A 72,089-nucleotide genomic window follows, 5' to 3' on the forward strand; every position below is an offset into this window, starting at 1 on the left:
TACTATATACTGTATATCTGTTATATATACTGTATATCTCTGTTAGTATATACTGTATATCTCTGTTACTATATACTGTATATCTCTGTTATATATACTGTATATCTCTGTTATATATACTGTATATCTCTGTTATATATACTGTATATCTCTGTTACTATATACTGTATATCTCTGTTAGTATATACTGTATATCTGTTATATATACTGCATATCTCTGTTACTATATACTGTATATCTGTTATATATACTGTATATCTCTATTAGTATATACTGTATATCTCTGTTAGTATATACTGTATATCTCTGTTACTATATACTGTATATCTCTGTTACTATATACTGTATATCTGTTATATATACTGTATATCTCTGTTAGTATATACTGTATATCTCCGTTACTATATACTGTATATCTCTGTTATATATACTGTATATCTCTGTTACTATATACTGTATATCTCTGTTAGTATATACTGTATATCTCTATTACTATATACTGTATATCTCTGTTACTATATACTGTATATCTCTGTTAGTATATACTGTATATCTCTGTTATATATACTGTACATCTCTGTTAGTATATACTGTATATCTCTGTTAGTATATACTGTATATCTCTGTTACTATATACTGTATATCTCTGTTAGTATATACTGTATATCTCTGTTACTATATACTGTATATCTCTGTTACTATATACTGTATATCTCTGTTAGTATATACTGTATATCTCTGTTAGTATATACTGTATATCTCTGTTACTATATACTGTATATCTCTGTTAGTATATACTGTATATCTCTGTTATATATACTGTATATCTCTGTTACTATATACTATATATCTCTGTTAATATATACTGTATATCTCTGTTACTATATACTGTATATCTCTGTTACTATATACTGTATATCTCTGTTAGTATATACTGTATATCTCTGTTACTATATACTGTATATCTCTGTTACTACATACTGTATATCTCTGTTACTATATACTGTATATCTCTGTTATATTTTTTACATTTTAGTCATTTAGCAGATGCTCTTATCCAGAGCGACTTACAGTTAGTGAGTGCATACATATATATATGTCAAAAAAATTATACTGGCCCAAGTGGGAAACAAACCCACAACCCTGGCGTTGCAAACGCCATGCTCTACCAACTGAACTACACGGGACTATACTGTATATCCCTGTTACTATATACTATATAATGCATTTTTCTGTTAGTATATACTGTATATCTCTGTTAGTATATACTGTATATCTCTGTTACTATATACTGTATATCTCTGTTAGTATATACTGTATATCTCTGTTATTTATATATATATATATATATATATATATATATATATACTGTATATCTGTTATTTATACTGTATATCTCTGTTATTATATACTGTATATCTCTGTTACTATATACTGTATATCTCTGTTAGTATATACTGTATATCTCTGTTATTTATATATATATATATATATATATATACTGTATATATATATATATACTGCATATCTGTTATATATACTGTATATCTCTGTTATTATATACTGTATATCTCTGTTATTTATATATATATATATATATATATATATATATATACTGTATATCTGTTAGTATATACTGTATATCGCTGTTAGTATATACTGTATATCTCCGTTATATATACTGTATATCTCTGTTACTATATACTGTATATCTCTGTTAGTATATACCGTATATCACTGTTAATATATACTGTATATCTCTGTTAGTATATACTGTATATCTCTGTTACTATATACTGTATATCTCTGTTACTATATACTGTATATCTCTGTTATATATACTGTATATCTCTGTTACTATATACTGTATATCTCTGTTACTATATACTGTATATCTCTGTTATATATACTGTATATCTCTGTTACTATATACTGTATATCTCTGTTACTATATACTGTATATCTCTGTTATATATACTGTATATCTCTGTTACTATATACTGTATATCTCTGTTATATATACTGTATATCTCTGTTACTATATACTGTATATCTCTGTTACTATATACTGTATATCTCTGTTATATATACTGTATATCTTTGTTATGTAAACTGTACATCTCTGCTGTATATAGTACCAGTCAAAAGTTTGGACACACCTACTCATTCCAGGATTTTTCTTTATTTTTGCTATTTTCTACATTGTAGAATAATAGTGAAGACGTCAAAACTATGAAATAACACATAAGGAATCATGAAATAACCAAAAATATATTTTATATTTGAGATTCTTCAAAGTAGCCACCCTTTGCTTTGATGACAGCTTTGCACACTCTTGGCATTCTCTCAACCAGCTTCATGAGGTAGTCACATGGAATGCATTTCAATTAACAGGTGTGCCTTGTTAAAAGTTCATTTGTGGAATTTCTTTCCATCTTAATGTGTTTGAGCCAATCAGTTGTATTGTGACAAGGTAGGGGTGGTATACAGAAGATAGCCCTATTTGGTAAAAGACCAAGTCCATATTGTGGCAAGAACAGCTCAAATAAGCAAAGAGAAACGACAGTCCATCGTTACTTTAAGACATGAAGGTCAGTCAAGTGCAGTCGCAAAACCCATCAAGCGCTATGATGAAACTGGCTCTCATGAGGACAGCCACAGGAAAGGAAGACCCAGAGTTATCTCTGCTGCAGAGTATAAGATCATTAGAGTTACTAGCTTCAGAAATTGCAGCCCAAATAAATGCTTCACAGAGTTCAAGTAACAGACACATCTCAACATCAACTGTTCAGAGGAGACTGCGTGAATCAGGCCTTCATGGTCAAATTGCTGCAAAGAAACCACTACTAAAGGACACCAATAATAAGAAGAGACTTGCTTGGAGGAGGAGGTGTGATGGTGTGGGGGTGCTTTGCTGGTGACACTGTCTGTGATTTATGAGCAATGGACATTACACTGGTGGAAATCTGTCCTTTGGTCTGATGAGTCCAAATTTGATATTTTTGGTTCCAACCGCCATATCTTTGTGAGACGCAGAGTAGGTGAACGGATGATCTCTGCATGTATGGTTCCCACCATGAAGCATGGAGGAGGAGGTGTGAGGGTGTGGGTGTGCTTAGCTGGAGACACTGTCAGTGATTTATTTAGAATTCAAGGCACACTTAACCAGCATGGCTACCACAGCATTCTGCAGCGGTACGCCATCCCATCTGGTTTGCGCTTAGTGGGACTATCATTTGTTTTTCAACAGGACAATGACCCAACACACCTCCAGGCTGTGTAAGGGCTATTTGACCAAGAAGGAGAGTGATGGAGTGCTGCATCAGATGACCTGGCCTCCACAATCCCCCGACCTCAACCCAATTGAGATGGTTGGGATGATTTGACCGCAGAGTGAAGGAAAAGCAGCCAACAAGTGTTCAGCATATGTGGGAACTCCTTCAAGACTGTTGGAAAAGCATTCCAGGTGAAGCTGGTTGAGAGAATGCCAAGAGTGTGCAAAGCTGTCATCAAGGCAAAGGGTGGCTACTTTGAAGAATCTAAAATATATTTTGATTTGTTTAACACTTTTATGGTTACTACATGATTCCATATGTGTTATTTCATAGTTTTGATGTCTTCACTATTATTCTACAATGTAGAATATAGTAAAAATAAAGAAAAACCCTTGAATGAGAAGGTGTGTCCAAACGTTGGACTGGTGCTGTATACCTCTGTTAGTTACTCTACTGACACCAATGTGTTCTGACACCCTCACTCCAATAACCTTCCTCTGTCTTTACAAAAACATCTACATTCCCTTTTACACATCTTTGTGTCTGAAACCTTTCTGTTTCTCTTAATTTTGTTCCTTGGTAATAATACAATAGTTGTTTGCGTTCGACTCAACAAGTGAGCTCGATCTCAACCAGTGAGAGTAAGCAGGTCTGTTCCATTACGCAACAACAACATGGGGATGTAAGATTCATTTATGTCTGAGCCAGGCAGAAACAGGCCATATGACTGTCTATCCACTTCCTGGTTCAACTGTCCACTTCCTGGTTCACCCTTGTCATAATCTATAATCTCCTCCTCTGGCAACATGAGGACACACAGCGAGCTCCAAAAGTATTGGGACAGTGACATTTTTTTTTGGGGGGGGGGGGTCTGTACTCCAGCACTTTGGATTTTAAATTATACAATCACTATGAGGTTAAAGTGCAATGTTTCTAAACACTTTTACATTAATGTGGATGCTACCATGATTACGGATAACCCTGAATAAATCATGAATAATGATGACTAAGAAAGTTACAGAGGCATAACTATCATACCCCCAACAATGCTAACCTCCCTTGTTATTGTAATAGTGAGAGGTTAGCATGTCTTGGGGGTATGATATAAAATGCTAACCTCCCCTGTTATTGTAATAGTGAGAGGTTAACATGTCTTGGGGGTATGATATAAAATGCTAACCTCCCTTGTTATTGTAATAGTGAGAGGTTAGCATGTCTTGGGGGTATGATATAGAATGCTAACCTCCCCTGTTATTGTAATAGTGAGAGGTTAACATGTCTTGGGGGTATGATATAAAATGCTAACCTCCCTTGTTATTGTAATAGTGAGAGGTTAGCATGTCTTGGGGGTATGATATAAAATGCTAACCTCCCTTGTTATTGTAATAGTGAGAGGTTAGCATGTCTTGGGGGTATGATATAAAATGCTAACCTCCCTTGTTATTGTAATAGTGAGAGGTTAGCATGTCTTGGGGGTATGATATAAAATGCTAACCTCCCTTGTTATTGTAATAGTGAGAGGTTAGCATGTCTTGGGGGTATGATATAAAATGCTAACCTCCCTTGTTATTGTAATAGTGAGAGGTTAGCATGTCTTGGGGGTATGATATAAAATGCTAACCTCCCTTGTTATTGTAATAGTGAGAGGTTAGCATGTCTTGGGGGTATGATATAAAATGCTAACCTCCCTTGTTATTGTAATAGTGAGAGGTTAGCATGTCTTGGGGGTATGATATAAAATGCTAACCTCCCTTGTTATTGTAATAGTGAGAGGTTAGCATGTCTTGGGGGTATGATATAAAATGCTAACCTCCCTTGTTATTGTAATGGTGAGAGGTTAGCATGTCTTGGGGGTATGATATAAAATGCTAACCTCCCTTGTTATTGTAATGGTGAGAGGTTAGCATGTCTTGGGGGTATGATATAAAATTCTAACCTGTATCTCCCGAGTGGCGCAGTGGTCTAAGGCTCTGCATCGCAGTGCTAGCTGTGCCACTAGAGATCCTGGTTCGAATCCAGGCTCTGTCGTAGCCGGCCGCGACCGGGAGACCCATGGGGCGGCGCACAATTGGCCCAGGATAAGGGAGGGAATGGCCGGCAGGGATGTAGCTCAGTTGGTAGAGCATGGTGTTTGCAACGCCAGGGTTGTGGGTTTGATTCCCACGGGGGGCCTGTATGTAAAAAAAATAATGTATGAACTCACTAACTGTAAGTTGCTCTGGATAAGAGTGTCTGCTTAATGTAAATGTCCTCCCTTGTTATTGTGAGAGGTTAGCATGTCTTGGGGGTATGATATAAAATGCTAACCTCCCTTGTTATGATATTGCTAACCTCCCTGGGCGTATGATATTTGTGTATCTGTAACTTTTTCACTCATTATTCATGATTCATTCAGGATTATCCGTAACCATGGTAGCATCCACATTAATGTAGAAGTGTTTAGAAACATATTCTATTCTTATTTACAATAAAAGTGACTCCAAAATGATACAAATGCATTTCTATTGGGCATCAAAATAACCTGAAACACAACCAAAACAAACAGCAAATGCATCCAACACGTTTGTAGAGTCACAAGCTTGATGTAATCATTGCGTGCTAAATGTTTGACTACTTTAATACACATAAGGGACTTTGTCCCAATACTTTTGGTCCCTCTAAAATGGGGGGACTATGTACAAAAAGTGCTGTAATTTCTAAATGGTTCACCCGATATGGAGGAGAAAACCCTCCAATTAAAGCTGACAGTCTGCACATTAACCTCACAGTCATTGTATCCTTTTAAACCTGCCGGAGTGCAGAGCCAAAACAAAACAAAAAAATTTGTCACTGTCCCAATACTGTTGTAGCTCAATGTATCATGAGGTCACACGTACATGAGCCCACAAAGACTATAGACGATCTATCTAAGAGACCGTCACTTTCCTTCTTCTCATGTCAATTACCAACCTCTGTACTGTCCATGAGTCACTGAATATATTTATAACTATCAAACGTTGTACTGTCCATAGGTCACTGAATATCTTCATAACTATCAACCTCTGTACTGTCCATAGGTCACCGAATATATTTATAACTATCAACCTTAACCTGAGTCAGTATCTTCCTCTTCCTCTTCAGTGAGTTAGTATCTTCCTCTTCCTCTTCAGTGAGTTAGTATCTTCCTCTTCAGTGAGTTAGTATCTTCCTCTTCAGTGAGTTAGTATCTTCCTCTTCAGTGAGTTAGTATCTTCCTCTTCCTCTTCAGTGAGTTAGTATCTTCCTCTTCAGTGAGTTAGTATCTTCCTCTTCAGTGAGTTAGTATCTTCCTCTTCCTCTTCAGTGAGTTAGTATCTTCCTCTTCCTCTTCAGTGAGTTAGTATCTTCCTCTTCCTCTTCAGTGAGTTAGTATCTTCCTCTTCCTCTTCAGTGAGTTAGTATCTTCCTCTTCCTCTTCAGTGAGTTAGTATCTTCCTCTTCCTCTTCAGTGAGTTAGTATCTTCCTCTTCCTCTTCAGTGAGTTAGTATCTTCCTATTCCTCTTCAGTGAGTTAGTATCTTCCTCTTCCTCGCTACCTGAATGTGAATCTGTGAGGGAACCGGAGGCGGAAGTAACACAGCCTGAGCAAGTACCGCCTCCTCCTCCTGCTTCTCCCAGAGCGCTGGCGGCCATATTGGATGACCTGGGCGTGGCCCCTCTTAAACCTGTAGTTGTCCTGGTCTGATGACCTCAGTCTGACGAGCGGTGTCCCCTGGTGTCTGGGAGGGTTGTTGCGTCTCCTGACACTCACACCACCGTGCTGATGCGGTTGATAGGCTTGGACTTGGAGCTGCCGGTGCTCCCCGTGCCCGTGCTGCTGGCGCTGCCCCCGCCAGACCCCTGGAGCTGGGGCGGCTGGCCGGGCTGCTGCTGGAGGGGGTGGGTGTAGGGGGAGAGAGGGGGGGGTAAAGGGGAGTGCAGAGGGGGAGGGGGTATGGAGGAGAGCGGGAGGTACTGGGTGTGGCTGTGGGCGGCGGCCTGCGGGATGTGACGGGCGGTAGGGGTCTGTGGGGGCGGGGTGCCAAAGATAAAGTGAGTCTGGTGCTGAGGGTGCTGGGCGGTAAGAGGGCTGGGGGACAGGCCGGGGTGGGGGCTGTGGTTGTGGGAATGAGCGGTAAGATGAGGGACGTGGGTGTGGGCGTGAGGGTGGGGCTGCGAGCGCGAGAGAGTAAGAGGGAGCTTGGCGCCTCCTCCTCCTCCTCCTCCTCCTCCTCCCCGACCGTGTGTGTGGTAGAGGGCTGGGGGCACCGGGGAGAGAGGGGAATGTGGAGAAAGGGGCGGAGCGGGGCATCCTACCCCCATAGAACCCCCCATGATGGTATAGCGCCCCCCCTGACCCTGTACACCATGCGGCTGCAGCTGGGCCAGCAGAGGCTCGGAGAGCTGCTGGAGCTGGGGGTGGGAGGGAACGGGACCGGGGCCCGGCCGCTTGGGGTCCCCCACCATGGGGCCCCTGTGGATGGTATGAGGCCCAGGGGCCCCCTGGGCGGTGGAGGAGGGCTGGCTGGGAGCGGGCCCTGTCTGGGCGTGGTAGTGGTGGTGGTGGTGGTAGGGTGGAGGAGGCTGCTGCCCCGCGATACTGTTGTGGCAGTACTGGGCGTGCAGGGCCTGGATCTTGGAGGGCCCTCCTGGGTCGGAGTGGCTGAGGGCGGAGGGGGAGTGTGGGGGCGGGCCGCCAGTGGTGGGCGGGGGGACAGGTGCAGGGTAGTGTGGCAGCCCAGGTGGGAGGAGAGGGGTGAGAGGACCAGGGGGCTTGGTGCTGGAGCGCTTGCTCCCGAACAGGGAACCCAGGAAGGATCCTCCACTGCCCCCTCCCCCTCCAGACCCGCTCCCCTGGGATCCAGTCCCCCTTCGGTCTCCACTGCTGGGACCCAGTGCCGTCGTCCCAGTAGCGGTGTGGTGATTTAGCCCCGGCCCACCCCCCACCCCCGTCCCGGGGCTCAGGATGGGGTGATGAGGCCGGTAGTAGCCGGGTGGCATTATACCTTCAGCCATGTGGGGGCGCTGGTGAGGCCGGGGACTGCTAATGATGGAGCCCTGGCGAGAGAGGGATAGGAGGAGAGTGTAGAGAGATGAGGAGAGAAAGAGAGGAGGGGGAGAGAGAGAGAGAGAGAGAGAGGAGAGGAGGGAGAGAGGAAACAGAGGAGATGAGGGAGAGAGGAGAGAGAGGAGACCGAGGGGAGGAGGGACAGAGGAGCGAGAGGGGAGGTGGGAGAGAGGAGAGAGAAGAAACAGAGGGGAGGAGGGAGATATGGGAGAGGTCGAGAGGAGAGAGAGCAGACAGAGGGGAGGAGGGAGAGAGGATAGGAGGGAGAGAGAGGAGAGGAGGGAGAGAAGAGAGAGGAGAGAGAGAAGAGAGAGGAGAGGAGGGAGAGAGGAGGGGAGGGGAGAGAGAGGAAACAGAGGGGAGGAAGGAGAGAGAGGAGAGCGAGGAGGAGGGAGAGAGGAGAGAGAGGAGAGGAGAGAGAGGCAACAGAGCGGAGGAGGGAGAGAGGAGATGAGTGAGAGAGGAGAGAGAAGAGAGGGGGTAGTGAGAGAGAGGAAACAGAGGGGAGGAGGGAGAGAGGAGAGAGGAAACAGAGGGGAAGAGGGAGAGAAGAGAGAGGAGACAGAGGAGTCAGAGGAGAGGAGGGAGAGAGGAGAGAGAGGAGACAGAGGGGAGGAGAGAGAGAGGAGAGAGAGGAGACAGAGGGGAGAAGGGAGAGAGGGGAAAGGAGGTAGAGAGGAGAGAGAGGAGACAGAGGGGAGGAGGGAGAGAAGAGAGAGAGGAGTCAGATGGGAGGAGGGAGAGAGGAGAGAGGGAAGAAGGGGGAGAGAGGAGAGAGAGGAGAGGAGGGAGAAGACAGAGAGAGGAGAGAGAGGAGGTTAGAGAGGAGACAGAGGGGAGGAGGGAGAGAAGAGAGAGAGGAGTCAGATGGGAGGAGGGAGAGAGGAGAGAGGGAAGAAGGGGGAGAGAGGAGAGAGAGGAGGTTAGAGAGAAGAGAGAGGAGAGGAGGGAGAAGGGGGAGAGAGGAGAGGAGGGAGCGAGGCAATAAATAAGGGAGAGGAATGGAGTTAGAGAGAGTGGAGAGAGAGGAGAGGGAGGAGAGAGGAGAGAGAGGGGAGGAGGGAGAGAGGAGAGGCAGGAGAGAGAGAGGAGAGGAGGGAGAGGAGAGAGAGGAGAGGGAGGAGAGAGGAGAGGAGAGGAGAGGAGAGGAGAGAGAGGAGAGGAGAGAGAGCAGACAGAGGTGAGGAGGGAGAGAGGAGATGAGGAGAGAGAGGAGAAGGGGGAGAGAGAGGAGAGAGGGTAGAGAGAGAGGAGACGTGTGGGGGAGAGGAGAGAGAGGAAACAGAGTGGAGGAGTGAGAGAGGAGAGACAGGAAACAGAGAGGAGAGAGGAGAGGAGGCAGAGCAGAGTAAGGAGGGTTAGGAAAGAGGGGATTAGTGTCAGTAAAGTGCTGTTTTTATTGCATCATTATGTGGACAGAACACAGGCACCTGTGGACACTGACCACAGCTGTTAAATAACACAATCCTATCAGCAACTGGTGAGGCAAACACATGCATGTAAGGCCATTTCAATCCACAACGATATCAACCAGTAGTTAATAGTACCATGCAGGGTATTGTGTACATCCAGAAGCATCATGCCATATTGCAGTGGTTGTTTGATTGGGGAGGACATGCCAGGAGACGTTAGCTTAGGGAGGAGAGCAGCACACATTTACTTCCAGAGTACTGTCCAGAGAGCCAACACTGTCCCCCACCCCCTCCCCCCTCTATACCAGACATCCAGACTTACTTCCAGAGTACTGTCCAGGGAGCCAGCACTGTTCCGGCGGCCCCGCTTTCCTGCACCCAGCAAGGAATAAGAAAAGTCATATTTTGTGGTATCATGTTGACGGCATTGTTGTTGCTGTGTCAGTAAACACAGAGATGAGATTCTAATGTGGATTATTTCTCTCTCAACTACAGTTCTCCTGTTGGACAGACAGCAGGTGGATACAGAGCATCATAAAATCTATCATAAAATAAAGTCATAAAATCTGATTTTAAACCTTAACCCTAACCATAACTACACTGCTAACCCTAATGCCTACCCTTGAATTGATTTTTGTTTGAATTAATTTTTACAATATAGTCAGTCTGTCGGTCTGTACAATAGTCAGAAATAGATTACACGAAGATAAGCCTACTTTTGCATGTTTCATTGATATCCAGAAAGCTTTTGATTTAAAAAAAAAGAAGGGATCTTTTAGCCTATAGTTTGTTAAAGACGGGTTGATGGGACATTTAATCACGCAATCCAGTCTCTATACAAAGTTCCAACTCTCTGTGTGTTAATGAATATCGTACAGATTTGTTTCCCACACCCTCGGGTGTAGTGGTCCTCTGTAGCTCAATTTGTAGAGCATGGCGCTTGTAACGCCAGGGTAGTGGGTTCGATCCCCAGGACCACCCATACGTAAAAATGTATGCACACATGACTGTAAGTCGCTTTGGATAAAAGCGTCTGCTAAATGGCATATTATTATATTATTATATTATTAAAACAAGGAGTCGCCTTTTATCACCGACTTTGTTTTCTATGTTTAGAAATTATTTGGCAAAAATAAATAAACAGTTAAATATTGGAGTAAGATTTGATGATGAAACGCTAAGTATCCTTTTATATGCCGATGATATTATTTCGATGGCAGAAGCTGAACAAGACCTGCAGAACACGTTTTTATGTGTAAAAGACGGAGACTCATGATCAATCAGACAAAAACACAGATAATGCACTTTAGAAAACCAGGTACTAAGAGAATAGTTCTTCCGTTTTGGTGAAGACATTCTGGAGAGAAATATTTGGGTATTTTTACTGATGAACACGTGACCTTTCTATACGGAACATCTTCCCGACTCAGCAAGTAACGCTCTTAGGGGGAGTTATAGGAAAAACTAAAACCCTCAAAATATATTGGATATGCTACGTATTCCAAACTGTATCAGACACGCGTGTGTCCTGTTCTGGACTATTCTGCAGGACTGTGGGGTGCTAAGAGGTCTCCGAAAAACGAACACGTCCATAACAGTACGTTACTTTTTAGGCGTCCAGAAGTTTGCACCTATCTTTGCAATAACTGGGGACACGGGCTGGGAACCCTGTGAGGTGAGATGGAAGGTGTGTATGGTGAAAACTTTGGAATAGACTGTTGGATATGCCAACTGCCAGAATAGACTGTTGGATATGCCAACTGCCAGAATAGACTGTTGGATATGCCAACTGCCAGAATAGACTGTTGGATATGCCAACTGCCAGAATAGACTGTTGGATATGCCAACTGCCAGAATAGACTGTTGGATATGCCAACTGCCAGAATAGACTGTTGGATATGCCAACTGCCAGAATAGACTGTTGGATATGCCAACTGCCAGAATAGACTGTTGGATATGCCAACAGCCAGAATAGACTGTTGGATATGCCAACTGCCAGAATAGACTGTTGGATAGGCCAACTGCCAGAATAGACTGTTGGATATGCCAACTGCCAGAATAGACTGTTGGATATGCCAACTGCCAGAATAGACTGTTGGATAGGCCAACTGCCAGAATAGACTGTTGGATATGCCAACTGCCAGAATAGACTGTTGGATATGCCAACTGCCAGAATAGACTGTTGGATATGCCAACTGCCAGAATAGCCAGTAAAGTTTTTCAATGGGATCTATCCATAGGGGGAGACTGGGCAACTGAAATGTCTGACCTTTTCCAACAGTCTGACTGTGAACATCTGTATGACAACCAAATTAAGGGAGACAAAGATATTATTAAAAAACAACTGATGATGCAATATGAAAAAAAATGGGTGGAGGAGATTAATCATTAACCCAAATTAAGAACCTTTTTGTTTGATTAAGGGTGAATTGGTGTGTGAGAGATATATAATGTTTAACCTACCTAAAAGCAAGAGATGGCTATGGTATGATCAGGGACATTGTCTCTGTGTATTGAAACAGGTCGGTATTGTGGTGAAACGGAAGAGGAAAGACTATGTAACTATCGTGACCTGGAAGAAATAGAGAATGAAACTCATTCTATCCTCTACTGCCCTTTCTACCACGATATACGCTTGGTCTGATTCCAGACAGCCCACCAGATATACCCTGGCATTATGTAGCTGAGGAGACAGACCACCAGATATACCCTGGCATTATGTAGCTGAGGAGACAGACCACAAGATATACCCTGGCATTATGTGGCTGAGGAGACAGACCACCAGATATACCCTGGCATTATGTGGCTGAGGAGACAGACCACCAGATATACCCTGGCATTATGTGGCTGAGGAAACAGACCACCAGATATACCCTGGCATTATGTAGCTGAGGAGACAGACCACCAGATATACCCTGGCATTATGTGGCTGAGGAGACAGACCACCAGATATACCCTAGCATTATGTGGCTGAGGAGACAGACCACCAGATATACCCTGGCATTATGTGGCTGAGGACACAGACCACCAGATATACCCTGGCATTATGTGGCTGAGGAGACAGACCACCAGATATACCCTGGCATTATGTAGCTGAGGAGACAGACCACCAGATATACCCTGGCATTATGTAGCTGAGGAGACAGACCACCAGATATACCCTGGCATTATGTGGCTGAGGAGACAGACCACCAGATATACCCTGGCATTATGTGGCTGAGGAGACAGACCACCAGATATACCCTGGCATTATGTGGCTGAGGAGACAGACCACCAGATATACCCTGGCATTATGTGGCTGAGGAGACAGACCACCAGATATACCCTGGCATTATGTGGCTGAGGAGACAGACCACCAGATATACCGCGGCATTATGTGGCTGAGGAGACAGACCACCAGATATACCCTGGCATTATGTGGCTGAGGAGACAGACCACCAGATATACCCTGGCATTATGTAGCTGAGGAGACAGACCACCAGATATACCCTGGTATTATGTGGCTGAGGAGACAGACCACCAGATATACCCTGGCATTATGTAGCTGAGGAGACAGACCACCAGATATACCCTGGCATTATGTAGCTGAGGAGACAGACCACCAGATATACCCTGGCATTATGTAGCTGAGGAGACAGACCACCAGATATACAGTGCCTAGCAAAAGTATTAATCCCCCTTGGCATTTTTCCTATTTTGTTGCATTATAACCTGTAATTTAAATTGATTTTCATTTGGATTTCATGTAATGGACATACACAAAATAGTCCAAATTGGTGAAGTGAAATTAAAAAAATAACTTGTTTCAGAAAATGCAAAAAAATAAATAATGGAAATGTGGAGCGTGCATATGCTATGAAGCCCCTAAATAATATCTGGTGCAACCAGTTACCTTCAGAAGTCACATCATTAGTTAAATAAAGTCCACCTGTGTGCAATCTAAGTTTCACATGATCTCAGTATATATACACCTGTTCTGAAAGGCCCCAGAGTCTGCAACACCACTAAGCAAGGGGCACCACCAAGCAAGCTGCACCATGAAGACCAAGGAGCTCTCCAAACAGGTCAGGGACAACGTTGTGGAGAAGTACAGATCAGGGTTGGGTTATAAAAAAAAATCTGAAACTTTGAACATCCCACGGTGCACCATTAAATCCATTATTAAAAAATGGAAAGAATATGGCACCACAACAAACCTGCTAAGAGAGGGCCGCCCACCAAAACTCACGGACCAGGCAAGAAGGACATTAATCAGAGAGGCAACAAAGAGACCAAAGATAACCATGAAGGAGCTGCAAAGCTCCACAGCAGAGATTGGAGTATCTGTCCATAGGACCACTTTAAGCCGTACACTCCACAGAGCTGGGCTTTATGGAAGAGTGGCCAGAAAAAAGCCATTGCTTAAAGAAAAAAATAAGAAAAAACTTTTGGTGTTCGCCAAAAGGCATGTGGGAGACCCCCCAAACATATGGAAGAAGGTACTCTGGTCAGATGAGACTAAAATTGAGCTTTTTGGCCATCAAGCAAAACGCTATGTCTGGCGCAAACCCAACACCTCTCATCACCCCGAGAACACCATCCCCAGCATGTTGGTGGCAGCATCATGCTGTGGGGATGTTTTTCATCGGCAGGGACTGGTCAGAATTGAAGGAATGATGGATGGCGCTAAATACAGGGAAATTCTTGAGGGAAACCTGTTTCAGACTTCCAGAGATTTGAGACTGGGATGCAGGTTCACCTTCCAGCAGGACAATGACCCTAAGCATACTGCTGAAGCAACACTCGATTGGTTTAAGGGGAAACATTTAAATGTCTTGGAATCAAAGCCCAGACCTCAATCCAATTGAGAATCTGTGGTATGACTTAAAGATTGCTGTACACCAGCGGAACCCATCCAACTGGAAGGAGCTGGAGCAGTTTTGCCTTGAAGAATGGGAAGAAAATCCCAGTGGCTACATGTGCCAAGCTTATAGAGACATGTATGTGTGTGTGTATGTGTATGTGTGTGTGTGTGTGTGTGTGTGTGTGTGTGTGTGTGTGTGTGTGTGTGTGTGTGTGTGTGTGTGTGTGTGTGTGTGTGTGTGTGTGTGTGTGTGTGTGTGTGTGTGTGTGTGTGTGTGTGTGTGTGTATGTATGTATATTTTTTACTACTCTAGGAATTAATATATATTATATTATATAAAATTAATTATTGTTTGGATAACCTTATTTACTATTTATTATTATTAATCTTATTATTATTTATTTGATCTATATACAGTTGAAGTCTGAAGTTTACATACACCTTAGCCAAATACATTTAAACTCAGTTTTTCACAATTCCTGACACTTAATCCTAGTAAAAATTCCCTGTCTTAGGTCAGTTAGGATCACCACTTTATTTTAAGAATGTGAAATGTCCGAATAATAGTAGAGAGAATGATTTATTTCAACTTTTGTTTATTTCATCAGAAGTTCAGAAGTTTACATACACTCAATTAGTATCTGGTAGCATTGCCTTTAAATTGTTTAACTTGGGTCAAACGTTTCGGGTAGCCTTCCACAAGCTTCCCACAATAAGTTGGGTGAATTTTGGTCCATTCCTCCTGACAGAGCTGATGTAACTGAGTCAGGTATGTAGGCCTCCTTGCTCGCACAAGCTTTTTCAGTTCTGCCCACACATTTTCTATAGGATTGAGGTTAGGGCTTTGTGATGGCCACTCCAATACCTTGACTTTGTTGTCCTTAAGCCATTTTGCCACAACTTTGGAAGTATGGTTGGGGTCATTGTCCATTTGGAAGACCCCATTTGCGACCAAGCTTTAACTTCCTGACTAATGTCTTGAGATGTTGCTTCAATATATCCACATAATTTTCCTTCCTCATGATGCCATCTATTTTGTGAAGTGCACCAGTCCCTCCTGCAGCAAAGCACCCCCACAGCATGATGCTGCCACCCCTGTGCTTCACGGTTGGGATGGTGTTCTTCGGCTTGCAAGCTCCCCCCTTTTTCCTCCAAACATAACGATGGTCATTATGGCCAAACAGTTCTATTTTTGTTTCATCAGACCAGAGGACATTTCTCCAAAAAGTACGATCTTTGTCCCCATGTGCAGTTGCAAACCATAGTCTGGCTTTTTTATGGCGGTTTTGGAGCAGTGGCTTCTTCCTTGCTGAGCGGCCTTTCAGGTTATGTCGATATAGGACTCGTTTTACTGTGGATATAGATACTTTCATACCTGTTTCCTCCTGCATCTTCACAAGGTCCTTTGCTGTTGTTCTGGGATTGATTTGCACTTTTCGCACCAAAGTACGTTAATCTCTAGGAGACAGAACGCGTCTCCTTCCTGAGCAGTATGACGGCTGCGTGGTCCCATGGTGTTTATACTTGCGTACTATTGTTTGTATAGATGAACGTGGTACCTTCAGGCGTTTGGAACTTGCTCCCAAGGATGAACCAGACTTGTGGAGGTCTACACATTTTTTTCTGAGGTTTTGGTTGATTTCTTTTGATTTTCCCATGATGTCAAGCAAAGAGGCACTGAGTTTGAAGGTAGGCCTTGAAATACATCCACATGTACGACTCAAATGATGTCAATTAGCCTATCAGAAGCTTCTAAAGCCATGACATCATTTTCTGTAATTTTCCAAGCTGTTTAAAGGCACAGTCAACTTAGTGTATGTAAACTTCTGACCCACTGGAATTGTGATACAGTGAATTATAAGTGAATTATCTGTCTGTAAAAAATTGTTGGAAAAATTACTTGTGTCATGCACAAAGTGGGGGAAAAAAGGATTTAGTCAGCCACCAATTGTGCAAGTTCTCCCACTTAAAAAGATGAGAGAGGCCTGTAATTTTCATCATAGGTACACGTCAACTATGACAGACAAAATGAGAAAAGAAAATCCAGAAAATCACATTGTAGGATTTTTTATGAATTTATTTGCAAATTATGTTGGAAAATAAGTATTTGGTCAATAACAAAAGTTTCTCAATACTTTGTTATATACCCTTTGTTGGCAATGACACAGGTCAAACGTTTTCTGTAAGTCTTCACAAGGTTTTCACACACTGTTGCTGGTATTTTGGCCCATTCCTCCATGCAGATCTCCTCTAGAGCAGTGATGTTTTGGGGCTGTCGCTGGACAACACGGACTTTCAACTCCCTCCAAAGATTTTCTATGGGATTGAGATCTGGAGACTGGCTAGGCCACTCCAGGACCTTGAAATGCCCGGGCGGTGTGTTTGGGATCATTGTCATGCTGAAAGACCCAGCCACGTTTCATCTTCAATGCGGTTTTCACTCAAAATCTGAAGATACATGGCCCCATTCATTCTTTCCTTTACACGGATCAGTCGTCCTGGTCCCTTTGCAGAAAAACAGCCCCAAAGCATGATGTTTCCACCCCCATGCTTCACAGTAGGTATGGTGTTCTTTGGATGCAACTCAGCATTCTTTGTCCTCCAAACACGACGAGTTGAGTTTTTACCAAAAAGTTATATTTTGGTTTCATCTGACCATATGACATTCTCCCAATCCTCTTCTGGATCATCCAAATGCACTCTAGCAAACTTCAGACGGGCCTGGACATGTACTGGCTTAAGCAGGGGGACACGTCTGGCACTGCAGGATTTGAGTCCCTGGCGGCGTAGTGTGTTACTGATGGTAGGCTTTGTTACTTTGGTCCCAGCTCTCTGCAGGTCATTCACTAGGTCCCCCCATGTGGTTCTGGGATTTTTGCTCACCGTTCTTGTGATCATTTTGACCCCACGGGGTGAGATCTTGCTTGGAGCCCCAGATCGAGGGAGATTATCAGTGGTCTTGTATGTCTTCCATTTCCTAATAATTGCTCCCACAGTTGATTTCTTCAAACCAAGCTGCTTACCTATTGCAGATTCAGTCTTCCCAGCCTGGTGCAGGTCTACAATTTTGTTTCAGGTGTCCTTTGACAGCTCTTTGGTCTTGGCCATAGTGGAGTTTGGAGTGTGACTGTTTGAGTTTGTGGACAGGTGTCTTTTATACTGATAACAAGTTCAAACAGGTGCCATTAATACAGGTAACGAGTGGAGGACAGAGACGCCTCTTAAAGAAGAAGTTACAGGTCTGTGAGAGCCAGAAATCTTGCTTGTTTGTAGGTGACCAAATACTTATTTTCCACCATAATTTGCAAATAAATTCATTAAAAATCCTACAATGTGATTTTCTGGAGAAAAAAAATCTCAATTTGTCTTTCATAGTTGACGTGTACCTATGATGAAAATTACAGGCCTCTCTCATCTTTTTAACCCTCCCGTTGTCCTAGGGTCAAAATGACCCGCCACTGTGTTGAACCAACTTTATTTAATTTTTATATTTTTGGGATCATTTGTGAGAAGAAGTCTCACTGCCTCCTTCTCACAAATGATCCCAAAAATATAAAAATTAAATAAAGTTGGTTCAACACAGTGGCGGGTCATTTTGACCCTAGGACAACGGGAGGGTTAAGTGGGAGAACTTGCACAATTGGTGGCTGACTAAATACTTTTTTCCCCCACTGTGTGTATATATATATATATATATATATAAATATATATATATATATATATATATATATATATATATATATATATATATATATATATATATATATATATGTATATATATACACTACCAGTCAAAAGTTTTTGACACACCTACTCATTCAAGGGTTTTTCTTTATTTTTACTATTTTTTACATTGTAGAATAATAGTGAAGGGCTCAACACCATGATATAACACAATATGTAATCACGCAGTAACCTTTCATTTTTTTAAATGTCTTTACAAATCAAAATATATTTTATATTTCTGATTCTTCAAATAGTCACCCTTTGCTTTGATGACAGCTTTGCACACTCTTGGCATTCTCTCAACCAGCTTCATGAGGTAGTCACCTGGAATGCATTACCAGGTGTGCCTTTTTAAAAGTGAATTTGTGGAATTTCTTTCCTTCTTAATGCGTTTGAGCCAATCAGTTGTGTTGTGACAAGGTAGGGTTGGTATACAGAAGATAGCCCTATTAGGTAAAAGACCAAGTCCATTTTTATGGCAAGAACAGCTCAAATAAGCAAAGAGAAATGACAGTCCATCATCACTTTAAGACATGAAGGTCAGTCAATACAGAACATTTCAAGAACTTCGAAAGTTTCTTCAAGTGTAGTCGCAAAAACCATGAAGCGCTATGATGAAACGGGCTGTCATGAGGACCGCCACAGGAATGGAAGACCCAGATTTACCTCTGCTGCAGAGGATAAGTTCATTAGAGTTACCAGCCTCAGATATTGCAGGCCAAATAAATACTTCACAGAGTTCATGGCAACTGAGCTGAGCTGAGCAACAACTGAGCTGAGCTGAGAAGGAGGTTGTCGGGTAAGCTTGGCGTCGGGTAAGTTTGGCTTTATACATAGCTTGGGTTTGTCGAGTAAGGCTTAAACTACGTATTTAGATTGTAGTTAGGTATTGTAGGTAGGTATTGTGGGTTGTTGTATGTAATTATTGTAGGTTAGTACTGTATTCGGCGGTGCCGGGTGTAGCACGAAGCTAGCTAGCTAGCTAACTCACCACCTGGACTAGCTGGCGAGTAGCTATTAGCAACGGTATAGTTGTTTCACGCCTGAGAGTGCTTGTAATTACGCCAGCTGGCTGCCTACAATAATTACATACAATAATTACATACAAGAACTGCCTACCATTCAGCTGTTTTCTAACCTCATTGTCTGAACCGTTAACGTTAGGTAGCAAGTGGCTACTGTGCTTAAAATTTAGCTAGCTTGTTGCTACCTGGATAGCTACTAGCAAACAATAGCTGGAACGACCGAGCGAACAGACGCGAACTGGCTGAGTCAATTCAGTGGCTAGCTTTGCACTTGGCTAGCTAACAGTAGCTGCTAGGGGTAAGTCATAACCTGCACTTGTGTTTTGTTTTTTACATATTGATAGCCCGAGTCGTTCAAGGAATTCGGGACTTGGGTGACTAGTTAACGTTAGTTTGGCTCTCTTTGTGTTCGTGCCGTGAAAGGAGGGGTTCTTCTTTGTCTGAAAGCAATGGCTAGCTAGTTTGCTAACTATTCTAGCTAACTAACTGGCTGAATAAGTTGACGACGGACTCGCTCAAGCTGTCGGGACTAACCCACAACGTTAGACACGGACACGAACGATCTGCTTGCGTGTTGATACACTGGTGGTTTGTTGTGGCTGAGTATTGGCGCTAAACCGTGTTGTTGGAGACCGGCATGCTAGCTGGCTGTGGCGTCTTATGACGAGGTGCCCGGACATTTTTCACGGAATAATACTGCACCTAGTTAGCTAGCTGAATAAACTAAGTTAGTCTATTCCTAGAAAACATTGAACCGCTGTAGTTTACAACAATTATAGTTTCTGAGGTGGAAGTTGGGAGAGTTATATTTGGGAGTTGTGGTGAGGGAGGCCCCGCTCTCTCCTTTCCCAGATGTTTAGTTCATTTCATTCCGATCTCCTCTGCATTATTGTAGCCATCTGCTGCAGCCTGTCAACTATGCATCTGCCTATGCCTGTTCTCTCCTCTCCGCACAGGCTACACAAACGCCTCACACCGCGTGGCTGCTGCCTCTCTAACCTGGTGGTCCCTGCACGCACGACCCACGTGGAGTTCCAGGTCTCAGGCAGCCTCTGGAACTGCCGTTCTGCTGCCAACAAGGCAGAGTTCATCTCAGCCTATGCTACCCTCCAGTCCCTCGACTTCTTGGCACTGACGGAAACTTGGATTACCACTGAAAACACTGCTACTCCTGCTGCTCTCTCCTCGTCTGACCATGTGTTCTCGCATACCCCGAGAGCATCTGGTCAGCGGGGTGGTGGCACAGGAATCCTCATCTCTCCCAAGTGGACATTCTCAATTTTTCCCCTGACCCATCTGTCTATCTCCTCATTTGAATTCCATGCTGTCACAGTCACTAGCCCATTTAAGCTTAATATCCTTGTCATCTATCGCCCTCCAGGTTCCCTTGGAGAGTTCATCAATGAGCTTGACGCCTTGATAAGTTCCTTTCCTGAGGATGGCTCACCCCTCACAGTTCTGGGGGATTTCAACCTCCCTACGTCTACATTTGACTCATTTCTCTCTGCCTCCTTCTTTCCACTCCTCTCCTCTTTTGACCTCACCCTCTCACCGTCCCCCCCTACTCACAAGGCAGGCAATACGCTTGACCTCATCTTCACTAGATGCTGTTCTTCTACTAATCTCACTGCAACTCCCCTCCAAGTCTCCGACCACTACTTTGTATCCTTTTCTCTCTCCCTCTCCTCCAACACTACTCACTCTGCCCCTACACAGATGGTAATGCGCCGTCGCAACCTTCGCTCTCTCTCTCCCGCTACTCTCTCCTCTTCCATCCTATCATCTCTTCCCTCTGCTCAATCCTTCTCCCTCCAATCTCCTGATTCTGCCTCCTCAACCCTCCTCTCCTCCCTTTCTGCATCCTTTGACTCTCTATGTCCCCTATCCTCCCGGCCGGCTCGGTCCTCCCCTCCAGCTCCGTGGCTTGATGACTCATTGCGAGCTCACAGAACAGAGCTCCGGGCAGCTGAGCGGAAATGGAAGAAAACTAGACTCCCTGCGGACCTGGCATCTTTTCACTCCCTCCTCTCTACATTTTCTTCATCTGTTTCTGCTGCTAAGGCCACTTTCTACCACTCTAAATTCCAAGCATCCGCCTCTAACCCTAGGAAGCTCTTTGCCACATTCTCCTCCCTGCTGAACCCCCCTCCTCCCTCTCTGTGGATGACTTCGCCAACCATTTTGAAAAGAAGGTTGACGACATCCGATCCTCGTTTGTTAAGTCAAATGACACTGCTGGTCCTGCTCACACTGCCCTACCCTATGCTTTGACTTCTTTCTCCCCTCTCTCTCCAGATAAAATCTTGCGACTTGTGACGGCAGGCCGCCCAACAACCTGCCCGCTTGACCCTATCCCCTCCTCTCTTCTCCAGACCATCTCCGGTGACCTTCTCCCTTACCTCACCTCGCTGATCAACTCATCCTTGACCGCTGGCTATGTCCCTTCCGTCTTCAAGAGAGCGAGAGTTGCACCCCTTCTCAAAAACCAACACTCGATCCCTCTGATGTCAACAACTACAGACCAGTATCCCTTCTTTCTTTTCTCTCCAAAACTATTGAGCGTGCCGTCTTTAGCCAACTCTCTTGCTATCTCTCTCAGAATGACCTTCTTGATCCAAACCAGTCAGGTTTCAAGACTGGTCATTCAACTGAGACTGCTCTTCTCTGTGTCACGGAGGCTCTCCGCACTGCTAAAGCTAACTCTCTCTCCTCTGCTCTTGTCCTTCTAGACCTGTCTGCTGCCTTTGATACTGTGAACCATCAGATCCTCCTCTCCACCCTCTCCGAGCTGGGCATCTCCGGCGCGGCTCACTCTTGGATTGCGTCCTACCTGACAGGTCGCTCCTACCAAGTGGCGTGGTGAGAAGCTGTCTCCGCACCACGTGCTCTCACCACTGGTGTCCCCCAGGGCTCAGTTCTAGGCCCTCTCCTATTCTCGCTATACACCAAGTCACTTGGCACTGTCATATCCTCACATGGCCTCTCCTATCATTGCTACGCTGACGACACACAACTAATCTTCTTCTTTCCCCCTTCTGATAACCAGGTGGCGAATCGCATCTCTGCATGTCTGGCAGACATATCAGTATGGATGACGGATCACCACCTCAAGCTGAACCTCGGCAAGACGGAGCTGCTCTTCCTCCCGGGAAGGGGACTGCCCATTCCATGATCACGCCATCACGGTTGACAACTCCGTTGTGTCCTCCTCCCAGAGTGCGAAGAGCCTTGGCGTGACCCTGGACAACACCCTGTCGTTCTCCGCTAACATCAAGGCGGTGACCCGATCCTGTAGGTTCATGCTCTACAACATCCGGAGAGTACGACCCTGCCTTACACAGGAAGCGGCACAGGTCCTAATCCAGGCACTTGTCATCTCCCGTCTGGATTACTGCAACTCGCTGTTGGCTGGGCTCCCTGCCTGTGCCATTAAACCCCCTACAACTCATCCAGAATGTCGCAGCCCGTCTGGTGTTCAACCTTCCCAAGTTCTCTCACGTCACCCCGCTCCTCCGCACACTCCACTGGCTTCCAGTTGAAGCTCGCATCTGCTACAAGACCATGGTGCTTGCCTACGGAGCTGTGAGGGGAACGGCACCTCCGTACCTTCAGGCTCTGATCAGTCCCTACACCCAAACGAGGGCACTGCGTTCATCCACCTCTGGCCTGCTGGCTCCCTACCTCTGCGGAAGCATAGTTCCCACTCAGCCCAGTCAAAACTGTTCGCTGCTCTGGCACCCCAATGGTGGAACAAGCTCCCTCACGACGCCAGGACAGCGGAGTCACTCACCACCTTCCGGAGACATTTGAAACCCCACCTCTTTAAGGAATACCTGGGATAGGATAAAGTAATCCTTCTACCCCCCAAAAAAAAAAAACATTGTAAAGTGGTTATCCCACTGGCTATAAGGTGAATGCACCTATTTGTAAGTCGCTCTGGATAAGAGCGTCTGCTAAATGACGTAAATGTAAAAATGTAAATGTATTTGAAGAATCTCAAATATAAAATATATTTTTATTTGTTTAACACTTTTTGGGTTACTACATGATTCCATATGTGTTATTTCATAGTTTTGATGTCTTCTCTATTATTCTACAATATAGAAAATAGTAAAAATAAAGAACATCCCTTGAATGAGTAGGTGTGTCCAAATTTTTGACTGGTACTGTATATATCTTTTTTTCACTCTTTATGCGATGCGCACTGCAGAGAACACCGGAAGAAGAATGATCACGGTAAATTATTGTAATGTTTGTTTATTTGTCAATTAATCCCATAAGGGAAGGTTTGCCAACTGCGGATTTGACACAAAAAATTAAATGTAATTCATTCAATAATTCATTCATTAATTCATTCATATAGCCAATTTTGACTTTGCAACTGGCCCATGTAACGAAAATCGCTCAGTTCTTCCTCAAGGACAAGACTCGTCCCAATAAACGTCAACCTGCTGCAATAACAGTTCCTTAGCACTGTGCTCTCTCTCTCTTTCTGTGGATCACGATCTGTTCTATAATTAAACACTTCCCTCCCTCACAACACAGCAGGCCTTGGCTCCGACCTTCAGTCAGAATGACTGTCCAACGCCCTGCTGAATGACTGTTTGTTTCAAATCACTTTGTTTCGTCTAACACTCTATTGACATCTTCACAAAATGACAAACATTTTTTTAAAAATTATATTTATATATATATATTATATAAAATTATTAAATTATATTACATTTATATTTCAATTTTAGATGTTTAAAAAGTTAAGTGAGCATTTAACTGCCAGCGAAAAGCTATTTATAAGGTTGTTTTTGTTAAGGTTGTATTTATAAGATAGAAAGTATTTCACACATGTATTTGACCCAGGTCTGGTGTCCAGTATGTCTGTCCAATGTGTGTGTGTGTGTCTGTCTGTCATGTGTGTGTGTCTACCTGTGTATATACCTGTGTCTGCTAGGTCTCTCAGTGATGAGCTGAGCGCGGTACGTTTTAGTCCGTCTGCAGAGACATAGCTGTCGTCCAGACTGGGCCTACCCAGAGTGCCGTTCACCGCCTTCACGCCGCAGCTAGGACCAACACCGCCAGACCCGTCCACAACTTGCCTCATCACTCCTTTCTGCTTCTCCAACTCCGCTGTAGAGAGAGAGAGAGAGAGAGAGAGAGAGAGAGAGAGAGAGAGAGAGAGAGAGAGAGAGAGAGAGAGAGAGAGAGAGAGAGAGAGAGAGAGAGAGAGAGAGAGAGAGAGAGAGAGAGAGAGAGAGAGAGAGAGAGAGAGAGAGAGAGAGAGAGAGAAGAGACCAAGAAGCGAGTAGAGAATAAGAGTGGGAAGGGATTACTTTGCTTTAAAAGGTAAATGGTTATCACATTAGAGATTACTTTGCTTTAAAAGGTATATGGTTATCACATTAGAGATTACTTTGCTTTAAAAGGTATATGGTTATCACATTAGGGATTACTTTGCTTTAAAAGGTATATGGTTATCACATTAGGGATTACTTTGCTTTAAAGGGTAAATGGTTATCACATTAGGGATTATTTTGCTTTAAAAGGTATATGATTATCACATTAGGGATTACTTTGCTTTAAAAGGTATATGGTTATCACATTAGGGATTACTTTGCTTTAAAAGGTATATGGTTATCACATTAGGGATTACTTTGCTTTAAAATGTTTATGGTTATCACATTAGGGATTACTTTGCTTTAAAAGGTAAATGGTTATCACATTAGGGATTATTTTGCTTTAAAAGGTATATGATTATCACATTAGGGATTACTTTGCTTTAAAAGGTATACGGTTATCACATTAGGCATTACTTTGCTTTAAAAGGTATATGGTTATCACATTAGGGATTACTTTGCTTTAAAATGTTTATGGTTATCACATTAGGGATTACTTTGCTTTAAAAGGTATATGGTTATCACATTAGGGATTACTTTGCTTTAAAAGGTATATGGTTATCACATTAGTTGTATATTATACTATCCCGTAATATTCCCCTATGGAATAATAAAGTATTTTATCCAGTATTGTATAGTTTACTCACACTCAACTCTGTATTTCTCCATCTCCTGCACCTCAGCGATGCTCTCTCTCAAGTCGGAGGTGAAGCGTGTTCTGTCCTGCTGGCTCGGAGCATTAAACACAATCAGAACCTTTCTTTCCCCGCCAGGGTTGGCTGACGTCAGACGGGCACCATGGGGGTAGTCTGCAGGGGAGAGAGGAGACACAGGGTACACAACACATACTGTACAGTAATACACACACTGGGTACATCACACAGGGTACACCACACAGGGTACATCTCACAGGGTACACCACACAGGGTACACCACACAGGGTACACCACACAGGGTACATCTCACAGGGTACACCACACAGGGTACACCACACAGGGTACATCTCACAGGGTACACCACACAGGGTACACCACACAGGGTACATCTCACAGGGTACACCACACAGGGTACACCACACAGGGTACACCACACAGGGTACACCACACAGGATACATCACACAGGGTACACCACACAGGGTACATTACACAGGGTACACCACACAGGGTACACCACACAGGGTACACCACACAGGATACATCACACAGGGTACACCACACAGGGTACATTACACAGGGTACACCACACAGGGTACACCACACAGGGTACACCACACAGGGTACACCACACAGGGTACACCACACAGGGTACACCACACAGGGTACATCTCACAGGGTACATCTCACAGGGTACACCACACAGGGTACACCACACAGGGTACACCACACAGGGTACATCTCACAGGGTACACCACACAGGGTACACCACACAGGGTACACCACACAGGGTACATCTCACAGGGTACACCACACAGGGTACATTACACAGGGTACACCACACAGGGTACATCTCACAGGGTACATCTCACAGGGTACACCACACAGGGTACACCACACAGGGTACACCACACAGGGTACATCTCACAGGGTACACCACACAGGGTACACCACACAGGGTACACCACACAGGGTACATCTCACAGGGTACACCACACAGGGTACATTACACAGGGTACACCACACAGGGTACATGTCATAGGGTACATCACACAGGGTACATTACACAGGGTACACCACACAGGGTACACCACACAGGGTACACCACACAGGGTACACCACACAGGGTACATCTCATAGGGTACACCACACAGGGTACATCACACAGGGTACATTACACAGGGTACACCACACAGGGTACACCACACAGGGTACACCACACAGGGTACACCACACAGGGTACATCTCATAGGGTACACCACACAGGGTACACCACACAGGGTACACCACACAGGGTACACCACACAGGGTACATCTCACAGGGTACATCTCACAGGGTACACCACACAGGGTACATTACACAGGGTACACCACACAGGGTACATGTCATAGGGTACATCACACAGGGTACACCACACAGGGTACACCACACAGGGTACACCACACAGGGTACATCTCATAGAGTACATCACACAGGGTACACCACACAGGGTACATCTCATAGAGTACATCACACAGGGTACATCACACAGGGTACACCACACAGGGTACACCACACAGGGTACATCTCACATGGTACACCACACAGGGTACATCTCACATGGTACACCACACAGGGTACACCACACAGGGTACATTACACAGGGTACACCACACAGGGTACATCGCACAGGGTACACCACACAGGGTACATCACACAGGGTACATCTCACAGGGTACATCTCACAGGGTACACCACACAGGGTACATTACACAGGGTACACCACACAGGGTACATGTCATAGGGTACATCACACAGGGTACATTACACAGGGTACACCACACAGGGTACACCACACAGGGTACACCACACAGGGTACACCACACAGGGTACATCTCATAGAGTACATCACACAGGGTACACCACACAGGGTACATCTCATAGAGTACATCACACAGGGTACATCACACAGGGTACACCACACAGGGTACATCTCACAGGGTACATCACACAGGGTACACCACACAGGGTACACCACACAGGGTACATCTCATAGGGTACATCACACAGGGTACATCTCACATGGTACACCACACAGGGTACACCACACAGGGTACACCACACAGGGTACATCACACAGGGTACACCACACAGGGTACACCACACAGGGTACATCTCACATGGTACACCACACAGGGTACATCTCACATGGTACACCACACAGGGTACACCACACAGGGTACATTACACAGGGTACACCACACAGGGTACATCGCACAGGGTACACCACACAGGGTACATCACACAGGGTAGACCACACAGGGTACACCACACAGGGTACATTTCACAGGGTAACAAATTCTGCCTCCCCATTCTGCACCCCTCCCATAGTGTGCACTTGAACACTTCCTGTCATGGCTTTACCAATGGTGAAACTCCCTCCAGCTAGTGCTTATACCAATCCTATGATTTAAAATCTATGACGGGAAGTGTGCTAGTGCGCACTGTGAAGTGCACACATTGGGAGAAGGGTGTAGAATCTGGATGTAGCTCAATACTTACAGGAGTACACATGCACATAGGCAATCCAACACACACACACACACACTTACACTGGTTCTGGAACATGTGGACCTGCATTTCGACTAGTGGGAAGGACTGTCTGAAACTGTATGTCACAGAGGTCTTCTTCTTCTGGAAGATCTTGGTTACCTGTAGGTGGGATGAGTGATAACATCTTTATTTATGTTACCCAGCTAGCACCTAACGTTCTGAGAACCATATGTTTCATAGAGCTTGGTGAGAGTGTGGTTGTCCTACGATTATTTTGCACACAACCTTCCCACAACTTTCTGGGAATGGTGCAGGATAGTTGCTTTGGAACATTCTCGGCACATTAAGGAACTTGACGTTATTTTATTTGGTATTTCACTACGTTAACATAACTTTTCCTAAAGTTCAAACATGGTTACATTTAATTTCTTTTTTTGGTAATGTTCTAGGGATGTTCTCCAACTGGTTTGACATTGGGAATGTTCTCAAATAGTTCAAAGAACATTAAGAAACAATGTGGGAATTTCAGTACTTCAGCATTACATTTCCTACAGGTTTCCTCATGGTTCTATTTAAAGTCATGTTCTCAAATTGTTCAGAGAACGTTAAGAAAACCTTCCAAAAAAAACCACAAGAAAACTTTTGTAACGTTCAGAGAACATTCTAAGAATGTTAATTAGAAATACATTCCGTTCTCAGAACATTAAGAAAACCTTCCAAAAAAAACAACACAAGAAAACGTTAGTAACGTTCAGAGAACGTTCTAAGAATGTTGCTTTAAAACATATACTGTACATTCTGTTCTCAGCATTGACAAAACTCTCTCTATCCTCTATCTTGTTATTTGTGTTGGCCACTATGTGGTACAGACGTGACGCTCCGAGAGGGCACACAGGTGAGTCTTACTACGAGCAGGTCGTTGAAGAGGAAGACTTCTCTCTGGTGGACTCCAGTCCTCTGGCTTCTGTTAGGGTCAGGCACCTCGTACAGCTGACAGCAACACACCAACCTGCGGTGGGGCAGCGAAAGCACCTGCACACACAACACAGAAAGGTTAGCTTGCAGTTCAGGCTTACCGGCCCAAATATACAATTTAGCATAAATGTTTACAAAATCCAACTTCATATCAGGCAACATCTGACCTTTACCATGGGTATATAATAATAATAATAATAATAATAATAATAATAATAATAATAATAATAATAATAATAATAATAATAATAATAATAATAATAATAATATGCCATTTAGCAGATGCTTTTATCCAAAGCGACTTACAGTCATGCGTGCATAAAAATTGTTTTTGTGTATGGGTGGTCCCGGGGATCGAACCCACTACCTTGGCGTTACAAGCGCCGTGCTCTACCAGCCGAGCTACAGAGGACCACAAATCTTCTAGCTACAGTACATAGCCTGTGGGGTAGACATTTGCGACCGGTAACAGGATCTGAGGCATTTGACGGCAGTTCCTACTTCACAGTAGAACCGTTTGAATTATTATTATTTAATTTTTTTTCCCCAGAAATGCTTTCTTGAACATGTGAACTTGCATGTGCCTTAATAACAAACTGGTCTGGGATCTGGAAATATGACTAATATAGACTAGTTTAGCTAAGGAGAAAGCGCTGAAGCTATACAGGGAGAAAGACAGGATCCTTTCCGGCTAGTCATGATTGGCTGAGATAATGGAGTGTTTGGACATGCCGAGAGATGAGTCCCGATTGGCCATGTCACAGGCTTCTGTCTATAACAGAATTGGCTCTTCCCTGGTCAGTATATAGGTCATCTTTGCTACTGCAGATTTTTTTGGAAAGATAAAAGCTTTGGACAAATGCAAAAGTGTTGCTACAGATCTCAAAAACATTGCTGCCCTGAATTTAGTTGGGTTTAAATAGAGAGACTGCTTTCTGGAGCACAATGGCATGCTGACTCACATGTTTACATGTGTGGGTGGGGCTAAGGCTTAAGAGGGTGTGAGTAATACTGAATGGGCGTAAACAAAAGAAGAGCTCTCTAGGAAGTGTGAAATCTCAGCAAAGTCTTTCAAAGGGCATTTTCCTACTTGTCTCTTAAGTAGGATAAAAAAGTTTATTAACTTTTAAAGCAGCATACCTTCCCCATGTTTCCCTCCAACTACAGTGATATACCATTTTGAAAATCTGAGTCTGTGCTTTCATAAAATGCTCAAATAAGCTAATCACTTTACATTTTATATAAGCCTCAATAGAGAAATCTGGACACATTTATACTGTATGTAGACTTACAGGCTTCTTGCCGACCAAAACCCTCTCCACAGCCTGTACTTGTGAGACGTGGTCATCGTTGGTGCGTAGCTCCCATTTCTCTATGCGATGGTAGATCCCTACTAACAGGTCTCTGGGAATGTCCTGACCGTTGTCAACTCCTGAGACATACCACACATAGGGGAGGGGGTGTTAGCGAACAGAGAAAAGGACTGACATACAAATACTACTATAGAGATTCCATAAAGTTCTGTAGAAGAAGAGCTAGAGATAAAGAGTAGATGGAAGGGAAGACTGATGAAGACTGATGAGGACTGATGGGGACTGATGAAGACTGATGAGGACTGATGAAGACTGATGAAGACTGATGAGGACTGATGAAGACTGATGAGGACTGATGAGGACTGATGAAGACTGATGATAACTGATGAGGACTGATGAAGACTGATGAAGACTGATGAAGACTGATGAAAACTGATGAGGACTGATGAAGACTGATGAGGACTGATGAAGACTGATGAGGACTGATGAGGACTGATAAAGACTGATGAGGACTGATGAAGATTGGTAAAGACTGATGAGGACTGATGAAGACTGATGAGGACTGATGAGGACTGATAAGACTGATGAGGACTGATGAAGACTGATGAGGACTGATGAGGACTGATGAAGACTGATGAAGACTGATGAAGACTGGTGAAGACTGATGAAGACTGATGAAGACTGATGAAGACTGATGAGGACTGATGAAGACTGATAAGGATGGATGAAGACTGATGAGGACTGATGAAGACTGATGAAGACTGATGAGAACTGATGAAGACTGATGAGGACTGATGAAGACTGATGAGGACTGATGAGGACTGATGAAGACTGATGAGGACTGATGAAGACTGATGAGGACTGATGAAGACTGATGAGGACTGATGAAGACTGATGAGGACTGATGAAGACTGATGAAGACTGATGAAGACTGATGAGGACTGATGAAGACTGATGAAGACTGATGAGGACTGATGAAGACTGATGAGGACTGATGAAGACTGATGAGGACTGATGAAGACTGATGAAGACTGATGAGGACTGATGAAGACTGATGAGGACACGATGAAGACTGATGAGGACTGATGAAGACTGATGAGGACTGATGAAGACTGATGAAGACTGATGAGGACTGATGAAGACTGATGAGGACTGATGAAGACTGATGAAGACTGATGAGGACTGATGAAGAATGATGAAGACTGATGAAGACTGATGAGAACTGATGAAGACTGATGAAGACTGATGAAGACTGATGAGACGAAGAAGACTGATGAAGACTGATGAGGACTGATGAAGACTGATGAGGACTGATGAAGACTGATGAAGACTGATGAAGACTGATGAAGACTGATGAGGACTGATGAAGACTGATGAGGACTGATGAAGACTGATGAGGACTGATGAAGACTGATGAGGACTGATGAAGACTGATGAGGACTGATGAAGACTGATGAAGACTGATGAGGACTGATGAAGACTGATGAGGACTGATGAAGACTGATGAAGACTGATGAGGACTGATGAGGACTGATGAAGACTGATGAGGACTGATGAGGACTGATGAAGACTGATGAAGACTGATGAGGACTGATGAAGACTGATGAAGACTGATGAGGACTGATGAAGACTGATGAGGACTGAAGAAGACTGATGAAGACTGATGAGGACTGATGAAGACTGATGAAGACTGATGAAGACTGATGAAGACTGATGAAGACTGATGAAGACTGATGAGGACTGATGAAGACTGATGAGGACTGATGAAGACTGATGAAGACTGATGAAGACTGATGAGGACTGATGAAGACTGATGAAGACTGATGAGGACTGATGAAGACTGATGAGGACTGATGAAGACTGATGAAGACTGATGAGGACTGAAGAAGACTGATGAAGACTTATGAGGACTGATGAAGACTTATGAAGACTGATGAGGACTGATGAAGACTGATGAGGACTGATGAAGACTGATGAGGACTTATGAAGACTGATGAAGACTGATGAAGACTGATGAAGACTGATGAGGACTGATGAAGACTGATGAGGACTGATGAAGACTGATGAGGACTGATGAAGACTGATGAAGACTGATGAAGACTGATGAGGACTGATGAAGACTGATGAGGACTGATGAAGACTGATGAGGACTGATGAAGACTGATGAAGACTGATGAGGACTGATGAAGACTGATGAGGACTGATGAAGACTGATGAAGACTGATGAAGACTGATGAGGACTGATGAGGACTGATGAAGACTGATGAGGACTGATGAGGACTGATGAAGACTGATGAAGACTGATGAGGACTGATGAAGACTGATGAGGACTGATGAAGACTGATGAAGACTGATGAGGACTGATGAAGACTGATGAGGACTGATGAAGACTGATGAAGACTGATGAAGACTGATGAAGACCCGATGAGGACTGATGAAGACTGATGAGGACTGATGAAGACTGATGAAGACTGATGAAGACTGATGAGGACTGATGAAGACTGATGAGGACTGATGAAGACTGATGAAGACTGATGAGGATGATGAAGACGATGAGGACTGATGAAGACGATGAGGACTGATGAAGACTGATGAAGACTGATGAGGACTGATGAAGACTGATGAAGACTGATGAAGACTGATGAAGACTGATGAGGACCGATGAAGACTGATGAAGACTGATGAGGACCGATGAAGACTGATGAGGACTGATGAAGACTGATGAGGACTGATGAAGACTGAGAAGACTGATGAAGACGATGAGGACTGATGAAGACTGATGAGGACTGATGAAGACTGATGAAGACTGATGAGGACTGATGAAGACTGATGAGGACTGATGAAGACTGATGAAGACTGATGAGGACTGATGAAGACGATGAGGACTGATGAAGACTGATGAGGACTGATGAGGACTGATGAAGACTGATGAGGACGATGAAGACTGATGAGGACTGATGAAGACTGATGAAGACTGATGAGGACTGAAGAAGACTGATGAAGACTTATGAGGACTGATGAAGACTGATGAAGACTGATGAGGACTGATGAAGACTGATGAAGACTGATGAGGACTGATGAAGACTGATGAGGACTGATGAAGACTGATGAAGACTGATGAAGACTGATGAGGACTGATGAGGACTGATGAAGACTGATGAAGACTGATGAAGACTGATGAGAGACTGATGAAGACTGATGAGGACTGATGGAAGACTGATGAGGACTGATGAAGACCGATGAGGACTGATGAAGACTGATGAAGACTGATGAAGACTGATGAAGACTGATGAAGACCGATGAGGACTGATGAAGACTGATGAGGACTGATGAAGACTGATGAAGACTGATGAAGACTGATGAAGACTGATGAGGACTGATGAAGACGATGAAGACTATGAGGACTGATGAGGACTGATGAAGACTGATGAGGACTGATGAAGACTGATGAAGACTGATGAGGACTGATGAAGACTGATGAGGACTGATGAAGACTGATGAAGACTGATGAAGACTGAGAGGACTGATGAAGACTGAGAGGACTGAGAAAGACGATGAAGACTGATGAAGACTGATGAGGACTGAGGAAGACTGATGAGGACTGATGAAGACTGATGAGGACTGATGAAGACTGATGAAGACTGATGAGGACTGATGAAGACTGATGAAGACTGATGAAGACTGATGAGGACTGATGAGGACTGATGAAGACTGATGAAGACTGATGAAGACTGATGAGGACTGATGAAGACTGATGAAGACTGATGAAGACTGATGAGGACTGATGAAGACTGATGAGGACTGATGAAGACTGATGAAGACTGATGAAGACTGATGAAGACTGATGAGGACTGATGAAGACTGATGAGGACTGATGAAGACTGATGAAGACTGATGAAGACTGATGAGGACTGATGAAGACTGATGAAGACTGATGAGGACCGGATGAAGACTGATGAGGACTGATGAAGACTGATGAAGACTGATGAAGACTGATGAAGACTGATGAAGACTGATGAGGACTGATGAAGACTGATGAGGACTGATGAAGACTGATGAAGAACTGATGAAGACGATGAGGACTGATGAAGACGATGAAGACTGAGAGGACTGATGAGGACTGATGAAGACTGATGAAGACTGATGAAGACTGATGAAGACTGATGAAGACTGATGAGGACTGATGAAGACTGATGAGGACTGATGAAGACTGATGAAGACTGATGAGGACTGATGAAGACTGATGAGGACTGATGAAGACTGATGAAGACTGATGAAGACTGATGAGGACTGATGAAGACTGATGAAGACTGATGAAGACTGATGAAGACTGATGAGGACTGATGAAGACTGATGAAGACTGATGAAGACTGATGAGGACTGATGAAGACTGATGAAGACTGATGAGGACTGATGAAGACTGATGAAGACTGATGAAGACTGATGAGGACTGATGAAGACTGATGAGGACTGATGAAGACTGATGAGGACTGATGAGGACTGATGAAGACTGATGAAGACTGATGAGGACTGATGAAGACTGATGAAGACTGATGAGGACTGATGAAGACTGATGAGGACGATGAAGACTGATGAGGACTGATGAAGACGATGAGGACTGATGAAGACGATGAAGACTGATGAAGACTGATGAAGACGATGAGGACCGATGAAGACTGATGAGGACTGATGAAGACTGATGAAGACTGATGAAGACTGATGAGGACTGATGAAGACTGATGAAGACTGATGAGGACTGATGAAGACTGATGAAGACTGATGAGGACTGATGAAGACTGATGAGGACTGATGAAGACTGATGAAGACTGATGAAGACTGATGAGGACTGATGAAGACTGATGAGGACTGATGAAGACTGATGAGGACTGATGAAGACTGATGAAGACTGATGAGGACTGATGAAGACTGATGAAGACTGATGAAGACTGATGAGGACTGATGAAGACTGATGAGGACCGATGAAGACTGATGAGGACTGATGAAGACTGATGAAGACTGATGAGGACTGATGAAGACTGATGAGGACTGATGAAGACTGATGAGGACTGATGAAGACTGATGAGGACTGGATGAAGACTGATGAAGACTGATGAGGACTGATGAAGACTGATGAAGACTGATGAGGACTGATGAAGACTGATGAAGACTGATGAAGACTGATGAAGACTGATGAGGACTGGATGAAGACTGATGAGGACTGATGAAGACTGAAGAGATGAAGACTGATGAAGACTGATGAAGACTGATGAGGACTGATGAAGACTCATGAAGACTGATGAAGACTGATGAAGACTGATGAGAACTGATGAAGACTGATGAAGACTGATGAAGACTGATGAGGACTGATGAAGACTGATGAAGACTGATGAGGACTGATGAAGACTGATGAAGACTGATGAAGACTGATGAAGACTGATGAAGACTGATGAGGACTGATGAGGACTGATGAAGACTGATGAAGACTGATGAGGACTGATGAAGACTGATGAAGACTGATGAGGACTGATGAAGACTGATGAAGACTGATGAGGACTGATGAAGACTGATGAAGACTGATGAGGACTGATGAAGACTGATGAGGACTGATGAAGACTGATGAAGACTGATGAGGACTGATGAAGACTGATGAAGACTGATGAAGACTGATGAAGACTGATGAGGACTGATGAAGACTGATGAGGACTGATGAAGACTGATGAGGACTGATGAAGACTGATGAAGACTGATGAGGACTGATGAAGACTGATGAGGACTGATGAAGACTGATGAGGACTGATGAAGACTGATGAGGACTGATGAAGACTGATGAGGACTGATGAGGACTGATGAAGACTGATGAAGACTGATGAGGACTGATGAGGACTGATGAAGACTGATGAAGACTGATGAGGACTGATGAAGACTGATGAGGACTGATGAAGACTGATGAGGACTGATGAAGACTGATGAAGACTGATGAAGACTGATGAGGACTGATGAAGACGATGAAGACTGATGAAGACTGATGAAGACTGATGAAGACTGATGAAGACTGATGAGGACTGATGAAGACTGATGAAGACTGATGAAGACTGATGAAGACTGATGAGGACTGATGAAGACTGATGAAGACTGATGAGGACTGATGAAGACTGATGAAGACTGATGAGGACTGATGAAGACTGATGAGGACTGATGAAGACTGATGAGGACTGATGAAGACTGATGAAGACTGAAGAAGACTGATGAAGACTGATGAGGACTGATGAAGACTGATGAGGACTGATGAAGACTGATGAGGACTGATGAAGACTGATGAAGACTGATGAGGACTGATGAAGACTGATGAGGACTGATGAAGACTGATGAGGACTGATGAAGACTGATGAGGACTGATGAGGACTGATGAAGACTGATGAAGACTGATGAGGACTGATGAAGACTGATGAAGACTGATGAAGACTGATGAAGACTGATGAGGACTGATGAAGACTGATGAGGACTGATGAAGACTGATGAGGACTGATGAAGACTGATGAAGACTGATGAAGACTGATGAGGACTGATGAAGACTGATGAAGACTGATGAAGACTGATGAAGACTGATGAGGACTGATGAAGACTGATGAAGACTGATGAAGACTGATGAAGACTGATGAAGACTGATGAAGACTGATGAGGACTGATGAAGACTGATGAGGACTGATGAAGACCGATGAGGACTGATGAAGACTGATGAAGACTGATGAAGACGATGAGGACTGATGAAGACTGATGAAGATGATGAAGACTGATGAGGACGATGAAGACTGATGAAGACTGATGAGGACTGATGAAGACTGATGAAGACTGATGAGGACTGATGAAGACTGAGAAGACTGAAGAGGACTGATGAAGACGATGAAGACTGATGAAGACTGATGAGGACGATGAGGACTGATGAAGACTGAAATGAAGACTGATGAGGACTGATGAAGACTGATGAAGACTGATGAAGACTGATGAGGACTGATGAAGACTGATGAAGACAGATGAAGACTGATGAGGACTGATGAAGACTGATGAAGACTGATGAAGACCGATGAGGACTGATGAAGACTGATGAAGACTGATGAGGACTGATGAAGACTGATGAGGACTGATGAAGACTGATGAAGACTGATGAAGACTGATGAGGACTGATGAAGACTGATGAAGACTGATGAGGACTGATGAAGACTGATGAGGACTGATGAAGACTGATGAGGACTGATGAAGACTGATGAGGACTGATGAAGACTGATGAAGACTGATGAGGACTGATGAAGACTGATGAAGACTGATGAAGACTGATGAAGACTGATGAGGACTGATGAAGACTGATGAAGACTGATGAAGACTGATGAGGACTGATGAAGACTGATGAAGACTGATGAGGACTGATGAAGACTGATGAAGACTGATGAGGACTGATGAAGACTGATGAGGACTGATGAAGACTGATGAGGACTGATGAAGACTGATGAGGGACAGATGAAGACTGATGAGGACTGATGAAGACTGATGAAGACTGATGAAGACCGATGAAGACTGATGAAGACTGATGAAGACTGATGAAGACTGATGAAGACTGATGAGGACTGATGAAGACTGGATGAAGACTGATGAAGACTGATGAAGACTGATGAAGACTGATGAAGACTGATGAAGACTGATGAAGACTGATGAGGACTGAATGAAGACTGATGAGGACTGATGAAGACTGATGAAGACTGATGAGGACTGATGAAGACTGATGAGGACGATGAAGACGATGAAGACTGATGAAGACTGATGAAGACTGATGAGGACTGATGAAGACTGATGAAGACTGATGAAGACTGATGAGGACTGATGAAGACTGATGAAGACTGATGAAGACTGATGAAGACTGATGAGGACTGATGAAGACCGATGAAGACGGATGAAGACCGATGAAGACTGATGAAGACTGATGAAGACTGATGAGGACTGATGAAGACTGATGAGGACTGATGAGGACTGAAGAAGACTGATGAAGACCGATGAGGACTGATGAAGACTGATGAAGACTGATGAAGACTGATGAAGACTGATGAGGACCGATGAAGACCGATGAGGACTGATGAAGACTGATGAGGACTGATGAAGACTGATGAAGACTGATGAGGACGATAAGACGATGAGGACTGATGAAGACTGATGAAGACTGATGAGGACTATGAAGACTGATGAAGACTGATGAAGACTGATGAAGACGATGAAGACTGATGAAGACTGATGAAGACTGATGAAGACTGAAGAAGACTGATGAGGACTGATGAAGACTGATGAAGACTGATGAGGACTGATGAGGACTGATGAAGACTGATGAAGACTGATGAAGACTGATGAGGACTGATGAAGACTGATGAAGACTGATGAAGACGATGAAGACGAGAGGACTGATGAAGACTGATGAGGATGATGAAGACTGATGAGGACTGAAGAAGACTGATGAAGACTGATGAGGACTGATGAAGACTGATGAAGACTGATGAAGACTGATGAAGACTGATGAAGACTGATGAGGACTGATGAAGACTGATGAAGACTGATGAAGACTGATGAGGACTGATGAAGACTGATGAGGACTGATGAAGACTGATGAGGACTGATGAAGACTGATGAAGACTGATGAGGACTGATGAAGACTGATGAAGACTGATGAAGACTGATGAAGATGATGAGGACTGATGAAGATGATGAGGACTGATGAAGAGATGAAGACTGATGAGGACTGATGAAGACTGATGAGGACGAGAAGACTGATGAGGACTGATGAAGACGATGAGGACTGATGAAGACGATGAGGACTGATGAAGACTGATGAGGACTGGATGAAGACTGATGAAGACTGAGAAGAGATGAGGACGATGAAGACTGATGAAGACTGATGAAGATGATGAGGATGATGAGGATGATGAAGACTGATGAGGACTGATGAAGACTGATGAGGACGATGAAGACTGATGAAGACTGATGAAGACTGGGATGAGGACGATGAAGACTGATGAAGATGATGAAGACTGATGAAGACTGATGAGGACTGATGAAGACTGATGAAGACTGATGAAGACGATGAGGACTGATGAAGACTGATGAAGACTGATGAGGACTGATGAAGACTGATGAGGACTGATGAAGACTGATGAGGACTGATGAAGACTGATGAGGACTGATGAAGACTGATGAGGACTGATGAGGACGATGAAGACTGATGAAGACGATGAAGACTGATGAAGACTGATGAAGACTGATGAGGACGATGAAGACTGATGAAGACTGATGAGGACTGATGAAGACTGATGAAGACTGATGAGGACGATGAAGACTGATGAGGACTGATGAAGACTGATGAAGACTGATGAGGACTGATGAAGACTGATGAAGACTGATGAAGACTGATGAAGATGATGAGGACTGATGAAGACTGATGAAGACGATGAAGACGATGAGGACTGGATGAAGACTGATGAAGACTGATGAGGACTGATGAAGACTGATGAAGACGATGAAGACTGATGAGGACGATGAAGACGATGAGGACTGATGAAGACTGATGAAGACTGATGAGGACTGATGAAGACTGATGAAGATGATGAAGACTGATGAGGACTGATGAAGACTGATGAAGACGATGAAGACTGATGAAGACTGATGAGGAGATGAAGACTGATGAGGACTGATGAAGACGATGAAGATGATGAAGACGATGAAGACGATGAGGACTGATGAAGACGATGAGGAGATGAAGACGATGAGGACCGAAGAAGAGAAGAGAGAGGAGATGAAGACGATGAAGACTGATGAAGACTGATGAAGACTGATGAAGACTATGAAGACCGATGAGGACTGATGAAGACTGATGAGGACTGATGAAGATGATGAAGATGAGAAGATGATGAAGACTGATGAAGAGATGAAGACGATGAGGACTGATGAAGACTGATGAGGACTGATGAAGATGATGAAGACTGATGAGGACGATGAAGATGATGAAGAGATGAAGATGATGAGGATGATGAAGACTGATGAAGACTGATGAGGACTGATGAAGAGATGAGGAGATGAAGAGATGAGGACTGATGAAGATGATGAGGAGATGAGGACTGATGAAGAGATGAAGACGATGAGGACTGATGAAGACTGATGAGGACTGATGAAGACTGATGAAGACGATGAAAAGATGAAGAGATGAGGAGATGAAGACTGAGAGAGATGAAGACTGATGAAGAGATGAAGACGATGAGGACTGATGAAGACGATGAAGAGATGAAGAGATGAAGACTGATGAGACTGAGAAGAGATGAAGACTGATGAAGACGATGAGGAGAAGAAGATGATGAAGATGATGAAGAGATGAAGATGATGAAGACCGATGAAGAGAGAGGACGATGAAGACGATGAAGACGATGAAGACTGATGAAGACGATGAAGACGATGAAGACGATGAGGACTGATGAAGATGATGAAGAGATGAAGATGATGAAGACGATGAAGACTGATGAGGACTGATGAAGACTGATGAGAGATGAGGACTGATGAAGAGAGAGGACGATGAAGACTGATGAAGAGATGAAGAGATGAGGAGATGAAGACGATGAGGACGATGAAGAGAGAAGACTGATGAAGACTGATGAACGAGAGGAGATGAAGAGATGAAGACTGATGAAGACTGATGAGGACTGATGAAGATGATGAGGAGATGAAGACGATGAGGACGATGAAGACGAAAGACGATGAAGATGATGAAGAGATGAGGATGATGAAGACTGATGAGGACTGATGAAGACTGATGAGGAGATGAGGACGATGAAGACGATGAAGAGATGAAGACTGATGAGGAGATGAAGAGATGAGGAGATGAAGACGATAAATGAAAGAGATGAAGACGATGAGGAAGAAGATGATGAAGACGATGAAGAGATGAGGACTGATGAAGACTGATGAAGACTGATGAGGACTGATGAAGACTGATGAGGACTGATGAAGACTGATGAAGACTGATGAAGACGATGAGGAGATGAAGACTGATGAAGACGATGAAGACTGATGAAGATGATGAAGACTGATGAAGACTGATGAAGACTGATGAAGACGATGAGGAGATGAAGACTGATGAGGACATAGATGATGAAGAGAAGACGATGAAGAGATGAAGACTGATGAGGACTGATGAAGACTGATGAGGACTGATGAAGACTGATGAAGACTGATGAAGACTGATGAAGACGATGAGGACTGATGAAGACCGATGAAGACTGATGAAGACTGATGAGGACTGAAGAAGACTGATGAAGACTGATGAAGACTGATGAAGACTGATGAGGACTGATGAAGACTGATGAAGACTGATGAGGACTGATGAAGACTGATGAAGACTGATGAAGACTGATGAAGACTGATGAAGACTGATGAGGACTGATGAAGACTGATGAGGACTGATGAAGACTGATGAAGACTGATGAAGACTGATGAGGACTGATGAGGACTGATGAAGACTGATGAAGACTGATGAAGACTGATGAGGACTGATGAAGACTGATGAGGACTGATGAAGACTGATGAAGACTGATGAAGACTGATGAAGACTGATGAGGACTGATGAAGACTGATGAGGACTGATGAGGACTGATGAAGACTGATGAAGACTGATGAGGACCGATGAAGACTGATGAAGACTGATGAGGACTGATGAAGACTGATGAAGACTGATGAAGACTGATGAGGACTGATGAAGACTGATGAGGACTGAAGAAGACTGATGAAGACTGATGAGGACTGATGAAGACATGAGGACTGATGAAGACTGATGAAGACTGATGAAGACTGATGAGGACTGATGAAGACTGATGAAGACTGATGAAGACTGATGAGGACTGATGAAGACGTGATGAAGACTGATGAAGACTGATGAGGACTGATGAAGACTGATGAAGACTGATGAAGACTGATGAGGACTGATGAAGACTGATGAAGACTGATGAGGACTGATGAAGACTGATGAGGACTGATGAAGACTGATGAAGACTGATGAAGACTGATGAGGACTGATGAAGACTGATGAAGACTGATGAGGACTGATGAAGACTGATGAGGACTGATGAAGACTGATGAAGACTGATGAGGACTGATGAAGACTGATGAAGATGATGAAGACCGATGAGGACTGATGAAGACTGACTGAGGACTGATGAAGACTGATGAGGACCGATGAAGACTGATGAAGACTGATGAAGACTGATGAAGACTGATGAAGACTGATGAAGACTGATGAAGACTGATGAAGACTGATGAAGACTGATGAGACTGATGAAGACTGATGAGGACTGATGAAGACTGATGAGGACTGATGAAGACTGATGAAGACTGATGAGGACTGATGAAGACTGATGAGGACTGATGAAGACTGATGAAGACTGATGAGGACTGATGAAGACTGATGAAGACTGATGAAGACTGATGAGGACTGATGAAGACTGATGAAGACTGATGAAGACTGATGAGGACTGATGAAGACTGATGAAGACTGATGAAGACTGATGAAGACTGATGAGGACTGATGAAGACTGATGAAGACTGATGAAGACTGATGAGGACTGATGAAGACTGATGAAGACTGATGAAGACTGATGAAGACTGATGAAGACTGATGAGGACTGATGAAGACTGATGAGGACTGATGAAGACTGATGAGGACTGATGAGGACTGATGAAGACTGATGAGGACTGATGAAGACTGATGAAGACTGATGAGGACTGATGAAGACTGATGAAGACTGATGAGGACTGATGAAGACTGATGAGGACTGATGAAGACTGATGAAGACTGATGAAGACTGATGAAGACTGATGAAGACTGATGAGGACTGATGAAGACTGATGAGGACTGATGAAGACTGATGAAGACTGATGAAGACTGATGAAGACTGATGAGGACTGATGAAGACTGATGAAGGGACTGATGAAGACTGATGAGACTGATGAGAGACTGATGAGGACTGATGAAGACTGATGAAGACTGATGAAGACTGATGAAGACTGATGAGGACTGATGAAGACGATGAGGACTGATGAAGACTGATGAAGACTGATGAAGACTGATGAAGACTGATGAGGACTGATGAAGACTGATGAGGACTGATGAAGACTGATGAGGACTGATGAAGACTGATGAAGACTGATGAAGACTGATGAAGACTGATGAGGACTGATGAAGACTGATGAAGACTGATGAAGACTGATGAGGACTGAAGAAGACTGATGAAGACTTATGAGGACTGATGAAGACTTATGAAGACTGATGAAGACTGATGAGGACTGATGAAGACTGATGAGGACTTATGAAGACTGATGAAGACTGATGAGGACTGATGAAGACTGATGAGGACTGATGAAGACTGATGAGGACTGATGAAGACTGATGAAGACTGATGAAGACTGATGAGGACTGATGAAGACTGATGAAGACTGATGAAGACTGATGAAGACTGATGAGGACTGATGAAGACTGATGAGGACTGATGAAGACTGATGAAGACTGATGAAGACTGATGAGGACTGATGAAGACTGATGAAGACTGATGAGGACTGATGAAGACTGATGAGGGACTGATGAAGACTGATGAGGACTGATGAAGACTGATGAAGACTGATGAAGACTGGGATGATGAGGACTGATGAGGACTGATGAAGACTGATGAAGACTGATGAGGACTGATGAAGACTGATGAGGACTGATGAAGACTGAGATGAAGACTGATGAAGACTGATGAGAACTGATGAAGACTGATGAAGACTGATGAAGACTGATGAGGACTGATGAAGACTGATGAAGACTGATGAGGACTGATGAAGACTGATGAGGACTGATGAAGACTGATGAAGACTGATGAAGACTGATGAAGACTGATGAGGACTGATGAAGACTGATGAGGACTGATGAAGACTGATGAGGACTGATGAAGACTGATGAAGACTGATGAAGACTGATGAAGACTGATGAAGACTGATGAAGACTGATGAGGACTGATGAAGACTGATGAAGACTGATGAAGACTGATGAGGACTGATGAAGACTGATGAAGACTGATGAAGACTGATGAGGACTGATGAAGACTGATGAAGACTGATGAAGACTGATGAAGACTGATGAAGACTGATGAGGACTGATGAAGACTGATGAGGACTGATGAAGACTGATGAAGACTGATGAGGACTGATGAAGACTGATGAAGACTGATGAAGACTGATGAAGACTGATGAAGACTGATGAAGACTGATGAGGACTGATGAAGACTGATGAGGACTGATGAAGACTGATGAAGACTGATGAAGACTGATGAGGACTGATGAAGACTGATGAAGACTGATGAGGACTGATGAAGACTGATGAAGACTGATGAAGACTGATGAGGACTGATGAAGACTGATGAAGACTGATGAAGACTGATGAGGACTGATGAAGACTGATGAAGACTGATGAGGACTGATGAAGACTGATGAGGACTGATGAAGACTGATGAAGACTGATGAAGACTGATGAAGACTGATGAAGACTGATGAGGAAGACTGATGAAGACTGATGAGGACTGATGAAGACTGATGAGGACTGATGAAGACTGATGAGGACTGATGAAGACTGATGAAGACTGATGAGGACTGATGAAGACTGATGAGGACTGATGAAGACTGATGAAGACTGATGAAGACTGATGAAGACTGATGAGGACTGATGAAGACTGATGAGGACTGATGAAGACTGATGAGGACTGATGAAGACTGATGAGGACTGATGAAGACTGATGAAGACTGATGAGGACTGATGAAGACTGATGAGGACTGATGAAGACTGATGAGGACTGATGAAGACTGATGAAGACTGATGAAGACTGATGAGGACTGATGAAGACTGATGAGGACTGATTAAGACTGATGAGGACTGATGAGGACTGATGAAGACTGATGAAGACTGATGAGGACTGATGAAGACTGATGAAGACTGATGAAGACTGATGAAGACTGATGAGGACTGATGAAGACTGATGAGGACTGATGAAGACTGATGAGGACTGATGAAGACTGATGAAGACTGATGAGGACTGATGAAGACTGATGAGGACTGATGAAGACTGATGAAGACTGATGAAGACTGATGAGGACTGATGAAGACTGATGAAGACTGATGAGGACTGATGAAGACTGATGAAGACTGATGAAGACTGATGAAGACTGATGAAGACTGATGAAGACTGATGAGGACTGATGAAGACTGATGAGGACTGATGAAGACTGATGAAGACTGATGAGGACTGATGAAGACTGATGAGGACTGATGAAGACTGATGAAGACTGATGAAGACTGATGAGGACTGATGAAGACTGATGAAGACTGATGAAGACTGATGAAGACTGATGAGGACTGATGAAGACTGATGAAGACTGATGAGGACTGATGAAGACTGATGAAGACTGATGAAGACTGATGAGGACTGATGAAGACTGATGAGGACTGATGAAGACTGATGAGGACTGATGAAGACTGATGAGGACTGATGAAGACTGATGAGGACTGATGAAGACTGATGAAGACTGATGAAGACCGATGAAGACTGATGAAGACTAATGAGGACGATGAGGACTGATGAAGACTGATGAGGACTGATGAAGACTGGTGAAGGATGAGGAGACGATGAAGACTGATGAAGACTGATGAGGACTGATGAAGACTGATGAGAGATAGACTGATGAAGACTGATGAGGACTGATGAAGACTGAGGGAGACTGATGAAGACTGATGAAGACTGATGAGGACGATGAAGACTGATGAAGACTGATGAAGACTGATGAGGACTGATGAGGACTGATGAAGACTGATGAGGACTGATGAGGACTGATGAGGACTGATGAAGACTGATGAAGACTGATGAGGACTGATGAAGACTGATGAAGACTGATGAAGACTGATGAGGACTGATGAGGACTGATGAAGATGAGGACTGATGAGGACTGATGAAGACTGATGAAGACTGATGAAGACTGATGAGGACTGATGAAGACTGATGAAGACTGATGAAGACTGATGAGAACTGATGAAGACTGATGAAGACTGATGAAGACTGATGAGGACTGAAGAAGACTGATGAAGACTGATGAGGACTGATGAAGACTGATGAGGACTGATGAAGACTGATGAAGACTGATGAAGACTGATGAAGACTGATGAGGACTGATGAAGACTGATGAGGACTGATGAAGACTGATGAGGACTGATGAAGACTGATGAAGACTGATGAGGACTGATGAAGACTGATGAAGACTGATGAGGACTGATGAGGACTGATGAGGACTGATGAAGACTGATGAGGACTGATGAAGACTGATGAGGACTGATGAAGACTGAAAAGGACGATGAAGACCGATGAAGACTGATGAGGACTGATGAAGACTGATGAGGACTGATGAAGACTGATGAGGACTGATGAAGACTGATGAGGACTGATGAAGACTGATGAAGACTGATGAAGACTGATGAAGACTGATGAGGACTGATGAAGACTGATGAGGACTGATGAAGACTGATGAAGACTGATGAGGACTGATGAAGACTGATAAGGATGGATGAAGACTGATGAAGACTGATGAAGACTCATGAAGACTGATGAAGACTGATGAAGACTGATGAGGACTGATGAAGACTGATGAGGACTGATGAAGACTGATGAAGACTGATGAAGACTGATGAGGACTGATGAAGACTGATGAAGACTGATGAAGACTGATGAAGACTGATGAGGACTGATGAAGACTGATGAGGACTGATGAAGACTGATGAGGACTGATGAGGACTGATGAAGACTGATGAGGACTGATGAAGACTGATGAAGACTGATGAGGACTGATGAAGACTGATGAGACGATGAAGACTGATGAGGACTGAAGAGGACTGATGAAGACTATGAAGACTGATGAAGACTGATGAAGACTGATGAAGACTGATGAGGACTGATGAAGACTGATGAGGAATACTGATGAAGACGATGATGAAGACTGATGAAGACTGATGAAGACTGATGAAGACTGATGAAGACTATGAAGACTGATGAAGACTGATGAAGACTGATGAGGACTGATGAAGACTGATGAAGACTGATGAAGACTGATGAGGACTGATGAAGACCGATGAAGACTGATGAGGACTGATGAAGACTGATGAAGACTGATGAGGACTGATGAAGACTGATGAGGACTGATGAAGGACTGATGAAGACTGATGAAGACTGATGAGGACTGATGAAGACTGATGAAGACTGATGAGGACTGATGAAGACTGATGAAGACTGATGAAGACTGATGAAGACTGATGAAGACTGATGAAGACTGATGAGGACTGATGAAGACTGATGAGGACTGATGAAGACTGATGAGGACTGGGGAAGACTGATGAGGACTGATGAAGACTGATGAGGACTGATGAGGACTGATGAAGACTGATGAAGACTGATGAAGACTGATGAGGACTGATGAAGACTGATGAGGACTGATGAAGACTGATGAGGACTGATGAAGACTGATGAAGACTGATGAAGACTGATGAGGACTGATGAAGCACTGATGAAGACTGATGAAGACATGATGAGGACTGATGAAGACTGATGAGAGGACTGATGAAGACTGATGAGGACTGATGAAGACTGATGAGGACTGATGAGGACTGATGAAGACTGATGAGACTGATGAAGACTGAGTGAAGACTGATGAAGACTGATGAAGACTGATGAGGACTGATGAAGACTGATGAGGACTGATGAAGACTGATGAGGACTGATGAAGACTGATGAGGACTGATGAAGACTGATGAGGACTGATGAGGACTGATGAAGACTGATGAAGACTGATGAAGACTGATGAGGACTGATGAAGACTGATGAAGACTGATGAAGACTGATGAGGACTGATGAAGACTGATGAAGACTGATGAAGACTGATGAGGACTGATGAAGACTGATGAGGACTGATGAAGACTGATGAGGACTGATGAAGACTGATGAGGACTGATGATAGATGTAGTACACCTCCTGGTGTTTGTTTTGAGGAGTAAGAATGAAGGAGTAACAACAGGTCATGGCTTTATATCAGGGACTGAAAACAGTCAGCATCCTCCTCACCTCTGAGGTTTTTGATGAAGTCCTCCAGCTTCATCTTCCTCTCTGGTTTGACGTTGGGAGAGTACATGTCTGTGTTGAGGAGGATGATGGCGAAGGCCAGGATGAAGATGGTGTCGGGGTTCTGGAACTGTTGTATCAGCACCGGGTTACACACACAGTACCGCTGACTGGAGGGAGGGGGGAGTACAGAGAGAGATTAGATATCAAGCAGACACAAAAAAGTAAAATACCAAATGAATACTGTTGTGGACAACATAAGCTACCTAAACTACAACAACATAGACGTCCATAAATCCACAAGTCATACTATAGTATAGTATCCATAGTCCTGCTGCAAAAAAGTCCCAGTTACCTGAAAGTCTCTATCAGTCTCTCTACCTTCTGGGCCTCCCCCTGGACTTTGATCTGGGCCTGGAACTTCCTGAGGGCATCATCCAGATCCATCCCTGAGAAGTCCAACTCATCCACCACACAACTGGACAGGGAGAAGAGGAGAGAGAGAGGGAGAGAGAGAGGAAGGATGAAGTAGGAGAAGAAGAGAGGGAGGAAGTAAAGAGGAAGACAGGAAGAGTGGGACAGAATAATAAAGTATCCTTCTACTAAAGGAAAGGGTGAGAGAGAGAGAGTGAGATAGAACACAGTACTGTATAGTGCAGTGTTGACTGATTAGCCACTCACTCCAGTACGTCCTTGTTGAACTGTTTCTGTCTGCAGCCCAGGAACTCCCCTATCATCTGTCTGCTCAGTCCTTTCCTCTCCAGGATGAAGCGGGCGATGCCTACTGGTGTGTCCGATACGAAGCCTCTCTCTATCAGGTACTGGATACCCTTCTCTGGCTTCCTGCAGCGAGGGAGAGACACAGACAAACAAGAATTATTATGAAATACTGTATATGCCACTTAACAGACACTTTCATCCAAAGTGACATAAAGTAGAGTGAGACAACACAGAGAATCAAGAACTGGCCTTAAAGTAGAGTGAGACAACACAGAGAATCAAGAACTGGCATCCTCAACTAACTCATCAGTCCTTGTGAAAGCCTATGGGTTCAGGGTTGTTAGGGCCTGTCTATGGGTGCAGGGTTGTTAGGGCCTGTCTATGGGTTCTGGGTTGTTAGGGCCTGTCTATGGGTTCTGGGTTGTTAGGGCCTGTCTATGGGTTCTGGGTTGTTAGGGCCTGTCTATGGGTTCTGGGTTGTTAGGGCCTGTCTATGGGTTCTGGGTTGTTAGGGCCTGTCTATGGGTTCTGGGTTGTTAGGGCCTGTCTATGGGTGCAGGGTTGTTAGGGCCTGTCTATGGGTTCAGGGTTGTTAGGGCCTGTCTATGGGTTCTGGGTTGTTAGGGCCTGTCTCTGGGTGCAGGGTTGTTGGGGGCCTGTCTCTGGGTTCTGGGTTGTTAGGGCCTGTCTATGGGTGCAGGGTTGTTAGGGCCTGTCTATGGGTTCAGGGTTGTTAGGGCCTGTCTCTGGGTTCTGGGTTGTTAGGGCCTGTCTATGGGTTCAGGGTTGTTAGGGCCTGTCTATGGGTTCTGGGTTGTTAGGGCCTGTCTCTGGGTGCAGGGTTGTTAGGGCCTGTCTCTGGGTTCTGGGTTGTTAGGGCCTGTCTATGGGTGCAGGGTTGTTAGGGCCTGTCTATGGGTTCTGGGTTGTTAGGGCCTGTCTATGGGTTCTGGGTTGTTAGGGCCTGTCTATGGGTTCTGGGTTGTTAGGGCCTGTCTATGGGTTCTGGGTTGTTAGGGCCTGTCTATGGGTGCAGGGTTGCAAAGGCATACACTAGAAAATAAAAAATATTCTGCTGTAAATTAATGAAACTTCTAAAGACAATTTTCTTTCCGGTGCGTGACTGTGGGGTTTCTCCTTTTCTAGACAAAACAGAGAGACACCAGATCCTACAACATCTGAGAGACTCAAGTTAAAGATCCCTAAAGACGTCCGTATGCTTCCCAGGCGAAATAATTCGTAACAGTTCAGGCACACGAAAAAACAATTCTGGAGGCAAGCAGAAGTCGGTAGCCAAGGTCTACGCCCCCCTCGTCGGCGATTGGTCAACAGTAAGGATTCTTCAATGAAGTGCCTGATGACTCCTCCTCATGCACATTATTACACTTGAGAAGTACTGCACCAAACATCCTAGTCAGACGCAAAATTGCGCGACTAAAATCTCCTCTGCAAAAACGTCAAAAAATTAATGACAGATTTCTTGAGTTATCTTAAATTAATTTGGACTATTTTGAGGAAGTGCATACCGGCTACGGCGTCTCAAAATGGACAAACAGTACTATTGCCGCTTTTTTTCTCTCGAGTGTTTCAAAACAAAGGTATTTTAAGGTGGTATGCGAGCACACTTGTTCGGTTTGGCTAGCCGAGCTCGGAGTGAAGCATGCTGACGCCTTAAGGGATGACAGAGAGGCAGGGAGAGGTTGCCTGGTTACCCAGACTCCTCGCTCTGGCCGAAACGCTAGGCCACGTCTACGGACGTTAGTTTCTTCTCCCCAATGAGTCTGGATCCGAGTACCCTTCACCGAATGCGAACACATTGGGGGCCGTCCGATTGGTCCAGAAACCGATGGGTTGGGCCAGAGCCGGAACACACGTGGGTAAAGCGGCGATTTGCAAACGTGTCATCGGCTTTGATGCTGTGATTAGAGCCGATCCAGTCGCTGATTACTTTGTTTTGTACAACACCCCTCGCTCCCCGTCGTCTCCACAAACCACTTCAATGACGGCAGTCTAAGACTAAATTAGGTAGCGAAACGACAGAGCAGCGGAAGAATTTAGTGTGAGTGGTCAGGCGAAGGGAAAGGAGGAGGAGGAAAGAAAACGGCCCCTGGTTCTGTACATCTCCTGGCTGATCAGGCCTTCCAAGCACCCATGCAGTAACACACCTGATTCAAACAATCAGTCAAATGAATACTGTCTAACTTACTTGTTGAACAGATTGAGTCAGATGCGGTACTGTCTAACTTACTTGTTGAACAGATTGAGTCCGATGCGGTACTGTCTAACTTACTTGTTGAACAGGTTGAGTCCGATGCGGTACTGTCTAACTTACTAGAGGTTGAGTCCGATGTGGTACTGTCTAACTTAGTTGTTGAACAGATTGAGTCTGATGCGGTACTGTCTAACTTAGTTGTTGAACAGATTGAGTCCGATGCAGTACTGTCTAACTTACTTGTTAAACAGATTGAGTGATGTGGTACTGTCTAATTTACTAGAGGTTGAGTCCGATGTGGTACTGTCTAACTTACTTGTTGAACAGGTTGAGTCCGATGCGGTACTGTCTAACTTACTTGTTGAACAGGTTGTGTCCGATGCGGTACTGTCTAACTTACTTGTTAAACCGGTTGAGTCCGATGCGGTACTGTCTAATTTACTTGTTGAACAGATTGAGTCCGATGCGGTACTGTCTAACTTACTTGTTGAACAGATTGAGTCCGATGCGGTACTGTCTAACTTACTTGTTAAACAGATTGAGTCAGATGTGGTACTGTCTAACTTACTTGTTGAACAGATTGAGTCCGATGCGGTACTGTCTAACTTACTTGTTAAACCGGTTGAGTCTGATGTGGTACTGTCTAACTTACTAGAGGTTGAGACCGATGCGGTACTGTCTAACTTACTTGTTGAACAGATTGAGTCCGATGCGGTACTGTCTAATTTACTAGAGGTTGAGTCCGATGTGGTACTGTCTAACTTACTTGTTGAACAGGTTGAGTCCGATGCGGTACTGTCTAATTTACTTGTTGAACAGATTGAGTCCGATGCGGTACTGTCTAACTTACTTGTTAAACAGGTTGAGTCCGATGCGGTACTGTCTAACTTACTTGTTGAACAGATTGAGTCAGATGCGGTACTGTCTAACTTACTTGTTGAACAGATTGAGTCCGATGCGGTACTGTCTAACTTACTAGAGGTTGAGTCTGATGTGGTACTGTCTAACTTACTTGTTGAACAGGTTGTGTCCGATGCGGTACTGTCTAACTTACTTGTTAAACTGGTTGAGTCCGATGCGGTACTGTCTAATTTACTTGTTGAACAGATTGAGTCCGATGCGGTACTGTCTAACTTACTAGAGGTTGAGTCTGATGTGGTACTGTCTAACTTACTTGTTGAACAGGTTGTGTCCGATGCGGTACTGTCTAACTTACTTGTTAAACTGGTTGAGTCCGATGCGGTACTGTCTAACTTACTTGTTGAACAGATTGAGTCCGATGCGGTACTGTCTAACTTACTTGTTAAACAGATTGAGTCCGATGCGGTACTGTCTAACTTACTTGTTAAACAGGTTGTTTCCAATGTGGTACTGTCTAACTTACTTGTTAAACAGGTTTATTCCGATGCGGTACTGTCTAACTTACTTGCTAAACAGATTGAGTCCGATGCGGTACTGTCTAACTTACTTGTTAAACAGATGGAGTCCGATGCGGTACTGTCTAACTTACTTGTTAAACAGGTTGAGTCTGATGCAGTACTGTCTAACTTACTTGTTGAACAGATTGAGTCCGATGCGGTACTGTCTAACTTACTTGTTAAACTGGTTGAGTCCGATGCGGTACTGTCTAACTTACTTGTTGAACAGATTGAGTCCGATGCGGTACTGTCTAACTTACTTGTTAAACAGATTGAGTCCGATGCGGTACTGTCTAACTTACTTGTTAAACAGGTTGTTTCCAATGCGGTACTGTCTAACTTACTTGTTAAACAGGTTTATTCCGATGCGGTACTGTCTAACTTACTTGCTAAACAGATTGAGTCCGATGCGGTACTGTCTAACTTACTTGTTAAACAGATGGAGTCCGATGCGGTACTGTCTAACTTACTTGTTAAACAGGTTGAGTCTGATGCAGTACTGTCTAACTTACTTGTTGAACAGATTGAGTCCGATGCGGTACTGTCGTCTCTGCACCACGTCATTGTTAAAGGCGGGGCTATCCCAGCTGTGCCTGCTCTCTTTCTGATAGGTCTGTTTTCCGAGCGGTGGGAGGGGCTCGCGGAGGCTGTCACGTGACGAGGACCCGGAGGAGCAGTTGATGGTATCGTTAGAGTTGGTGGTGGAGCTGAGAGAGTCGTTGTCTCCGTCAGAACAGCAGACCTGCTCCAGGCCACCAGGGGGCAGTGTGGCAGATGAGGAGGAAGATAGCGGGGTGAGGGGTGGTCCCTGGGGGGACTGAGAGGAGGAGGTAGGGGTGTCGGGGTACGGGTGGTGGTGTAGAGGGTGATATGGGAGCTGATGATGGTGGTGTGGCAGGTAGGAGGGGATGGCCGACGGGTGGGGGTGAGGGTGGGGGTAAGGGTGAGGGTGGGGGTGAGGGTGAGGGTGGGGATGAGGGTGAGGGTGAGTGTGGGGGCGGTGAGGGAGGACAGTACGAATCTGGCCTTGGGCCAGGGGAGGTATGGGGACAGCTCGCCCGTTGGGGTTGGGGTGAGGATTTGGGTGGGGGTTGTGTTTAATAGTGCCCTGAGGCGACCCTCCTCCACCACCTCCCCCTGGTTCTGTCTCGTAGACCAGTCTGCCTATAGAGCCACGGTCCGAGCGGTCACTCATATCAACAGAGCTGTCGCTTGGGGGTTCAATGGTCAGCAGGGGCAGGTGAGATCCTCTCAGGCTGTAGTCTCTACACTCAGTACAGGGGGTGCTGCGTCGGCTGTTACTGCTGCCCCCTCCCGCTGTGTCCCGGCTGTCCTCGCGCCCCCCTACTCCGCCGCCACAGACTCCAGGGCTCCAGTACTCTGTGTCGGTGCTGCTGGGGGCCCGGTCCAGGGACTGGGGCGAAGAAGGGAGCCCGTCATCCATGTAGAGGGTCACGTCGCTGTAGAAGGTGGCTGTGCTGTCCTCGTGCATGCTCTGTCTCTCTCCTCCTCCTCTTCCTCCCACTCCTCCTCTTCCTCCGCCCCTCTGTCTTTCTCCCTCCCTCGGTCTCCAAACACACTCTTCAAAGTCGTCTGCCTCCACCCCTGTCTCGCCTCCGTCACCTTCCTCCTCCTCTTCCTCTTCCTCCTCCTCCTCCTGAAAGTCTTCCACACCAGACTGACAGGTCAGGGCGTCATCGATGGAGTCAGCCAGGGACTTGACCTACAACACACACAGGGTGGATGAAGACAGAACGGTAAGTCACACAGGGTGGATAAAGACAGAACGGTAAGTCACACAGGATGGATGAAGACAGAACGGTAAGTCACACAGGGTGGATAAAGACAGAACGATAAGTCACACAGGGTGGATAAAGACAGAACGGTAAGTCACACAGGGTGGATAAAGACAGAACGATAAGTCACACAGGGTGGATAAAGACAGAACGATAAGTCACACAGGGTGGATAAAGACAGAACGATAAGTCACACAGGGTGGATAAAGACAGAACGATAAGTCACCGTGACCTGAGAAATTATCTTTTACAACGAGAGAGGTACATTTTCTGAAGGGAATGTCTGTTTTGGCAGTGGAAGGAGTTGTAGTGGTAGACTCTCTCACAAACATCTTAGGGCTGCTTTGCAGAACACAGATTTAGACTGAAAATCTTGGTCAATGGAAAATCTCTATTGAGCTGTTTTATATAGTCCAGCACTAGTCTTAATATGTGTCCAGGTAACCTGCCCATAGTCTCCTCCCTCCCTGTTCCTCTCACCTGCTTGGAGAAAGTCTCCTCCCTCCCTGTCCTCTGTAGCTCAATTGGTAGAGCATGGCGCTTGTAACGCCAGGGTAGTGGGTTCGATCCCCGGGACCACCCATACGTAAAAATGTATGCACACATGACTGGAAGTCGCTTTGGATAAAAGCGTCTGCTAAATGGCATATTATTATTATATTATTACCTGTTTGGAGAAGGTCTCGTCCAGGTGTGTTACTGACTCTCACCTGTTTGGAGAAGGTCTCGTCCAGGTGTGTGTCCTCCTCTCTGGCCCCCTGGCAGCGTGGAGGAGACCCAGCCTCCATCTCTTCATCCCCAGGCTGGCCTCCAGGGTGCTGATACCTCTGTCCCTGTTGAACCCCCTGGCCTTGGGGCTGGCCTGGCCGCTCGTCAAACGAGTACTGCAGTCTCATGTTAGGCAGGATCATACGTCGAGTCACCCGGCTCTCAGAGGCAGAGCTTCGTAGCTGCTCGAAGTTCTTGTTCATGCGGTACTGACGGAACGCCGTCTGGATGGTGCGTGCCGCCCGCCGACTGAGGAAGTAACCGCCATACTTCCTCTCCAGCATTTCCACCTAACAGGAAACAGGAAGTGGACAGAACCAATGAGATAGTGAGAGGAAGTGGAGAGAACCAATCAGAGAGCAGGGGGAAGTGGAAAGGACCAATGAGAGAGCAGGGGGAAGTGGAAAGGACCAATGAGAGAGCAGATGGAAGTGGAAAGGACCAATCAGAGAGTAGGGGGAAGTGGAAAGGACAAATTAGAAAGTAGGGGGAAGTGGAAAGGACCAATGACAGAGCTGGAGATTAGGGGATCTTTTTAAGGGAATATTGCCATAGCAACCCTATAAAAATAGGTCAAAAGGACATTTCTATAGCCCCTGTTTTGAAAGGATGTTATTTTGTTTCTGTTGAAAAGCAACTGAACCAGGGTTATGTTTAAGAGTTTGTCTTCATTATGTCACACAGCAACAGAATACATAACAACATAGAATACAACATCAGAAATGGACTATCTAAATCAGCCACTCTCTATTCATATATTACACTTACTGTATGCATTCAGAATATAATATAAAACAAACAAGAACAAATCTACTGTAAGGACAAAGATTAAGCCTAGTCTTGGACTGAAAAGCGTTGAAACAGGCCTTAAAAGTCACAAAATTGAAAAAACCTTCTTGTCCTGTAGATCTGTGGACAGCTCATAGCTTTTGGACAGGGCTTGTCTATTGTCCTCCTTCTGCTGCTTCCGGAGCGCCAGGCTAGCAGGCTGGTGCCGGGTCCTCTGGGCCCAGGCCAGGGAGGCGGGGCTAGGGGGGGCCACCGGGGGGCCCAGTGGGCCGGGGCCACTGCTGCTCAGGTAGGGCCTCTGGCTACAGGTGCTGTCGGAGAAACTTCCAGTGTCGCCAAGTTGAGGCTCTTCCACACTAGAGGGGATAGAGGGAGGGGGAGATAGACGGAGTGGGACAGAGAGGGGGGAGAGAGAGGATAGAGAGGGGGGAGAGAGGAGAGAGAGGAGAGGGGGGTGAGAGAGAGGGTGAGAGAGAGGAGAGAGAGAGAGGGGGAGGGAGAGGAGAGAGAGGGTGGGAGGGAGAGGAGAGAGAGGAGAGAGAGGGGGAGAGAGATTAGAGAGAGGGGGAGAGCGAGAGGAGAGAGAGAGAGGAGAGAGGGAAGGAGAGAGAGGAGAGGAGGGGGGGACAGAGAGGAGAGAGGGGGAGAGAGGGGGGAGAGAGGGGGAGAGAGGGGGGAGAGAGAGGAGAGAGAGGGGGAGAGCGAGGAGAGAGAGAGAGGAGAGAGGTGGGAGAATGAGAGGAGATGAGAAAGGGGGGGAGAGAGAGGAGGGAGAGGGGGGAGAGCGAGAGGAGAGAGGGGGAGAGAGAGGAGAGAGGGGGAGAGAGGGGGAGAGAGAGGGGGAGAGAGAGGGGTGGAGAGGGTAGGGAGAGGAGAGAGGGGCGAGAGAGAGAGAGAGGGGGGATAGAGAGGAGAGAGGGGGAGAGGAGGAGAGAGGGGGGAGGCGAGAGAGGGGGAGAGTGAGAGAGAGGGAGAGAGCGGGAGAGGGGGGAGAGTGAGGAGAGAGGGGTGAGAGGGGGGAGAGAGAGGAGAGAGAGAGAGGGAAAGAGAGGAGGGGGAGATAGAGAGGGGAGAGGGGGGAGAGCGAGGAGAGAGAGGAGAGAGGGGGAAGAGAGATGGAGGAGGGAGAGGGGGAGAGTGGGGAGAGAGAGGAGAGAGAGGGGGAGAGAAAGGAGAGAGAGGGAGGAGAGAGAGGGGGGAGAGCGAGGAGAGAGGGGGGAGAGAGGGGGGAGAGAGGAGAGAGGGGGGAGAGAGAGGAGAGAGGGGGGAGAGAGGGGAGAGAGGGGGGAGAGCGAGGAGACATAAACGATATTATAACCGTGATCGATAATAGACAGTACTGTGCAGCCGTCTTCATCGACCTGGCCAAGGCTTTCGACTCTGTCAACCACCGCATTCTTATTGGCAGACTAAATAGCCTTGGTTTCTCAAATGACTGCCTCGCCTGGTTCACCAACTACTTCTCAGATAGAGTTCAATGTGTCAAATGGGAGGGCCTGTTGTCTGGACCTCTGGCAGTGTCTATGGGGGTGCCACAGGGTTCAATTCTTGGGCCGACTCTTTTCTCTGTGTATATCAATGATGTCGCTCTTGCTGCTGGTGATTCTCAGATCCACCTCTACGCAGACAACACCATTTTGTATACATCTGGCCCTTCATTGGACGTTGTGTTAACAAACCTCCAAACGAGCTTCAACGCCATACAACACTCCTTCCGTGGCCTCCAACTGCTCTTAAACGCTAGTAAAACTAAATGCATGCTCTTCAATCGAACGCTGCTGGCACCCGCCCACCCGACTAGAATCACTACTCTCGACGGGTCTGACCTAGAGTATGTGGACAACTACAACTACCTAGGTGTCTGGTTAGACTGTAAACTCTCCTTCCAGACTCACATAAAGAATCTCCAATCCAAAGTTAATTCTAGAATCGGCTTCCTATTTCACAACAAAGCCTCCTTCACTCATGCTGCCGATCCTTGACTTCGGCGATGTCATTTACAAAATAGCCTCCAACACTCTACTCAGCAAATTGTATGTAGTCTATCACAGTGCCATCCGTTTTGTCACCAAAGCCCCATATACTACCCACCACTGTGACCTGTACGCTCTCGTTGGCTGGCCCTCACTACATATTCGTCGCCAAACCCACTGGCTCCAGGCCATCTATAAATCACTGCTAGGCAAATCCCTGCCTTATCTTAGCTCATTGGTCACCATAGCAGCACCCACCCGTAGTCTGCGCTCCAGCAGGTATATCTCACTGGTCATCCCCAAAGCCAACACCTCCTTTGGCCGCCATTCCTTCCAGTTCTCTGCTGCAAATGACTGGAACGAATTGCAAAAATCTCTGAAGCTGGAGACTCTTATCTCCCTCACTAACTTTAAGCATCAGTTGTCAGAGCAGCTTACCGATCACTGCACCTGTACACAGCCCATCTGTAATTAGCCCACCCAACTACCTCATCCCCATATTGGTATTTATTTTGCTCATTTGCACCCCAGTATCTCTATTTGCACATCATCTTCTGCACATCTATCACTCCAGTGTTAATAAGAAATTGTAATTATTTTGCACTATGGCCTGTTTATTGCCTTACCTCCATAACTTACTACATTTGCACACACTGTATATAGATTTTCTGTTGTATTTTTGACTGTACGTTTTGTTTTACCCCATATGTAACTCTGTGTTGTTGTTTTCATCGCACTGCTTTGCTTTATCTTGGCCAGGACGCAGTTGTAAATGAGAACTTGTTCTCAACTGGCTTCTTACCTGGTTAAATAAAGGGGAAATAAATAAAGCCAACTAAATGGCATGGACCCGTAAATCCAACCAGCGAGTGACACTGCAGTAAATTCTCCTACATGAAGGTACTCAGGATACTTATTATTAGCCCCTCTTGTCTCTCATTAACTTGACTCTCTCTGTCTCTACTCTCCTTCCATGTCTCTAGCCGTGGCTACGTGGTCTTCAGACAGGTGGTGTCACTCCGATGCCACACCAGTTCTTCCAACAACGTGTACATATTGATTTGTGCCATCTGACATATGGCAGAATCATTGATCTGCAAATCACGTTGCATCCCAATTTCAAAATAGCTGCTCTTTATGTGTTCAAGAGGAGATTCCGCACATCTCCTTGGTCAAACGGACCCCCTCAAACACTCTGAATGACCTGCTGCTGTAAAGCGTAGAGCAGGCAGGTAGTCAGACTCACATTTAGTCCCGGGCACACACACACACACACACGCACACACACACACACACACACACACACACACACACACACTGGTGGTGGTCAGACTCACATGTAGGCCCGAACACACACACACACACACACACACACACACACACACACACACACACACACTGGTGCTGGTCCGACTCACATGTAGGCCCGGGCTCACACACACACACACACACACACACACTGGTGCTGGTCAGACTCACATGTAGGCCCGGGCTCGCTTCGGAAGCTTGTTATTTTTCCTGTAGAAAACCCACATGGTGCCGGTTCTGATGAGGACGAGAGAGAAGGGCTCCACTGGCCCACACACACACTGGCCCACACACACACTGGGCAACACACACACAGTTTGTTAGTCATAGTCTGAACACCCCCCCACAAACTGACTCTCTCTCTGTCTCCCTCCCCCTCTCTCTCTCTTTCTCCCTTACACATACACATGCAGTGTTAGACAACAGAACAGAATTCACAACATGGGGCCGGTCGGTCGGTAACTACCAACAGAACATGCTGGTGACTATCACAACCACAACCACAGCTGAGCTGGGAGCAACAGACAGGTTACTAGCCAACCACTATGATAAACAGGCTAAAGTACTGCTGCTAGCCAACCACTATGACAAACAGGCTAAAGTACTGCTGCTAGCCAACCACTATGATAAACAGGCTAAAGAGCTGCTGCTAGCCAACCACTATGATAAACAGGCTAAAGTGCTGCTGCTAGCCAACCACTATGATAAACAGGCTAAAGTACTGCTGCTAGCCAACCACTATGATAAACAGGCTAAAGTACTGCTGCTAGCCAACCACTATGATAAACAGGCTAAAGTACTGCTGCTAGCCAACCACTATGATAAACAGGCTAAAGAGCTGCTGCTAGCCAACCACTATGATAAACAGGCTAAAGTACTGCTGCTAGCCAACCACTATGATAAACAGGCTAAAGAGCTGCTGCTAGCCAACCACTATGATAAACAGGCTAAAGTACTGCTGCTAGCCAACCACTATGATAAACAGGCTAAAGAGCTGCTGCTAGCCAACCACTATGATAAAGCTCTCCTACAGCAATGGGTAACTATAACAACAACATGGTTACTGTACTATAACAACATGGTTACTGTACTATAACAACAACATGGTTACTGTACTACAACAACATGGTTACTGTACTACAACAACATGGTTACTGTACTATAACAACAACATGGTTACTGTACTATAACAACAACATGGTTACTGTACTACAACAACAACATGGTTACTGTACTACAACAACAACATGGTTACTGTACTACAACAACAACATGGTTACTGTACTACAACAACAACATGGTTACTGTACTACAACAACAACATGGTTACTGTACTACAACAACAACATGGCTACTGTACTATAACAACAACATGGTTACTGTACTACAACAACATGGCTACTGTACTACAACAACAACATGGTTACTGTACTACAACAACAACATGGTTACTGTACTACAACAACAACATGGTTACTGTACTATAACAACAACATGGTTACTGTACTACAACAACAACATGGTTACTGTACTATAACAACACATGGTTACTGTACTACAACAACAACATGGTTACTGTACTACAACAACAACATGGTTACTGTACTATAACAACATGGTTACTGTACTACAACAACAACATGGTTACTGTACTACAACAACAACATGGTTACTGTACTATAACAACATGGTTACTGTACTACAACAACAACATGGTTACTGTACTACAACAACATGGTTACTGTACTACAACAACAACAAGGTTACTGTACTACAACAACAACATGGTTACTGTACTACAACAACAACATGGTTACTGTCCTACAACAACATGATTACTGTACTATAACAACATGGTTACTGTACTATAACAACAACATGGTTACTGTACTACAACAACAACATGGTTACTGTACTATAACAACAACATGGTTACTGTACTACAACAACAACATGGCTACTGTACTACAACAACAACATGGTTACTGTACTACAACAACATGGCTACTGTACTACAACAACAACATGGTTACTGTACTACAACAACAACATGGTTACTGTACTACAACAACAACATGGTTACTGTACTACAACAACAACATGGTTACTGTACTATAACAACAACATGGTTACTGTACTACAACAACATGGTTACTGTACTACAACAACAACATGGTTACTGTACTACAACAACAACATGGTTACTGTACTACAACAACATGGTTACTGTACTACAACAACAACATGGTTACTGTACTACAACAACAACATGGTTACTGTACTACAACAACATGGTTACTGTACTACAACAACAACATGGTTACTGTACTACAACAACAACATGGTTACTGTACTATAACAACATGGCTACTGTACTATAACAACAACATGGTTACTGTACTACAACAACAACATGGTTACTGTACTATAACAACATGGTTACTGTACTACAACAACAACATGGTTACTGTACTACAACAACAACATGGTTACTGTACTATAACAACAACATGGTTACTGTACTACAACAACAACATGGTTACTGTACTATAACAACAACATGGTTACTGTACTATAACAACATGGTTACTGTACTATAACAACAACATGGTTACTGTACTACAACAACAACATGGTTACTGTACTACAACAACATGGCTACTGTACTACAACAACAACATGGCTACTGTACTACAACAACAACATGGTTACTGTACTATAACAACAACATGGTTACTGTACTACAACAACAACATGGTTACTGTACTATAACAACATGGTTACTGTACTACAACAACAACATGGTTACTGTACTATAACAACACATGGTTACTGTACTACAACAACAACATGGTTACTGTACTATAACAACATGGTTACTGTACTACAACAACAACATGGTTACTGTACTACAACAACAACATGGTTACTGTACTACAACAACAACATGGTTACTATACTACAACAATATGGCTACTGTACTACAACAACAACATGGTTACTGTACTACAACAACAACATGGTTACTGTACTACAACAACAACATGGTTACTGTACTACAACAACATGGTTACTGTACTATAACAACAACATGGTTACTGTACTATAACAACATGGTTACTGTACTATAACAACAACATGGTTACTGTACTACAACAACAACATGGTTACTGTACTATAACAACAACATGGTTACTGTACTACAACAACAACATGGTTACTGTACTACAACAACATGGTTACTGTACTACAACAACAACATGGTTACTGTACTACAACAACAACATGGTTACTGTCCTACAACAACATGATTACTGTACTATAACAACATGGTTACTGTACTATAACAACAACATGGTTACTGTACTACAACAACAACATGGTTACTGTACTATAACAACAACATGGTTACTGTACTACAACAACAACATGGCTACTGTACTACAACAACAACATGGTTACTGTACTACAACAACATGGCTACTGTACTACAACAACAACATGGTTACTGTACTACAACAACAACATGGTTACTGTACTACAACAACAACATGGTTACTGTACTACAACAACAACATGGTTACTGTACTACAACAACAACATGGTTACTGTACTACAACAACAACATGGTTACTGTACTATAACAACATGGTTACTGTACTACAACAACAACATGGTTACTGTACTACAACAACATGGTTACTGTACTACAACAACAACATGGTTACTGTACTACAACAACAACATGGTTACTGTACTATAACAGCATGGCTACTGTACTATAACAACAACATGGTTACTGTACTACTATAACAACATGGTTACTGTACTACAACAACAACATGGTTACTGTACTATAACAACATGGTTACTGTACTACAACAACAACATGGTTACTGTACTACAACAACAACATGGTTACTGTACTATAACAACAACATGGTTACTGTACTACAACAACAACATGGTTACTGTACTACAACAACATGGTTACTGTAAAATAACAACAACATGGTTACTGTACTATAACAACATGGTTACTGTACTATAACAACAACATTGTTACTGTACTACAACAACAACATGGTTACTGTACTACAACAACATGGTTACTGTACTATAACAACAACATGGTTACTGTACTATAACAACAACATGGTTACTGTACTATAACAACATGGTTACTGTACTATAACAACAACATGGTTACTGTACTACAACAACAACATGGTTACTGTACTACAACAACATGGTTACTGTACTACAACAACAACATGGTTACTGTACTACAACAACAACATGGTTACTGTCCTACAACAACATGATTACTGTACTATAACAACATGGTTACTGTACTATAACAACAACATGGTTACTGTACTACAACAACAACATGGTTACTGTACTATAACAACAACATGGTTACTGTACTACAACAACAACATGGCTACTGTACTACAACAACAACATGGTTACTGTACTACAACAACATGGCTACTGTACTACAACAACAACATGGTTACTGTACTACAACAACAACATGGTTACTGTACTACAACAACAACATGGTTACTGTACTACAACAACAACATGGTTACTGTACTACAACAACAACATGGTTACTGTACTACAACAACAACATGGTTACTGTACTATAACAACATGGTTACTGTACTACAACAACAACATGGTTACTGTACTACAACAACATGGTTACTGTACTACAACAACAACATGGTTACTGTACTACAACAACAACATGGTTACTGTACTATAACAACATGGCTACTGTACTATAACAACAACATGGTTACTGTACTACTATAACAACATGGTTACTGTACTACAACAACAACATGGTTACTGTACTATAACAACATGGTTACTGTACTACAACAACAACATGGTTACTGTACTACAACAACAACATGGTTACTGTACTATAACAACAACATGGTTACTGTACTACAACAACAACATGGTTACTGTACTACAACAACATGGTTACTGTAAAATAACAACAACATGGTTACTGTACTATAACAACATGGTTACTGTACTATAACAACAACATTGTTACTGTACTACAACAACAACATGGTTACTGTACTACAACAACATGGTTACTGTACTATAACAACAACATGGTTACTGTACTATAACAACAACATGGTTACTGTACTATAACAACATGGTTACTGTACTATAACAACAACATGGTTACTGTACTACAACAACAACATGGTTACTGTACTACAACAACATGGCTACTGTACTACAACAACAACATGGCTAATGTACTACAACAACAACATGGTTACTGTACTATAACAACAACATGGTTACTGTACTACAACAACAACATGGTTACTGTACTACAACAACAACATGGTTACTGTACTATAACAACATGGTTACTGTACTACAACAACAACATGGTTACTGTACTACAACAATAACATGGTTACTGTACTACAACAACAACATGGTTACTGTACTACAACAACAACATGGTTACTGTACTACAACAACATGGTTACTGTACTATAACAACAACATGGTTACTGTACTATAACAACAACATGGTTACTGTACTATAACAACATGGTTACTGTACTACAACAACATGGTTACTGTACTATAACAACATGGTTACTGTACTATAACAACAACATGGTTACTGTACTACAACAACAACATGGTTACTGTACTATAACAACATGGTTACTGTACTATAACAACAACATGGTTACTGTACTACAACAACAACATGGTTACTGTAATATAACAACAACATGGTTACTGTACTATAACAACAACATGGTTACTGTACTACAACAACATGGTTACTGTAATACAACAACAACATGGTTACTGTACTATAATAACAACATGGTTACTGTACTACAACAACAACATGGTTACTGTACTACAACAACAACATGGTTACTGTACTACAACAACTACATGGCTACTGTACTACAACAACAACATGGTTACTGTACTACAACAACAACATGGTTACTGTACTATAACAACAACATGGTTACTGTACTACAACAACAACATGGTTACTGTACTACAACAACAACATGGTTACTGTACTACAACAACATGGTTACTGTACTACAACAACAACATGGTTACTGTACTACAACAACAACATGGTTACTGTACTACAACAACAACATGGTTACTGTCCTACAACAACAACATGGTTACTGTACTACAACAACAACATGGTTACTGTACTATAACAACATGGCTACTGTACTATAACAACAACATGGTTACTGTACTACAACAACAACATGGTTACTGTACTATAACAACATGGTTACTGTACTACAACAACAACATGGTTACTGTACTACAACAACAACATGGTTACTGTACTATAACAACAACATGGTTACTGTACTACAACAACAACATGGTTACTGTACTATAACAACAACATGGTTACTGTACTATAACAACATGGTTACTGTACTATAACAACAACATGGTTACTGTACTACAACAACAACATGGTTACTGTACTACAACAACATGGCTACTGTACTACAACAACAACATGGCTACTGTACTACAACAACAACATGGTTACTGTACTATAACAACAACATGGTTACTGTACTACAACAACAACATGGTTACTGTACTATAACAACATGGTTACTGTACTACAACAACAACATGGTTACTGTACTATAACAACACATGGTTACTGTACTACAACAACAACATGGTTACTGTACTATAACAACATGGTTACTGTACTACAACAACAACATGGTTACTGTACTACAACAACAACATGGTTACTGTACTACAACAACAACATGGTTACTATACTACAACAATATGGCTACTGTACTACAACAACAACATGGTTACTGTACTACAACAACAACATGGTTACTGTACTACAACAACAACATGGTTACTGTACTACAACAACATGGTTACTGTACTATAACAACAACATGGTTACTGTACTATAACAACATGGTTACTGTACTATAACAACAACATGGTTACTGTACTACAACAACAACATGGTTACTGTACTATAACAACAACATGGTTACTGTACTACAACAACAACATGGTTACTGTACTACAACAACATGGTTACTGTACTACAACAACAACATGGTTACTGTACTACAACAACAACATGGTTACTGTCCTACAACAACATGATTACTGTACTATAACAACATGGTTACTGTACTATAACAACAACATGGTTACTGTACTACAACAACAACATGGTTACTGTACTATAACAACAACATGGTTACTGTACTACAACAACAACATGGCTACTGTACTACAACAACAACATGGTTACTGTACTACAACAACATGGCTACTGTACTACAACAACAACATGGTTACTGTACTACAACAACAACATGGTTACTGTACTACAACAACAACATGGTTACTGTACTACAACAACAACATGGTTACTGTACTACAACAACAACATGGTTACTGTACTACAACAACAACATGGTTACTGTACTATAACAACATGGTTACTGTACTACAACAACAACATGGTTACTGTACTACAACAACATGGTTACTGTACTACAACAACAACATGGTTACTGTACTACAACAACAACATGGTTACTGTACTATAACAACATGGCTACTGTACTATAACAACAACATGGTTACTGTACTACTATAACAACATGGTTACTGTACTACAACAACAACATGGTTACTGTACTATAACAACATGGTTACTGTACTACAACAACAACATGGTTACTGTACTACAACAACAACATGGTTACTGTACTATAACAACAACATGGTTACTGTACTACAACAACAACATGGTTACTGTACTACAACAACATGGTTACTGTAAAATAACAACAACATGGTTACTGTACTATAACAACATGGTTACTGTACTATAACAACAACATTGTTACTGTACTACAACAACAACATGGTTACTGTACTACAACAACATGGTTACTGTACTATAACAACAACATGGTTACTGTACTATAACAACAACATGGTTACTGTACTATAACAACATGGTTACTGTACTATAACAACAACATGGTTACTGTACTACAACAACAACATGGTTACTGTACTACAACAACATGGTTACTGTACTACAACAACAACATGGTTACTGTACTACAACAACAACATGGTTACTGTCCTACAACAACATGATTACTGTACTATAACAACATGGTTACTGTACTATAACAACAACATGGTTTCTGTACTACAACAACAACATGGTTACTGTACTATAACAACAACATGGTTACTGTACTACAACAACAACATGGCTACTGTACTACAACAACAACATGGTTACTGTACTACAACAACATGGCTACTGTACTACAACAACAACATGGTTACTGTACTACAACAACAACATGGTTACTGTACTACAACAACAACATGGTTACTGTACTACAACAACAACATGGTTACTGTACTACAACAACAACATGGTTACTGTACTACAACAACAACATGGTTACTGTACTATAACAACATGGTTACTGTACTACAACAACAACATGGTTACTGTACTACAACAACATGGTTACTGTACTACAACAACAACATGGTTACTGTACTACAACAACAACATGGTTACTGTACTATAACAACATGGCTACTGTACTATAACAACAACATGGTTACTGTACTACTATAACAACATGGTTACTGTACTACAACAACAACATGGTTACTGTACTATAACAACATGGTTACTGTACTACAACAACAACATGGTTACTGTACTACAACAACAACATGGTTACTGTACTATAACAACAACATGGTTACTGTACTACAACAACAACATGGTTACTGTACTACAACAACATGGTTACTGTAAAATAACAACAACATGGTTACTGTACTATAACAACATGGTTACTGTACTATAACAACAACATTGTTACTGTACTACAACAACAACATGGTTACTGTACTACAACAACATGGTTACTGTACTATAACAACAACATGGTTACTGTACTATAACAACAACATGGTTACTGTACTATAACAACATGGTTACTGTACTATAACAACAACATGGTTACTGTACTACAACAACAACATGGTTACTGTACTACAACAACATGGCTACTGTACTACAACAACAACATGGCTAATGTACTACAACAACAACATGGTTACTGTACTATAACAACAACATGGTTACTGTACTACAACAACAACATGGTTACTGTACTACAACAACAACATGGTTACTGTACTATAACAACATGGTTACTGTACTACAACAACAACATGGTTACTGTACTACAACAATAACATGGTTACTGTACTACAACAACAACATGGTTACTGTACTACAACAACAACATGGTTACTGTACTACAACAACATGGTTACTGTACTATAACAACAACATGGTTACTGTACTATAACAACAACATGGTTACTGTACTATAACAACATGGTTACTGTACTACAACAACATGGTTACTGTACTATAACAACATGGTTACTGTACTATAACAACAACATGGTTACTGTACTACAACAACAACATGGTTACTGTACTACAACAACAACATGGTTACTGTACTATAACAACATGGTTACTGTACTATAACAACAACATGGTTACTGTACTACAACAACAACATGGTTACTGTAATATAACAACAACATGGTTACTGTACTATAACAACAACATGGTTACTGTACTACAACAACATGGTTACTGTAATACAACAACAACATGGTTACTGTACTATAATAACAACATGGTTACTGTACTACAACAACAACATGGTTACTGTACTACAACAACAACATGGTTACTGTACTACAACAACAACATGGCTACTGTACTACAACAACAACATGGTTACTGTACTACAACAACATGGTTACTGTACTACAACAACAACATGGTTACTGTACTACAACAACATGGTTACTGTACTATAACAACATGGTTACTGTACTACAACAACATGGTTACTGTACTATAACAACATGGTTACTGTACTATAACAACAACATGGTTACTGTACTACAACAACAACATGGTTACTGTACTACAACAACAACATGGTTACTGTACTATAACAACATGGTTACTGTACTAAAACAACAACATGGTTACTGTACTACAACAACAACATGGTTACTGTACTATAACAACAACATGGTTACTGTACTATAACAACAACATGGTTACTGTACTACAACATGGTTACTGTACTACAACAACAACATGGTTACTGTACTATAACAACAACATGGTTACTGTACTACAACAACAACATGGTTACTGTACTACAACAACAACATGGTTACTGTACTATAACAACAACATGGTTACTTTACTACAACAACATGGTTACTGTACTACAACAACAACAAGGTTACTGTACTACAACAACAACATGGTTACTGTACTATAACAACAACATGGTTACTGTACTATAACAACAACATGGTTACTGTACTACAACAACATGGTTACTGTACTATAACAACAACATGGTTACTGTACTACAACAACATGGTTACTGTACTATAACAACATGGTTACTGTACTACAACAACAACATGGTTACTGTACAACAACAACAACATGGTTACTGTACTACAACAACAACATGGTTACTGTACCATAACAACAACATGGTTACTGTACTATAACAACAACATGGTTACTGTACTACAACAACAACATGGTTACTGTACTACAACAACATGGTTACTGTACTATAACAACAACATGGTTACTGTACTACAACAACAACATGGTTACTGTACTACAACAACATGGTTACTGTACTATAACAACAACATGGTTACTGTACTACAACAACAACATGGTTACTGTACTATAACAACAACATGGTTACTGTACTACAACAACAACATGGTTACTGTACTATAACAACATGGTTACTGTACTACAACAACAACATGGTTACTGTACTATAACAACAACATGGTTACTGTACTATAACAACGTGGTTACTGTACTATAACAACAACATGGTTACTGTACTATAACAACATGGTTACTGTACTATAACAACAACATGGTTACTGTACTACAACAACAACATGGTTACTGTACTACAACAACAACATGGTTACTGTACTACAACAACAACATGGTTACTGTACTACAACAACATGGTTACTGTACTACAACAACAACATGGTTACTGTACTATAACAACATGGTTACTGTACTATAACAACAACATGGTTACTGTACTACAACAACAACATGGTTACTGTACTATAACAACAACATGGTTACTGTACTATAACAACATGGTTACTGTACTATAACAACAACATGGTTACTGTACTACAACAACATGGTTACTGTACTATAACAACAACATGGTTACTGTACTACAACAACATGGTTACTGTACTATAACAACATGGTTACTGTACTATAACAACAACATGGTTACTGTACTATAACAACAACATGGTTACTGTACTATAACAACATGGTTACTGTACTATAACAACAACATGGTTACTGTACTACAACAACAACATGGTTACTGTACTACAACAACAACAACATGGTTACTGTACTACAACAACATGGTTACTGTACTATAACAACATGGTTACTGTACTACAACAACATGGTTACTGTAATATAACAACAACATGGTTACTGTACTACAACAACATGGTTACTGTACTATAACAACAACATGGTTACTGTACTACAACAACAACATGGTTACTGTACTACAACAACAACATGGTTACTGTACTACAACAACATGGTTACTGTACTATAACAACAACATGGTTACTGTACTATAACAACAACATGGTTACTGTACTATAACAACAACATGGTTACTGTACTATAACAACAACATGGTTACTGTACTACAACAACAACATGGTTACTGTACTATAACAACATGGTTACTGTACTATAACAACAACATGGTTACTGTACTACAACAACATGGTTACTGTACTACAACAACAACATGGTTACTGTACTACAACAACATGGTTCCTGTACTATAACAACATGGTTACTGTACTACAACAACAACATGGTTACTGTACTACAACAACAACATGGTTACGGTACTATAACAACAACATGGTTACTGTACTACAACAACATGGTTACTGTACTATAACAACAACATGGTTGCTGTACTACAACAACATGGTTACTGTACTATAACAACATGGTTACTGTACTATAACAACAACATGGTTACTGTACTATAACAACAACATGGTTACTGTACTATAACAACATGGTTACTGTACTATAACAACAACATGGTTACTGTACTACAACAACAACATGGTTACTGTACTACAACAACAACATGGTTACTGTACTACAACAACATGGTTACTGTACTATAACAACATGGTTACTGTACTACAACAACATGGTTACTGTACTATAACAACAACATGGTTACTGTACTACAACAACAACATGGTTACTGTACTATAACAACAACATGGTTACTGTACTATAACAACAACATGGTTACTGTACTATAACAACAACATGGTTACTGTAATACAACAACAACATGGTTACTGTACTATAACAACATGGTTACTGTACTATAACAACAACATGGTTACTGTACTATAACAA

The 72,089-nt window shown here is 43.3% G+C and overlaps 1 protein-coding gene across 1 annotated transcript; it reads right to left on the reverse strand.

Moving 5' to 3' along the window:
* Positions 1-6,699: 6,699 nt before the first annotated feature.
* Positions 6,700-56,463, reverse strand: LOC121546170 (IQ motif and SEC7 domain-containing protein 1-like). Its single transcript, XM_041857233.2, has 14 exons — positions 56,221-56,463; positions 55,271-55,618; positions 53,816-54,487; positions 53,277-53,641; positions 49,096-49,257; positions 48,770-48,892; positions 48,418-48,584; positions 30,191-30,330; positions 28,830-28,955; positions 27,983-28,082; positions 25,384-25,545; positions 24,282-24,470; positions 10,075-10,124; positions 6,700-8,330 (listed from the first exon to the last, which is right to left on the reverse strand). Exons 2-14 carry the CDS (start codon positions 55,610-55,612, stop codon positions 7,041-7,043), a joined length of 3,888 nt encoding a protein of 1,295 aa, XP_041713167.1. The 5' UTR covers positions 55,613-55,618; positions 56,221-56,463; the 3' UTR covers positions 6,700-7,040.
* Between the last annotated feature and the right edge of the window lie 15,626 nt (positions 56,464-72,089).

The sequence above is a fragment of the Coregonus clupeaformis genome, chromosome 30, assembly GCF_020615455.1.
Source record: "Coregonus clupeaformis isolate EN_2021a chromosome 30, ASM2061545v1, whole genome shotgun sequence".
NCBI lineage: Eukaryota > Metazoa > Chordata > Actinopteri > Salmoniformes > Salmonidae > Coregonus > Coregonus clupeaformis.

Bases quoted from the DNA above. Each gene is read 5' to 3' on its own strand.
- LOC121546170 (XM_041857233.2), bottom strand. From the start codon at position 55,612: ATGCTGGAGAGGAAGTATGGCGGTTACTTCCTCAGTCGGCGGGCGGCA. The intron at 54,488-55,270 runs GTGAGAGTCAGT...TGTGTGTTGTAG, and splicing joins ACGAGACCTTCTCCAAACAG to GTCAAGTCCCTGGCTGACTC. The intron at 10,125-24,281 runs GTATATACACAG...TGCTGGGTGCAG, and splicing joins GAGAGACCTAGCAGACACAG to GAAAGCGGGGCCGCCGGAAC.